The sequence below is a fragment of the Nicotiana sylvestris genome, chromosome 3 (assembly GCF_000393655.2).
Source record: "Nicotiana sylvestris chromosome 3, ASM39365v2, whole genome shotgun sequence".
NCBI lineage: Eukaryota > Viridiplantae > Streptophyta > Magnoliopsida > Solanales > Solanaceae > Nicotiana > Nicotiana sylvestris.
Genome location: NC_091059.1, coordinates 24,723,232 through 24,795,320, shown reverse-complemented (window position 1 = coordinate 24,795,320; position 72,089 = coordinate 24,723,232). Strand labels below are relative to the sequence as shown.

General features: G+C 39.0%; 2 protein-coding genes and 2 long non-coding RNA genes across 5 annotated transcripts; 2 read left to right on the top strand and 2 right to left on the bottom strand.

Moving 5' to 3' along the window:
- Positions 1-12,851: 12,851 nt before the first annotated feature.
- LOC104215072 (putative late blight resistance protein homolog R1C-3) lies at positions 12,852-15,596 on the top strand. Its single transcript, XM_009764818.2, has 2 exons — positions 12,852-14,114; positions 14,297-15,596. The coding sequence occupies exons 1-2, from the start codon at positions 13,048-13,050 to the stop codon at positions 15,426-15,428; spliced, it is 2,199 nt and encodes a 732-aa protein (XP_009763120.1). The 5' UTR covers positions 12,852-13,047; the 3' UTR covers positions 15,429-15,596.
- Positions 15,597-32,685: 17,089 nt separating this feature from the next.
- Positions 32,686-34,515, bottom strand: LOC138886851 (uncharacterized). The gene is made up of 2 exons (XR_011405777.1): positions 34,359-34,515; positions 32,686-34,222 (listed from the first exon to the last, which is right to left on the bottom strand). It is a non-coding gene; the product is annotated as an uncharacterized lncRNA (long non-coding RNA).
- A 1,353-nt stretch (positions 34,516-35,868) lies between these two features.
- LOC104215071 (uncharacterized) lies at positions 35,869-40,359 on the bottom strand. 2 transcript variants are annotated; one of them, XR_011405776.1, is made up of 5 exons: positions 40,208-40,359; positions 39,464-39,513; positions 38,346-38,436; positions 37,472-37,532; positions 35,869-36,399 (listed from the first exon to the last, which is right to left on the bottom strand). It is a non-coding gene; the product is annotated as an uncharacterized lncRNA (long non-coding RNA). The 2 variants fall into 2 exon arrangements; XR_708074.1 differs by lacking the exon at positions 35,869-36,399 and having other exon boundaries at positions 37,332-37,532.
- A 3,088-nt stretch (positions 40,360-43,447) lies between these two features.
- On the top strand, positions 43,448-44,920 carry LOC138887153 (uncharacterized). The gene has a single exon (XM_070168869.1). It carries the CDS (start codon positions 43,448-43,450, stop codon positions 44,918-44,920), a length of 1,473 nt encoding a protein of 490 aa, XP_070024970.1.
- The last annotated feature ends 27,169 nt before the right edge of the window (positions 44,921-72,089 follow it).

Here is a 72,089-nt window from a genome sequence, read left to right as displayed (position 1 = left end):
CCATGATTCAGAAACACTTTTGCCAGTTATCGAGGTAACTATGGCCACGATTTTAGCCGCTTATTCCTTTACTTATACGCATCAACCTTCTCCTTTTACACTTCATAATTTTCCAAACTATCTCAAACTCTCTTTACTCAACTCACATTTGTCTTCCACTTCCTCTAATCTTCTTCTTCAGATAAATAAAACCCTTATTCTCTTCTGATAACAATGGCCTCCTCTTCTATAAATTCTAGTGCTTTGAAGAACAAGGAAAGGCTGATGATGCTTCTCTTCCCACGGTGAGCACCATCATTCCCAGAAAGCTTATTACAACTAAGGAATTTGCAGAGAAGTACCCTTCTGCTAACCCCCAAACATGGGGTGTTGGCGTATATCCTTCTTCCATCCGCCATTCTAGCATCCCTACTATGAAGAAAGATTGTGGTTGTCAAGATTTAAACATCATTGCTCATGACCTGGCGGAGCGGGTAACCTTCTACAAGAAGGGTTTTACGTATGTTTATACGTATCCTTTTACTTTATGCCCGTTCTCATTGAGCGGGGGGCTTGACTCCGTTATCTTGGATATTTGCCTTTGTTACCAAGTCTTCTTGGCAATGGTGAGCCCTTCTGTGTGGCAGACTGTTGCTTGTCTTCGGTGTCTATGCCAGGAGACCAGAGAAGAGCTATCCCTGGCTCGATTGATGAATTTTTATTCCCCCAAGATTTTCTGCGGGGGAATGATAAATTTCAGCAAACGTGGCCACCATACTTTGCTAACCATAATGGATTATGACAACTATAGTGGATGGATAGAGCGCTTCGTTGCAGTTGCCACCAGGGACATTCTGGCTATGACTTCATCCTTTCTTGAATTATGGAACCGTACTCGTAAGTTCATCGTCTATGTTTTTGTTTAGTTAAAGATCGTCCCATGCTATTACTGATTCCTCTTCTTTCACTATTTCAGCAACTCGGTGGACACCACCTAGGGTTAAAGGCTTAGACCAGTGGGTCTAGAAGATACTGGATGTCACTACGCCTGAGACCCGCAAGTGGAAAGAACTGGCCCTTAAATATGGGTGGAAGGACAAAAATCATGGTAGGTTGAACTTATCTTGTTTTTAATTCATGTATAGGAAAATTGGTTAACCTTTCTTTCCTATTGAATTCAGGTTTTCTGCAGGGCTCTGTTACCATCCCTGAGGAGGACGTTTTGGCTGATCCGACGAGGTTTCTACATGAGGCTTTTACTAGAAAGAGTGTCATCGGGCCTTATTCCGGTCCAAGTACTTCTTCTTGGAGTCCTCGGCCGGAGAATAAGAAAAAAACAAAGGCGACGAGGGCAAAAATAAAAAAGGCAAAGAGCGTCGCGCCCGAGCCATCCATAGACGCTATGGTGATGAGCGTCGCGCCCGAGCTAAGCATAGACACCATGGTGATCGATGATGATGGAGGACCGAATGATAAGGGGGCTTCTCTACATAGAAGATGACAACCTTCATCAGCCCAACAGAATGCTCAATCTGTTGAGCTAGTTACACCAACCGAGGACATTGTCCTGGCGCTCTGGAGGGAATATGATATGGTGGAAGATGTCAACTCTCATATCCGAATCCTAGTCGTTGTTCCTAGTACCATAAGGTTGGGTACTGGGTCTTTCTCGTCTTCAGTTGATTAGCAACCAACAACTAGCACTGCTTTTGCCGTAGCTAGTTCACAACCTACAACGCCATCAGTTTCATCTCCTTCTTCGCCAACCTTGCCTTCGCCTCCAACAATTACTATATCATCTCGATTGACCGCAGTCGTCCAAGAGGAGGATTTCCTTCTTCCCCAGTCCCTAGTTCATGGGAATTTAGGGCACAATTATTATGTGCCCTCCGAGATCCTCAGAGGAAGAGGAGTGTTTCTCTCTCGAATTCTATCAGATGCCATCTGCTGTCCTGGCCGCTGGAACTTGCTAATTATCTAAAGCCTCTAGCTTTAGAAAATGATAAGAATAAAATACAATCTCTCTCGGTAGAGTGTTTGTTGAACAATGTCATGCACAACGCAACGACTATACCATCTTTGTTTCCTTAGTTGTTTTTTCTATCTTTGTTATGGAATGGTTTTTAGTTTGTACTTCTATTTTGCAGGGTAACATCCTTGCTTCCGACGGCCTTCAGTGGTTGATCTTTGATAAGGATAAAATCACCTCCGAGCGGGACCAACTGTTGGCCGAGCGGGATTTAATGGCTGCTCGCCTCCCGACACTGGAAACTCAAGCTGCTGAGGCCGTTGACTTGGAGGCTCGATTGCAGCAAAGCGAGCAAGAGGTAGTGACCCTCATCCAAGAGGCCACCCTATTAAGGGTACAAATTAACGAAGCCAAGGCAAAGTAGGTTGAGGTCCAAAATGTCGTTCTTGCTGTATCCAATTGCGAAGCTGCCTTTAGTGAAATATTAAATAATTTGGAGACGGCTTGAAATCCATAGCTGGAGAGATTGATGCTGCTGAGGAGAAATATGCACGGCTGGAAGAGAGGCATAAGAGAGTCTTGGAGCACAATAAAGTTTTTAACTCCAATATCCTTGACCTTGATGTCAGCCTCCAGGCTGCTAGATCTGAGCAGGATAACCTTTCGACCGAGTTGACTGTCTTAAAGAAGAACTTCAGTGCCGAGCGGCTTCCCTTATTGTTGAAAAAATATATTTTATGTATATCATGAGGAGAAAAACCTCAGAAGAGGCCAAAACGCGCATCAATGACTTAGATGCCGAAATCGCTAAGGCCCAAACGGGTCTCCTGTTCCAACATGATGCTACCATCTCTTCTAGTTTCATTTCCGAGTTATAGGGAACTGAAGAAGAACCTGAAGGGGATGATAATGAAGTCCAAGATATTGAGCCAGTGGCAGATCCGCCACTTCTCCTGGGGGTGCAAATGCTTCCCTTCCTCTGGATTCTAGGAATGCAGTAGCTTAGCTTTTTTGTTTCTTTTCACTTTGCTTTTCCTTTCCATATTTTTGTACTTGTGCTGCTTGGCACTTTTGCTGTATAAAAAAGTATTTTTTTCATTTAAGTATTGCGCAAGTTTTTCTCTTTGCATTAAATATGCAATTGCTTCGGGTGTATTTTTTGTTATACCCAATGTTTCGTACGTGGAAGTACGCCATAAGTAAATTGATAAAATCTCGGAAATGAGATGTTACATTCTGCATTTTTGTGCGTTAAAGTTTCGTCATAAGTTAATCGACGTAAGTTCGGGACTGAGATATTTTGGGGGATAATAAGTATTATGTTATTTCAAACAAGTGATAAGTTAATTCATGAAGGTGAGAGGGTAAGCGAATCAAAGAAAATGAGTTCTGTCGAAGTTTGGCAATTCGGGGATATAATACGGTCCAAATTATAATACTCCGTATTCATAGACTAGTGTCATACAATATACCACATGACCATGATAGCAAGATGTATAAAGTATGTTAAAAGTGAGTAGTATTTTAAGTAAATTGAGATAATTCTTAATTATATGGGTAATTGGTTAATTATTGGATTTGTGAATAAATATTTAAGTGAAATTTATTGGATAATTATAAGGGGGAATTTATACACGTAGGGGTATGTAAGTGTGGTAAAAAATTGCCAACTAATCAAGCCTAAAGGAGGTGGTGACACAAAATAAATCAAACGTGGATTTTGCTGACCAACTATTGTAAATAAATACATTTTCCAATAATGGAAATTGGATTCATGAATTTATGCATCAAAAAGGACTCCAGCAACGTTAAGGATTCTTCCAAATCAAAGTTAGAAGGAATCTTGCAATCAAAACCAGATCCACCAACGTCCAAAAATGCAAGTGAAGATGCACAGGATTTTGCAATTGTAAGAGAGTACGGTGCAATCTTTTTCAAGAATATCATACAGATTTTTCTCTACTTCAATCCGCCGTTACATATTTTCGCTATTGACATGTGTTGGGAGGATTTTCAAGAGAATCGGCTCAGGTATATTAAGACTATCCCTTCATTTCTTTTGGCATGATCCATACGATACAACAAAATGAGCAAATGCACAACTTTCATAGATGACTCTATTCATAGAAATGCTAGAGATGCTTATGTTCTTAATTTTCCATGTGTCCTATTATTCTATCATTTGTTCATGGGTCTCCGAAAATACGTAAGTTCATAAAGTTTATTTCATGATATTAATTAGAGGCATAATGGTCTTATGACAATTCCAAGAGATTTTATTGACGTACTTCTCATGCATTGCATTCATGTACACTTCTCATGTGTGTGTGTGTGTGTATGGGATATGAAAAAAGGTTACGGCATTATATACGCACCACCACCTGATCAGCTGGTATACGTTGGTGATTTGCTCACAGTGGCCGAGATGATATAATGGGATGCCCTCAGAGACTTGATGATGTTATGAACGCATATACCCATGTTTGGTATGACATTTATACGCATATGCGTGATATTATAAGTATTAAATAATTCACAGGGATATTCAAACTTAAGTCTTTTACTCCATGTTTCTCTCATGTCTATTATTTACTGATTTTCATTCCTTACATACTTGATACATTATTCGTACCGATGTTCCTTTTACTTGGGGATGTTGCGTTTCATGCCCGCAGGTCCCGATAGATAGGTTGAGAGTACTCCAACTAGACTATCAGCTCAGCGGAAGATGTTAGTGAGCTCCATTTGCTCCGGAGTTGCTTGTTTGGTCAATATGATTTAGACGCGTATTGTTTGGTATGGCGAGGCCCTGTCCTGACTTTAATAATAAGTATGTATTCTTAGAGGCTTGTAGACAGATGTCATATATACTGATACTTGTATGGCCTTGTCGGCCTATATTTAAGTATAAAATGGATCACATTGGCCTTATAGGCCCGTATGTCACAGGTATGAGTTTCTATATTAGGTTGGTCATTCTATGTCGGGTATTCCCTCACATTTACTTTGGTTATCTCATGATGCCCCTTCTGGTCCACTTACTTATGATGATGTAATAAAAAAAAGATATGTTACATTGGTACTCGGTTGAGTAAGGTACCGGGTGCCCGTCGCGGTCCATCAGTTTGGATCGTGACATTTTTCCCGGATAGCATTTGGATCTCGGACATAAGTATTTCGGAATCAAACCTTTACCGTGAGGGTTTCATATGAGAGGACCTTCTTATGTTTACGGTTCTCTTGAAGAGTACGTCTCATGTTCATTACGGCACTAGCATTTGAAGTACTTGTTTAACGTTTAAATGATAAAATTAATTCATCGATAGGATAAGAAACAAGATAAAAATAAAAGGATTTTACTTTATTTCTTACATTTTCAAAATTACATAAGCATTCGTTATGCTAAAACGAAATTTCCATTAGTTGTAGCTAACTTGTACAACTTGTTTCTATGGGGCTGGCCACATAGTCCCCAGTCTCGATGATACAACTTTGTTTCTGGATTTCATAGTCCCGGTCGATGTGGAAGTCATTGTTGCCATATTATCATATCATCCCCCCCCCAGTGTTCAAATTCAAGGAGTGCGAATTTGGACACTGGAAATCTTGCATCTTTGATGATTCCACTAGTGAATGGTTAGATAATCTTTAGTTCGATAGCAAGCTTCATTTCCCCTTAAGAACTTTGCTATTGAGCCAAAGATTATCTAACAATCTCCCAATGACTTGCACTCGTGGACCGTCGGGTAACTTTTGGCTCGATAGCAAGCTTTATTTCTCGGTAGGAACTTTGCTACCGAGTAAATGACGATTTAACTGCTCTGTAGTGGCTCGTTGCTTGCATGCCTTGTATTTAAAGGTCTTATTTCTACTGATGAAGCTTCCTTCGTAGTATACTTTCTGTTGTTGCCTTGCTAAAAACCTAGCCAGAATAACCTAATTGGGACAAAAATTGGGCGAAGGAAAAAAGAGTGTAGCACATACTTTCAGTTTAGGCAGGGCCGACTTTTGGGTAAAGCCTCTAAAGCCCAAGCTTCTCATTTTTTATCCTATAATTTTTTTAATTAAGTATTTTTACTCTTATTACATATTTTGGAAAAAAAATAAAGATATTTTTATTTCTTAACAATGGGCCCCTAACGTATAAATGCAAAATTTATGGAAGAATCAAGTGATTATTCTTTTTTCTTTAGTCTTTTTCTCATCAAATATTATGTGAACCTTTTGCACTTCCTTTCTTGGTTTGCATAATATTCAATTTTCTTTTTTAATCTTTCTCAGTTCTCACCAAACGTTACTACTATTATATTTTTTCTTTGTGCCTCCAAGAGATCATATTGTTCCGTATTTTTCGTCAATCAAGCTAAAGCCTACCATAAGTATATTGAAAGCAACAAATATTTATTTTCACATCAAATTAATAAATCAGGTTCTTCTATTCCAACGTTTTAGTACTAGTTTTAATCTACGTTTGTTTTTCTTGATAGTTTCAATACGTACGCATATATTATCCTTTTACTATTTATAAAAATTTAAATATGCCAAATATAGTATGAATTCGGTTATTCAAAACTTAAGGAAAAAAGTTGAATCTTTGATACAATCCCAAAAAGAAGAAATGATAGTACTCTATTTGATATACTAAATCCAATAAAAAGACTTGATTCTTTTTCAAATGCTTATATTGCATATAGAATAATGGTAACAATATTTGTATCAGTTGTCTCGAGTCGTCCTCGATCACAAACTAGAAATTTGAAAGAAGTTTTTTAAATTAAAATTGATAAAATCTTACTTAAGATCAACCATGGCGCAAGAGATTAAATGGATTAACTATATTATCAATTAAAAAAATACCTATTAGAAGAAATTGATTATAAAATAAATATTCACAATTTTGCATCTGAAAAGCTAAAAAATTATATTTCAAATAAATAATATATATGAATTTTTTTTATTACAAAAAAATAATTAAAGGCCTCTTATGGAAGTTTGGATTTAGGCCCCCAATAGTATTGAGCCGCCCCTGAGTATAGGCGAGGCTCATCAGCAATAGTATTTTTTGAGGTGTGTAACATTCCAGTTGCTTGGCCACTTTACTCCGTCTTGATTTTCCAATTCATATGACCCTTTTCCGGTGACAGCTGAAACCCGATAAGGGTCGTCCCATGTTAGACCTAGCTTTCCTGCGTTGAGCTCCTGGGTATTCTGAGTTACTTTTCTTAAAACCAAGTCTCCTACTTTGAAATAATAGAGATTGACTCTTCGATTGTAATATCTTTCCATTCTCTGTTTTTGAGTTGCCATCCTTATATGCGCCAAGTACCTGCGTTCGTCGACCAACTCCAATTTGATCAATATTACTTCATTATTTGCTTCTTCATCCGCCTGGAAATATCTCAAGGTAGGTTATCCTACTTCCATCGGAATCAAGGCATCTACTTTGTACACAAGAGAGAAAGGACTCTCCCATATGCTTAATTTGGTCATTGTTTAGTATGCCCATAGTACTTCTAGTAGCTCTTCGGGCCATTTTCCTTTGGTTGCTTCTAATCTCATTTTGATTCTTGATTCTGCTTGACAGTTTGCGCTCGTATGATAGGGTGATTATGTGATCTTTTTGATTTTTAAGTGTTCAAGGAATTTTGTGACCTTTATGCCTATAAATTGTAGCCTGTTTGTCACAGGCTATCTCTTTTGGTATCCTGAATCTGCAAATTATGTTCTCCCACAAGAAATATACCACTTCGCATTTGTCGATCTTCTAATAGGGACCTACTTCAATCCACTTAGAAAAATAATCAGTTAAAATCAAAAGAAATCTTACCTTACCGGGGGCTGTGGCAGCAGACTAACTATATTCATCCCCCACTTCATGAATGACCATGACTACAAAACTGAGTATAGTAGCTCTGCTTGTTGATATACCAATGGTGTGTATCATCGACATTTATCATATTTCTGAACATAAGCCTTAGCGTTTTTTTTCCATCCGGGGCCAATAGTATCCTGCCGTAATTAATTTTAACACTACGGAATTCGCGCCTGAGTGATTTCCGTAGATCCCTTAGTGGACTCTCTCGCATGACATAGTTAGCTTCGGAAGCTCCCAAACATTGGGCCGGCGGGCCTTGGAAAGATTTTCTATACAGTTGACCTCCCTTGAAGCTATATCGAGATGCTTTAGCGCACAACATCTGAGATACCTTGGGATCTTCAGGCAATTTCCCGTGCTCTAGATAGTCTATGATCTCATTTTCTTTAGTCCTAGACCAAATTGGTCGAGTTTACTTCGTAAGGCTGTCAACATATAATACGAAATACATAAGTTGCATGACCGTACTAGAGTCTGATCCCTTCATTTCTGTGGGCGATCCCGCATTAACTAACGCATTTGCCTCTGCGTTTTCTACTCTCAGGATATGGGTAATCAGCTATTCCCTGAACCGTGCGAGCAGAGCCTTGACTTTAATTACATATTGCTACATGCATTCATCTTTGGCTTCGAAGATCCCGTAGACCTAATTTACTACCAATTGGGAGTCATATTTAATTTCCATGACCTTGGAGTCCAGTCCCCGGGCTAGCTCGAGTCTTGCAATCAAAGCTTCATACTTTGCTTCTTTTTGAGGAGCGAAAAGAAATAATGGCATTTTTCTGAAGATCGGGAAATGAATCTGCTTAAACAGCCAGTCTTCATGTCAACTTTTGAACCTCTTTCACGCTTGATAGCTGGTGTAGGATGTCTTTGATGGATTTAGTTTTATCGGGGTTGACCTCAATCCCCCTTTGCGACACCAGGAATCCCAAGAACTTACCAAAGCTAACTCTAAATGCACACTCCTCGGGGTTAAGCTTCATATTGTGCATTCTTAGGATGTCAAAGGTTTCTTGCAAGTGTTTAAGATGATCACTTGCCTTCAAAGACTTAACCAATATATCATCTATGTAAACTTCCATGGTTTTTCCTATTTGTTTCTCGAAGATTTTTTTTTTACGAGAGCCTCTAATAAGTGGCTCCAGCGTTCTTTAGCCCGAAAGGCATCACATTATAACAATATGTGCCGAAGTTCATTATGAACGAAGTTTTCTCCTGCTCCTACGGGTTCATCTTGATTTGATTGTACCTGGAGTAAGCATTGAGGAAACTCATTAACTCATGCCCGACCGTCACATCGATTATTTGATCAATGTTTGGCAATGGGAATGAGTCTTTAGGACACACCTTATTTAGATCCTTATAGTCTATGCTCATGCAAAATTTATTATTTTTCTTTGGAACTACTACTACGTTAGCTAGCCAGTCAGGATACTTTACCTCTCAAATTGAACTGATATCAAGCAAATGAGTTACCTCTTCTTTGACAAATTTGTTTCTAACCTTGGCAATAGGAAATTGTTTCTATCTTACCAGAGGGATGTTGGGATCCAGGCTTAGTTTATGCATGACCACTTTTGGCGGGATACCTTTCATATCCGCATGCGACCACGCAAAATAGTCAACGTTAAATTTAAGGAATTCGATAAATCCTGACCTGAGATTGGGGTTTAGTCATGTCCCCAAATAGAACTTCCTCTCCAAGAACTTTTTGTATAATGCGATTTGCTCAAGTTTTTCTGATGTGGATTTTTTGCGTCCATTCCTTTTGGTACCTGGAAATATCTCGGTACTTGATAGGATTCCGATGACTCCTCCCCCTGGTTGACTTGTTCGGCTCGGGAGTAGGTTCTAGTTCCTATAATTGCTATGTTGTATATTCCTTCCCTTTGCTATTGGAAATTGGGATTGCGTTCATCTCCCTTGTTGTCGGTTGGTCTCCTCTTATTTATTTAATCCCCTCGGGAGTTGGGAACTTTAATAACTAATGATATGTTGACGGCACGACCTTCATCTCGTGTAACCATGATCTCCCCAGGATAATATTGTAGCACATATTGCCGTCTAGCTACAACCTCAAAAAAGGTCGTCTTTGTCACCCCCTCGACATTTGTGGGCAGCAGGATCTCTCCTCGGGTTGTCACGCTTGCCAAATTGAACCCGACAAGGCATTTTGTGGCTGGAATGATACTTCTGGTCGGCTTGGCTTGCTCTAGCACTCTCAACTAGATAATATTGGCTGAACTTCCTCGGTCTATCAAAACACGTTTAATATTAAAATTTAAGACAGTTAAAGAGATTACCGAGGCATCATTGTGCGGTAGCATTAGTCCATTTGTGTCTTCCTCCATGAAAGTAATGTCATCCTCTGCAACTTCCCGGAGTCTCTTACTGTGGGTTACTAATACCTCCACCTTTTTTGCCGCTAAAAATATCACACCATTAATCTCGTTACCCCCAAAAATCATGTTGATCGTCAAACATTGAGGGTTTTCTCTTGCTTTCGAAGGTTTCGTGTTATCACAATTGCGGCCGTAATTAGTTTTAGCCCAATCGCTTAAGAATTCTCTGAGATGGCCATTTCTCAGCAATGTCGCCACCTCCTTGAGCAAATCTCGGTAGTCCCATGTCCGATGGCTATTGGTCCTATGGTATTCATACCATAAATTAGGATCACTTTGACTGGATCAGATCTCACTGGCTTTGGGAACTATGCTTCCTTAATGTTCCTCATAACCGACACTAGCTCCACTACGCTGATGTTGAAGTTGTACTTGGATAGCTTCGGGTAGGAGGAGTCCTGGGAACCCGATATCTCCATGTCCTGAAATGATTTGTTATTCTGTCCGCAATGTGCTCTCCAATTGGTAGCGAATCTATTCGTTGACCAGAACCTCTGATGTGTCCTTCGGCCCGTTCATAGGGCAAAAATCGACCCCTTGAAGACCGTCGATCTGTGTCGAAATCATCATTTGGTTTATCATTATTCTTCTCCCGGTCCCGACCCTTGGTCGATGCCGGGAAACCGAGCTTATCATCCTCAATTCTTTTCTTTGACCCATACTGACTGTGAACATCCACCCATGTTGTTGCCTGGAACTCGAACAAACTTTCTTTCAATTTCTGGGAAGCATCAGAACTTCTCGGATTTAGCCCTTTAGTGAATGATGTGGCTGCCTATTCTCCTGGCACGACGGGGAGCAACATGCTTTCTTTCTGGAATCCGGTCACGAACTCCCGCATCAATTTGGACTCTCCTTGTGCAATCCTGAATATGTCGGCCTTTCAAACCTGTACCTTTCTAGACCCGTCAAGGGCTTTGATAAAAAAATACGCGAGTAGCTCGAAGGAATCTATTGAGTGCTCGGGAAAGAGCGAATACCATGTTAGGGCTCCCTTCGTGAGGGTCTCCCCGAATTTCTTTAGTAAGACTGAATCAATCTCGTGTGAAGCTAAATCGTTTTCCTTCACCGTCCTTGTATAGGTGGTGATGTGCTCATGAGGGTCCGAAGTCCTATCATACTTCGGCACGTCTAGCATTTTGAACCGCTTTGAGATTAACTCTTATGTCGTGCTTGGTTGAACGACAATTGGGTGTATTTCTTTGAGCCCGGTCCTTTCAACACTGGTAGTGCGCCCAGAATCTGATCCATTTGGGCATTTATTTCCCTCATAAACCGCATAAGTTCGGTTTTAAAGTGATCATTCTCATTGTTATTAGTGGATCCGCTACCATTCCCCCCGACCCCGTCGAAGCCGACTTCGCCCCTCGGAGTGTTGTTGTAGACCCTCCGCGTTGTTTGATTTGCGGGAGCACCGGGAGGAACTGGACATCGTCCATTTGTGTTGTTGAAAGCACCCGACAACACCTGTCTTAACTCCGTCATGACCTGATCCTATCGTGAGAGGTGGCCCATAATGGTATTTTGTTGCTCCCTCAGGATCTTTACTATTTTAGCGACGTGCTCGTCTTCAGCATCATCAGGAATTGCATCTCAAACATGTCGTGGATATTGCTTGCCATGAACCGGCCTGGCCTCATCCCCCTCGTTGTGAGTATCACTGTTCGAATCTTTGCGCCGAGGCTGATTTCCCTAGGCCTCAATGTTGTGTGCGATGTTGACATCGTTATCTGCCATTTTCTATGATTTTTGCTAAGAACAAAGAATCAAACAGGTTACTAATAGATGCAAGGATCAACTCAATTACACAACTGTCTCAGCCCCACGATGGGCGCCAAACTGTTTATCCGTAAAATAGTGCAGTTAAATTTATGGGTGATTTATAGACAAGTGAATTGATTTGATCCCAAAATGATAAATAAATTAAACAAGAATGTAAAACTTAGCGTTGAAATCGAGACAAGATAGCAGAAATTCTGGTTCCTGGAGCAGAGCTTCCGGAGGCACTAGTAACAATATTAATAAGCAAGAAGATAAAATATTATTGAGTTTTTGAGCAGAGTATAGTATGAGCTCGTTAGAAAATTCTCGTCCTTTACAATGGTAGTTGAGCTCGCTATTTATAATTGCACCTAGGGAACAAGTTCCTAGGATCAAGCACCTCGTTAATGAAAATTATGAAGTTCATTGAAGAATGTGTAATGGGAGGCAGTGAATGTCATATTCTCTATAACTATAGAATATTCTCCATTAAATGCTACCGGGTAACAGACATTTATTTCGCCTTTATGAACATCATTCCCTTCGGGAACAAACGAGATCGTTGCCTTCAGACCTGATTGCCTTCTGTTATCGGCTCCATATGTCGTTTTATCATGCGAGCATTTAATATGAACATATTTTACCATATACCATTAAACTTGCAAAGAAGAGAAAGACGGTATTAGGTATAAGCCTATGCACGATTCCTTATTTTATGCTACTCCTTTGTAATAGTTTAATGGCAATTTTCAGTGATGGCTAAAGAAACCATGTTACTACTTAATTACTGCCCCTTGGTTTTTGAGCTTCTATTTATTCCTTTCTTTGATTTACTCAAGTAAGAAGTACCAATCATCTTTTATATCAACCTTCACCTGAATCACATCCTAATATACCTTGAGTTGAGCTCCTTCTCTTTCTATCTTCATTTCATTGCTTGAAACCACCATTCACCATATATATATACATCAACATTCATTTCCTTACTACCGTTTGATTTGACCTCCTCCTGCTGCTTAATTTCTTCTTTCCTTTGCTTGAAACCATCAATCACAAAAATGGAAGTCGGGTATATCGCATCACCAGTAATTCTAGGACATGAGGACGAAGCGGAAACGCTCCTCAAGCGACTTGTTGGAAGACCAAAAGAATTAGACATTGTACCTATTGTAGGAATGCCTGGATTGGGCAAGACGACTTTAGCTACAAAATTGTATTCTCATGAAACTGTAATGGAGCATTTTGATGTCCGTTCATGGTGCTGTATTTCACAAGTGTATGACCGGAGAAAGGTACTATTAGAGATTTTGAGACGACTTGACAAGCAGAATACCACAAGAGAAGAAAGTGATCCCAGCGAATTAGCCGATGAGCTACGCAAATTATTGAAAGGAAAGAGATATCTCATTGTAGTAGATGATCTGTGGAGCATTGATTCATGGGATGACTTGCGAACAATTTTCCCGGATGATAACAAGGGAAGTAGGATTGTTTTGACTACTAGGCTCAACGATGTGGCTTCCTATGCCTCAAAAAATCCTCACCATCTTCGGCATCTGACACAAGAAGAAAGTTGGGAGCTATGGAAGAAGATAGTATTCGAGGAAGAAAGTTGTCCCGATGAACTTGAAGAGATCGGAAATGAAATTGCAAGCAGTTGTTTAGGTTTACCTCTTGCAATAGTTTTGACAGCAGGGCTTCTTGCCAGGGGAGAAAAGGAAGTGGGTTACTGGAAAGAAGTCACTCTAAATTTGAGCTCAAACCTTTTTCATGATGCGAAATGGTTAATGGAGGTAATCGAATTGAGCTACAAGTATTTGCTTCATCATTTGAGACCATGTTTCCTGTACTTTGGAACATTTCTTGAGGATGAAGAAATACCGATATGGAAGTTGATACAATTATGGATCTGCGAAGGATTTATACCGCACAATGAGTTCATTGAGTTGACAAGCTTGGAACATGTTGCGACAAGTTACTTACTGGAGCTTATAGGGAGTAACCTTGTTACGGTTGCCAAAAGAAGTTCCTTGGGCAGACTCAAAGTTGTTCGTGTTCACGATCTCATACATCAGTTTTGCTCGAAAAAAGCTCAAGAAGAAATACATTTACTACAGATTTATGGGTAAGAAATATACTCTTCCTGATCCTTGGCTCTATTCTTTCTTCTTTAGTTTTGCTTCTCATCTACCTTCCGGGTAGGGGCAAGGTTTGCGTACACTCTACCCTCCCCAAACCCCACTAGTGAGATTTTACTGGGTATGTTGTTGTATCTAATTACATTATTGTTATTGGTAAATCCCGCAGTTCTGGCTATAATAATCCTCAAGTTGCAACTGATATGACTTCTCGGCGCATTATTTGCTCTGATATACATGATTTTATGATGTGGAATCCTCCCCCGGAAGGTACTCATTCTTTGCGCTTTACTGTCTCTAGTAGCACCATCCGCTCAACAGAACAATTTGAGGAATCTTTAGAAGCTTTCAAATTATTAACAGTGCTGGATTTGGAGAATGTTAGAGTCACTGATTCATTTCCCGAAGGAATTCTACTCTTGATTCATTTAAGGTACCTGTCAATAAGTGGTGCTTTTCGTGAAATTCCATCAGCTATAAGCTTTCTTGCCAATTTAGAGACATTGATTTTGAACAGTGTTGATCGCTGGGTTAAGCTACCAAAGACCATATGGGATATGGTTAACTTGAGGCATTTGCAACTGTCTGGTATATCTCGTTTTTGGTGTTCACCTTTACCTGAAAATTCACAAAAACCTTCACAATTAGGAAAGCTGGAAACTTTATCCGCAGTTAGGTTTCATCTTCCTTATGACAATCCCATTATAAGTCATGTACTACGTAATATTGTAAAATTGGTATGCGTGATCCGTGATGATGATTTCGAATCCCGATCATGCAGCCAACCAGTTTTTCAGTCTCTAGATCGACTGCAATCACTTTCTCTCAATTATTATAGTCCTAAAATTGCTCTTTCTCGACTAGAGTTTGACTTCCCGTCAACTCTCAGAAAATTGACACTGCTCTATTTCGACTTTCGCGATCCATGGAGAAGAATTTCGACCATTGGAGAGCTACCTAATCTTGAAAACTTAAATCTAGATAGTTGCCACATTGAGGAGGACAAGTGGGATGTCAATGTCGGGGAGTTTCCTAACCTTAAAATCCTGAAACTACAGTCTCTGGGAATTGTCGAATGGAATGCCTCGGAGGATGCTTTCCCGAACCTCAAGCGGGTCGTGTTGCGTTGGTGTGCTAAACTAGAAAGCATTCCTTCTAGTTTTGAGAGCTTGTATTCACTACAGTTGATTGAAGTGGAGAATTGCAGCCAATCTACCACGAATTCTGCTATGGAAATTAAAGAAACACAAATTGAAGAGATGGGAAATGCCCAATTCAATGTCACTATATCAGATTCATGATGCGGCAACTAAGAGAAAGATTCTTGATCTGGTGATCTTATTACGTACGTAGTGGTGTCTACTACGGTATATTGACATTGGTGTAACCTTACAGTGGAAAGCCAATTCGCTTTCTTTGCTTTCATTTGTTGTTTTGGTAGTGAAGGAATTAGATTCCGTGGACGCAGATCCATGTAAAAATTTGATTTAATATATATTTGAATCTTAAAATTAATAAAGAGGAAGAGGCACAACGGTAGGACTCTTCCTAACGGTTGCATATATCGCTTAAGAGTATTAACTAAAAGAAGTTGGTGAGGAAACTCCCGCGCACAGGCTTGTATCCTTCTTCTCTTCTCAATTCCTTAGAGAGTTCTTGTGAAGATTCTCGTGAGGATTTCTTACTCGAAAAGAATTAGAATAGTCTTCTGTAACAAGGTACGATTTTAGATTCTGAGCTTTTTCGGTATATACATGTAATCTAATATTTAGATTCTAGAAAAAACAGTTCCTAAGATGTCTGCCCAAAAAGCTTGATTTGCAAACACCGGAGGAACTGTCGTGAATCTTATGCTATCAAAAAAGTTCTTGTTGGCACCTCTTTTGCCATCATGCCAGCTACTTTGTTCGTCTCCGTGTAGTTGTGCTTCACCACCACGTCTCTTCGTCTTAGGATGATTAACCTGCATTCAAAAATAATGGAGTCAAATTCATAATAACCCCAGTTTAGCATTCTTATTACCTCAGTCGAGTATGTGTTGATCTCAAGTGGTGTGATCCCTCTTTGGTCAGCAATCTGCAATCCTTTTAGAATAGCAAGGAGTTTCGCTTGTGTATTTGTGGAGTGTTGCATGCTTCCCATGAAACCTAGGACCCAGTTTCCGCTGGAGTTCATGAAAACTCCTCCCACTTCTCCCTTACCAGGATTCCTATTAGCAGCTCCATCAATGTTGCTTATAATGGCCTCTTGATGGGGGAGGGGGGTCCATTTGACTCAGATGATTTTCTCTTTTATAGGTAGTTTGTTTACTGAGATAGTGATATACTTAGTAGCCTTTGCCAAAATAATTATAGTAGGGACCGTATCCTTTTTCTTGTTGAAAAGGTTATTATTCCTAGTAATCCAGATCTGCCAGAAGCTAAAAGGGAATAAATCCTCCCAACTAAGATTGTTTTTGAATGGTTTTCATTTGAGAGAAGCCCATGTAGTAGCCTAGTCCCTGCTAGTGAATTTCGGGTTTTGGGTTTGTGCTGCATTGGTGCTCTTTGAGGTTAATTTTTCCCATAAGGATTTCGCATTAGGGAACTCTAAGAAGATGTGTGCAGAAGTCTCAAGAGCTTCATTGCAAAAACATTAAATTGGGTCACAGTGGACCCCAATACTTTGGAGATAAGCCCCTGTTGGAAGCCTTTCATGGTAAAGGAGCCATATGAAGGTTTTGATCTTTTTGGGGGCCTTCAGTTTCCAGATCCACAAGTGGATGTTGTTATTATCTGTCCCCTCCCGGGAGGCAAAGTTGGCAATAAGGGTATAAGCTGATTTTGTGCTAAAGAGGTCATTATCAGTATTTTCCCAAATTATCTTATACTCCTTAATAAGTTTGGGTAGAATAAAAGTAGTTAAAAGTATGTTTATGATGTTTGTAAGGATGTTCATGGAGATGGAGGAGATATCCCATACCCCATTGTTGCATATGGCAGCAACTGTAGTTGACAGGTCAGCTTGTGTTAGTGGACCTTCAATCATGGACATAATGGATGGGTGGTTTGGGATCCAGGGTCATTTATGAAGCTGACTCTATTCCCTTTGTGAACCACCCATCTCCTGGCTTGTGTACATGTTTCCCACCCATTAAGAATGCACTGTCAAGTGGAGGATTTTGCTTTTTTGGATGGGTGTCGCCAGTTGCAGTGCTTGGCAATCAGAGTTTTTGCCCAGATGGAGGATGTGTTATGAAAGAGCCTCCAGGCAAGTCCTGAATGGATGGCTTTCGTTCTTCAATTCTGCCCTTTGAATTCCGAGCCCTCCCTGGGTCTTAGGCTTGGCGACAGTGTCCCAGCCCACTTGGTGCATTTTTTCCTATTAGGTGTGATACCCCAGATGAAATTCCTTTCAGTTCTATCAATTTCTTAGTAGTTTTTTAGGGGAGTTTGATGAATTGCATGACATGGCTAGGGATACTATTTAGGGAGGCTTTTGCAAGGGTAGTTTTCCCCGTCATATTTAGGAGGCCAGTTTTTCAACCAACCATATTGGAGTGCATGTTATCAATAATGAATTGGAAATCATTATTGACTGGCCTTTTGTGAAAAATAGGAAAATCCAGGTATTTGCCAAAGGTGGCTGAGGCCTGAATGGACAGACTGTTGGAGTTGATTTCCATTTGGTGGAGTTGGCAATTGGCAGAGAAGAATACCCTTGATTTTGCAAGATTGATTTTTTCGCCTGAGACCTGGTTGATTTTTTTGCTAATTGAGCACCACTTCTTATCCTGGACAGCTTCATCAATTGATCTAAAGAGTCTCTCCATGCACAAAATAAACAGGTAAAGGGAGAGGGGATCACCTTGCCTGATACTTCTAGAAAGTTTGAAGGGGTTGGTTTGATCCCCATTCAATAGGATAGATACGGACGATGAGCTTGCACAGGACATGATGAGGTTAATGGTGCTAGTGGGGAAGTTAAAGGCATGGAGAGTGTCTCTAATAAAGACCATTCAATTCTGTTAAAAACCTTCACTACAACAAATGTAGTATTTAGCTACGAAATTATTAGCTACGACACAAAATTCGTCACTGATTATTCATTTTTCGTGACAAAAATTATATTTCGTCTTTAAAGACATGAGCTATGCACTTTTAGTGACGAAACATAAAATTTCGTGGTGAAAGTTGCGTCCACGAAAGTTTCCCACCAAAAAATGAGTTGGCGCCATTTATTGTGTAGTATTAGCTACAAAAGTAAAATTATTCGTGACAAATTAGTTTTGTCATTAATGTTGCACACAGTTTATGACGAAAATTTATTTATCTTAAAATTAGCTGAACTTTCGATACGAAAAGATTTCGTCACTAAAAATGTATTACCAAATAGTGATGACTCAAAATTTGTAATTAAATGATCTAATCTTTAGCCATAAACTTGTATACTTTTTTGTGACCTTACTTTTTGTCACTAAAATTATAAACAATTAGTGACAATCATTTTGTTGTCTCTAATCAACCTGCAATTTAGTGACAGCAAAGTTTTGTCACAAAACATACTTAAAATTTGTAGTTGAATTATATGACTACTATTAAGCAGATTTATAGCTAAATAATAAACAAAAAATTAATATAAGTTGGAGTTGTGATCCCAAAAGGATTAATTATAGAGAGCTAGCAAGCCTAGGCTTTGCAGCGGTGCTGGATGTTTTGTGGATTTTTGATGAACTATTTACTATCAAGGTGAAAATTGAAATAAATTACAATTGAAAGCATATTAATGAAAGAAATTGCCCAACTAGAATTTTAAATATAATATCAGAAGGTAGTAGGACAACTAATCTCTCCATGTTCCTTGTTAGTTATTTCCCAATTGACTGCCTAAACTATTTAAATAAATATTATAGTATCAAATTAAATTTTATACATTGATATGTCCAAATATCTAATGAGCCTATCGTTAATTACGCTTTTCTAAACTTAATGAGATGCATTAAGACCAATTGATAACCCACAAAGGAGACTATATATATTCCTATAACTGAAAAATGAAATAGAACAATTTATTCTATGTTATTCTTGTTAATTATATTATCACCCAATTGATTGCTTAAATTATTTAGTTAGATATGATGCTGTCAAATTCAATTGTATATATTGATATTTTCCAGTATCTAATGAACATATGTTAATTAAGCTTCTAAAATCATAAGATGCATTAAGACCAATTGACAAACCACACGTGAGAATTTAGGGATTCTTATAATTAAAGAAAGATAAATAGACATTTTCCGGGATATATATATGTCTTTCAGAACTCTTAATTGAAAATAACAAAAAAAACAACCTTTTTTAAAGGAAAAATTTCACATAAGAACAACTGAGATCCTTACTTTTCCATTTTATAGACCATATTTCAATTTACAACCAATTAGCCCAAAATAATAGGCTAAGATTCAACATCCAATTCCAATAGATTCTTAAAATTACTATTTAATTTTTAAAAACGATTGCTCAAGCTTTTAAGTTAATTTTCGAATCAGTAACTGTAACCCAAATATTAGTTCAACAAACAAAATCCATTTGGATGGTGAAAATTAGATTTTTAACAAGCTTAAATATGTGGGTTTAGATTTCGAATTTGATTTTGTGAGAAATTTTGAGTGGGTATTATCTAGAATTGTTAGAAACAGTATAAGGAGGTTGTATATAAAAATTGAAGTCATTTAATGGAGATTTGGACTGATTTTGAACAAGAATTGCAACTGAAAATCGTGGAAGAAGTTCGTCTACAGACGCTTGTATAAAGGTGTATAAAAGTGTATAAGATGTGTTTATACACTCATATACACTATTATACAAGATTATACATAATTATACAAAAAAACTGACTTCGTTTTCTTCATTGCATTTTTTCTGAAATTTAACTCAAATCTTGCTCAAATCTACTCCAAATCACTTCAAATTTAAATTTTGAACTCTTTTTGATATTTTCAATCAATTGGAACAACACCCAATCCAAACAACTAACAAACTAAAAAAAATTATTTTTGAAAGCCAAGCTTTGAATGGCCTTCAATGGTGGAATGTTGAATCTTCAATTTTCTAACATTGCAACTAGGTGACACATGAGAGAAGCAGTAATGGCGGACGGCTTCTTGAAGCATATGTAGAATATGTGAGAAGAAAAGAGAGTGAAAGCTATATTTGTGAGAATATAGATTTAACTCCATAGCTTTTGGAAGCAATGGTTGTAAGAAAACAAAATTTGAATTTTCTAGTGCTTTTAAAATATGTACAATATAGGCTAGGTCGGGTAAAACTAAAAAATATGTGTCATTCTTTGTTATGGTGTGAATCAAAGTATATTTTCTTGTAATTCTTTCTTTTTTAAGATACATCAATTACTTGTAATAATATTTTTTGCATTTGAAAAAATAAGGACAGTTCAATACAACTCTAATATTAATGGCCTTTAAATAAGAAAATCTATATAAGGTAAAAGTGTTATTAGATTTTAAATGACTATTTTGTATAGTATAATTTTTTTTTAACAGGTAAAATAAGCGAATAACATTTCGCTAAGTGCATTTATACTTTTAATATAGTATAGATAGATAGATAGATAGATATAGATTTTAATGCTCTAATGATGAGATGTACAGTTGCCCCAATATTTTGGGACGGTTCTAGTTAAATCTATCAAAATATTAACGTTCCATTTCAATAAACGGAGAGAGAAGAAACCAAAATTCAAAATAACAATTTGCTAAAGAATTTATTTTGCCTTTTTTTCGCTTTTGGTTATAAGTTATAAAACAAAACAAATAAATGAACAATGAAATCAAAATAATATAATTAAGAAGTACAAATTATTCTAATTTTATAATTGAAGAATTTAACAGGAGGACATATTTAACATCATTGAAAAGAAATTTTATGATGAGTTTTATTTTTCGATATATTATTTTAACGTGTAATCAAAGTTTCAAAGCCATACAATTTTAAAATAGTCAATATACTAATCTAATTGTGATTAATTTACATGAATTATTATTTCAAATTGAGACATAAATTTGTATGCATTTACATTAAAAACAGTATATTAAACTTTTAGAGGTAAAAGAAGTAAATGAACAGTAAAATAAAAACGTTTGTACTAAATGAACCTCACTAATAATTTGAACTCTTGAATTAAATATTTTAATTAATACTGTTCAGGTCATCTATAAAGTGCCCTTAAGTTACTGATCATGCCCAACTATGCCTTATAAAAAGGACTATGCGGACGTTGCAAATATAACCCGAGTATTACGCCCAGGGTCGAATCCACAGAGAGTTAACCTATCAATCACAATCTTTAGACCAGCTAAACTCCTGAGAACCAATTTCTCAAACTTTTGAATCACAGTTGAAGGTTTCTTTACTAACTAAGATTGCAAGTAAATAACAAGCTGTAAACTAAAATGCTAAGGTTGTAAACAATGATAAGAAAAAACTAAGGTAAAGATTTCCCCTATTAATGGAATCCCTTCTGTTTATGCTTCATACAAATTTCCCAACACACATCTATCAATCATAAACACTTTTCTTACCGTAAATCTCTCCCGAGTAATCACAGTAATATACTATTGCACTCTCCCGAGATACATTAGCTAGCTTTAATTAACACAGTTCACTTAAGATTGCACCCAAGGCTTCGTTATCCCTAATCCCGCCTTTAAACTCGCAGTTATAGATTCCTCTTATACTGTAGGAGTGGTGTTATTCAACAATAACCTACATATGCACTCTCTCCTGAGTTATGCACACTAAATAGGCACAGCTAATTGAGGATCCTGTCAATTAACTACAACAAGAGCATAGTTGAATAAATAAAGATTGAAACTAGCAATTTGTATTCACATAAACAAGAAGTTCATCCCCCAATAGGTTCCATCAAAACCTTAGACAAAAGATTTAGCTACTCATAACTATGGGTAAACAAACTAAGATAAGATCCATTATAAACTAGCAAACAAAATCAAAGAAAAGAAGAAAGATGTTTTGGGTGATCTCTCACAATTATTTTTCTTCCAAGATACTCTAAAAATCAATACATGCCTCTCATGGGCGAAGTCTAGTGTTTAAAATAGGATTTTTGGGCTAAAAATCCCGTGTTTTGCACTTTAGTCCCTGAAATTTCCGCCTCCTGCCGCGTTTCTGCCGCGATCGCGGTGGAACCGCGGCCAAACAGCTCCTCTGAATCTCCTTCTGTCCGCAAGCATCCGTCACCGCGGTCGCGGTGGAACCGCGACAGAGTCATTTTTCTGATTCTTCAGCCTGTTGGTTCACTTGGGACATTTCACGGTTGGCCTCTCTTTCTTCATTCTTTTTGACTCTAAAAGTGCTCCCTAGCCTTCCCTAGTCATTTATAACCTTCAAATCATGAAAAGCACTAATAAGAGCATTTTGTTATCACTTTTATTATTAAAACTATGCAAGAAAGCGGTTATTTAGGGCCTGATTATAGTTAAATTCACCTATTATCAACACCCCACACTTAAACCCTTTGCTCGTCCTCGAGCAAGCTAAACCACACTTAAAAGCCTAATCGTTTGATGCTTTACCCCAAATATGTCACACCCACCATTTTGACGGAACAACCTAATCAATGTGCCGGTCATACCCCAGATGCAGACTCTACTGCCATGACACACTTGCGCTCACTCTAGTTACTCTAACAGAGGTGAAGATTTACTTTTCCCTCCCGAATCACATTCCCTCACATCAAAAAGTCTTAGAGAAGTTCCACACGCATAAATTCAAACACAAGGAATTGAAGATAGAAAGAATTCACTCACTCTCAGCAAAGAACATTCACATGTCGCACAGACACACCATAAGCTTGCCCCTAGTGTAGTACTCTACTAATCGAGCTGTTTTAGTCAAAGATCAAGAGGTCTTTATTTGGTTGTAATGTAGGCTAAAGGACGGGTAGGATACATTTGGATGTAGTGACTAACCTCTCTAAGTACTTTTAATACACACTTCCTTTTATCTCAATTTCCCTGCTCGGCCCAATCATCCCTCCATATTTTATTTTATTTTTCAAAATTCCAGTGCACCATTCAAATAATTCATTCCTGATTCCCCATTTTTTTTTTGCTAACATCCCTACCACCCCACCTTTGACTTTTGTATGTTCTTTAGTGATTCAAGTGCTTTTCGGAGGTATAGGTTCAAATAATCAGCTATTCAAACACAGGGATATAGGTCATTATAGGGTTATCAGAGAACAGGCTTCAGACTCAAAGGGGTTAACTATGGCAATATAGACAGGTGGATTCACCATTATATGTAGGCTTACACAAAGAAATGCCTCAATCATCTCTAAAACCCAACAGCTTCTATTTCCCTTTGCAAACACACAGGGCAAGTTCTAGGTATCGCACGCATTGGGGACAGACTTGGTGCAGGATACTTTAGAAAAGGTGAAGGTGATTCAGGAGAGGCTTCATACCATGCAGTTGAGGCAAATGAGTTTTGTTGACAGGAAGGTTTGGGATGTGACCTACATGATTGGTGAGAAGGTTTTGTTGAAGGTTTCACCCATGAAGGGTGTTATGAGATTTGGGAAGAAGGGTAAATTGAGTCCTCGGTTCATTGGGCCTTTCGAGGTGCTTCGGAGGATTGGGGAGGTGGCTTATGAGCTTGTTTTGCCATCCATCTTGTCGAGTGTGCATTCGGTATTTCATGTTTCTATGCCCCAGAAGTATATTGGGGATCCGTCTCATGTTCTGGATTTCAGCACTGTTCAGTTAGATGATGATTTGACCTATGATGTGGAGCCAGTATCTATTTTGGGTCGTCAGGTTCGAAAGTTGAAGTCAAAGGATATAACTTTAGTGAAAGTGCAGTGGAGAGGTCAGCCCGTGGAGGAGGCTACCCGGGAGATCGAGCGGGAGATGCAGAGCAGATATCCTCACCTGTTTGAGGCTTCAGGTATGTTTCTTGACTTGTTCGAGGACGAACGTTTGTTTAAGTTGGGGAGGATGTGACGACCCGACCAGTCGTCTCATGAGTTACCGCTCCGTTTTCCCAATTTCTACTTTTTATTGCTTTTTCTATTGGTTCTATATGCGATCGGGTTGGTTGGTTCGAGTTCAGAAAGGATTTGGTAAGGTTTGAGATATTTAGTCTCTTTTGAGGAAGCTTAAGTTGGAAAAGTCAACCAGATGTTGACTTATGTGTTAGAGGGCTCGGATGTGAGCTCCGATGGTTCGGATAGCTTTGGGAGGTGATTTGGGACTTTACAGCGTGATCGGAATGTGTTTTGGAGGTCCAGAGTAGATTTAGGCTTGAATTGGCGAAGTTGGTATTTTGGCGATTTCTGGTTGATAGGTGAGATTTTGATATATAGGTCGGAATGGAATTGTGGGAGTCGAAGTAGTTCTTTTGTCTCATTTGGGATGTGTGTACACAATTTCAGGTCATTCGGATGTGGTTTGGTTGAGTTTTTGATCAAAACGTAATTCGGAAGATTTTGGAAACTTAGGCTTGAATCCGATGTTATTTGAGGTGTTTCGAAGATTGGTATAAGTTTGAATAAGGTTTTGGGATATGTTGGTGCTTTTGGTTGAGGTCCCGGGGGCCTCGGGGTGATTTCGGATGGTTGACAGAGAGTTTGGAATTTTTGGAGAAGCTGCAGATTTTTGCTTCTGGTGTTTCCGCATCTGCAGATTAGGGACCGCAGGTGCAATGCCGCAGATGCGTGAAGGGGGTCGCAGAAGCAGAAAATGACTGGGAAGGCAGGAACCGCACCTGCGAAGGCACAGATGCGGAGTGAGTATCACAGATGCGATTTTGGTTGCTTTAGTGAAAACCGCAGAAGCGGTTCATTGGCTGCAAATGCGGTACCGCAGAAGCGGGAATTGGGCCGCAGATGCGAAATCCCTGGGCCAGAACATATGAATTGTTTCCTTCACGATTTTTGAGCTATTCCACCATTTTTAAGTCGGCTTTGGAGCTTTTTGGACGATTTTGAAGAAGGATTTCAAGGGAACTTTATTGAGGTAAGGATTTTGGACCTAAAACTCGTTCCTATGGTATTATTTCACGGATTAGAGCTATAATTAGTGGAAATTAAGGGTTAAAATTGTGGGAAACTAGGGCTTGAAAACTTAGACCTTTGATTGAGGATTTGAAGGACCATTTGAGGTTGGATTTCAGAACTTTTGGTATGTATGAATTCGTGGGGAGATAAGGAATCTATTGATGTAAAATTTATCGAATTTCGAGATGTGGGCCCCAGCGTCGGGTTTTGGTAATTTCGGGATTTATATTGTAAATTGATTATTTTTGTTTGGTCTTTGTTCCCTTAGCATATTTTGACGCCGTGATTCTGATTTTAGATAGATTCTATGCGAGTGGAGGCCGATTCGAGGGGTAAAGGCATCGCGGACTAGAGTTTGGACCGGATTGAGGTGAGTAATGATTGTAAATGATGTCTTGAGGGTATGATTAAACTCCGAATTTGCACATCGTTATGCTATGTTGAGGTGACGCACTCGCTAGATGACGAGCGTGGGGTCGTGCACTGTTGGGGATTGTGACTTAGTCCGTCCTGAATGACTGTTTTACCACGTATTTGACTGAAAACTATTTGCTATCATCATGTTTTGGGCTGAATTCCATATTTGGGCTTCATGCCAACTATTTAAACCCTTAGGGGATTTTTATTGATATTTTCTCACTATTTTGACTTTATACATGAACTCAGTCATGCTATATTCTACTGTTTTTCATAACTCAGCCATGTTTACTCTGCTTTAACACTTAAATGACATTTCAAATTATATTTTGGGCTAAGCACTATGTTTTACTATTGCCCGAGTGGCTGTGAGATTTTGACTGAGTAAGGTCGAGGGCCTATGTTGTGAGGAAACACTGATTATGATTATGAGGTCGAGGGCCTGAGATATGTACGCCACGAGGTGGCTTGTTGATATGAGGCCGAGGGCCTAGTGATGGTGCCACGAGATGACTTGATATTGCGCTTGGGCCGTAAGGGTCCCTCCATGAGTCTGCACACCTCCAGTGAGCGCGGGTATCCATTGTGATGTGAGATATAGCCCGAGGGACTGGTACTGTTAACATTGTGCCTGAGGGGCAATCCTTTATGTGTTTATTTTTCTTATTGTCTGTCATTTACCTGTTTAATTGTTGAAAAGGTATTTCTTCAAGTTTAAACTGAATTGAAAATGATTTTTTACATGTCTTTACTGCTTTATTATAGCCTGTAATGTGCCTTACGTGATTTCCTGCTTTCAGTTTTTATTTATGATTATTACTCACTCAGTTGGAGTACTCACTTTACTCCATGCACCCTCTGTGCAGATTCAGGCGCATCTGGTCCCGCTACCGAGTGTTGATCTTTCCAGCTCCGGCGGATCCGAAGATTCTCTAGGTAGTTGCCGGCGTTCGCAGCCCAGAGCTTCTTCCCTTACCTTATTTCTCTTTTTTTTTTAGATTTGTATTGAACTCTGTAGACTTTCTTGTCTTATTCCGGATTTTTAGATGATCATGACTAGTGACACCCCGGTATCGGGCTGTGTTGGGTTTATCTTCTGCAACTGTACTGTTAACTGTTCACTTTTGGACATGTTTTAGGCTTAAATTCGTATTGTTTGAATGCTCAAAAACTGAAATGGGAAGTGTCGGCTGGCCTTGTCTTCACGAGAGACGCCATCACGACCGGGTTCGGGTTTAGGGTCGTGACACGGGTAGGCCCGTTTAGGCCCACTACCATATGGGCTCGCAGGCCAGGGCTGGGCCAGGTCCTAACCGGCCCACTTGCCACCCTTAGATGGAGCCATACAAGTGTTTTGTGACTATGGCAGCGCATAGAAAGAGAAAGAATTCGCTGCTTTTCTCTTATTAGGCGCAGCATATGGTATGTTATGCTGTATGCACTTCAATTGCTTAGTCTTAAGGAATTAGACGTCAATGTACCAAATTAGATTTCCTTCTCAAAGACCAATTCTCCATGTTTTAAAATTTATTACACACACACACACACATATATATATATATATATATATATATACTAGATAGGATTGGCCCGTGCAGTTTGCATAATAGCGTATTGTATTTCGATGTATATTGTTTATCACAAGAAGTTACCATGTTCTGATGTTTTAATTTATTATTACACACACACACACACACACACACACACACACATATATATATATATATATATATATATATATATATATACTAGATAGGATTGGCCCGTGCAGTTTGCATAATAGCGTATTGTATTTCGATGTATATTGTTTATCACAAGAAGTTACCATGTTCTGATATAGTAGATTCAATTGATTCTTCCAAATCCTTAGAATTTCTTGTGCAAGTTGTGCAACCATGTCACAACAAATACCAACATTTCACATATATAGTCATCACAACAAACATTAAAATTTACTGTAAAATTCAACAAACTTTCGAACAATACCATGCTTGCTTAGTATTTGAGTGATTGTCAATACCAAGCTGGTGGCAATTACCTGATAGGCTTATCAGTTGAGTAACAAAGTTCTATATTTTTCTTGATCAAGTGAGGGCAGGTAGCATTGGATGACTTCAGGAAAATGCTTGTAGTCTTTGCAGAACCCAAAGGCGAACCAATACAGACCTCTTTGTTTCGGTTCCTCTTTCTCATTTATGTTTAATTTAACTCTCTTATTTCATTCTCTAATGCATTTCTTTTCTATGAGTGACGTGGAGTTAGCATTACTCATCTTCTTGCTGTTTGGCCAAGTTAAAATTTTATAATACTACTAATTATTCATCAATAAGATGTTAGCAACCACAAGCTCCCCAACAAATACATCTATATTATATTAAAAGCACGAAGGCCCTTAGCGAAATGTCGTTCGCCTTTTTTACCCTTAAAAATTTAATTTTACACTAGACAAAATAGTAATTTAATTATTTTTTTAATATTTAAGAATAGTTTTAATTCATTCCCTAATATTTAGGACTCCAAAATCAATTAAAGATTGTGTACCAAATCCTTCCTTATTTGAGCTATATAATATAACATATATGTAAAAAAATATCAATTAAAGATTGTGTACCAAATCCTTCCTTATTTGAGCTATATAATATAACATATATAAAAAAATAATAATAGCTTTGGAAAAACACAATGTTTTGTACGCTTCGCCTGCATGTAAAAACCTTTGATGGAACACTTTCAATTCCTAAAGTTATATTAGGAAAAGTATGAGCACTTTGGAATCCTTTTAGCAATAGGAGTCTTTTCTTTAAACATTAACCAATTAAATTTTCTGTAAATATTTTAGGCAAAAGTTTCGCTAAGTATTCATATATATATATATATATATATATATATATATATATATAAAGTTATATAGTCAAACCTCTCTCTAACAGCATCCTTATATAATAGTCATTCACTATAAAAGCTGAGTTATTCTCGGAACCGAATATTATAGGCAAAATACATAAGTTGCCACCTGACTTATGGCCCAAGTCCCTGTTACACACTTTCTAGGAACGAATATTACTTTTACACACCCAACCTTTCCAAAATGTATCTAAGACACACCATTTTTTTCTTAACCAGTTTTTCAGAATATGTATAATATCACGCACCAATAAGGTCGTGACACATGTCAAGGAACAAAAAATAAAAATACTAAATTTACACCACAATTGATATATTTAAAAGAAAAAAAGAAAAAACGGGAAACACCCCCCCTCCTCCATCTCTCATCTTCTTTAAACTCCCCTACCAAGCCTCCTCTAAACTCCATGGAAATACCCACCAAGCCTCCTCTAAAATCTCACAGCCATGGAAATACCCACCAGAAAAAAAAAATCACATGAATCAAGTGTTGGCCATGGCAACCACCACTATCGTCATGGCCAATATTCACATAGATCTTTCACATGGTGTTTTAAGTGTTGGCCATGGCAGCCATCACTATTGCCATAATTTTTAGAGCAAAACCTACACTATAAACCCTTTCTTCACACCCATTCAAAAAAAATTAAATTTTTGAAGCCAAAGAAAAAATAAGCAGATCTAAAAACAAAATTATGAAAACAAATGGAGAAATCAGTCACTGATTTCATTAGCATATCTAAAAATATTTAAACTTGAAGGAGATGACTAATTAATTTGAAACTTGGACCTAGCTCTAAAACTATTTTTGTGGTTCAAGAGTTTAATTAATGGAGATGACAAAGTAGGTGTCCAGAGGAAGAAGAAAACGGGTGGGGGGTGTGTGGAAAAAAGACCAAATTATTTGGAGATTAAATAACTAAAAATAGAAAAGAAAAAAATAACAAAGGCTGGGGACATGTGGCATTTAGATAATGATTTAGACCCGAAAGTTTTATATTTACTCGCCTCTTTTTTGTGTAAAACACGCGCGCGCCAGCTGCCAAAAGTGGTGTGTATTAGATACACTTTGGAAAGGTTGGGTGTGTAAAGTAATATTCGTTCCTAGAAAGTGTATAACAGGGATTTGGACCATAGGTCAAGTGACAACTTATGTATTTTGCCAATATTATATTATGTTATTAGATATGTCCTCTATAACGACACTTCACTATAGCAGCCAAAAATTTTCGGAACAAATGAGGCTGTCATGGAGAGGTTTGACTGTAATCCATTACATTCAATCCTTTTACTTAGGAGTTTTTTTTAATATACGTTTGGCTAAAAGAAAGAGAGGACGAGGGTGTGAATCGGAAAAAGAAAAAAAACCATGTACCAAATTATTTCTCTTAGATAAAATATATATAAAATTTATTTCTGTTATATTGCACGGCCAGAAAATAGTAAATGTCGTTCATCTTTTACCCTTAAAAAATAACTTTTACAATGGACAAATTTGTAACTTTGGTTAGTTTCCTAATGTTTAGGATTTTGAAATCAACTAAAAATTTTGATATTAAATCTTTCCCTATTAAAATAGATAGGAAGTACTAATATTTAGGAATTTAAAATTAATAAATATTTTACCTTATGTAAATTGTACTAATAGACAATACATCATTTGTGCAATACGTATAAAATCAAGATGAGAACGATGGCGACTTCAATTAATTACTAATTAAAAATTAAAAAATGGAGACATAAAATCACATACATTAAATTAAAATTATTTAATACAGTAACTTCTAAATAAAATTATTTCAATGTAGAATAATTAAATATGTATTTTAAGTATTCTTATTTAATCATATAAAGTAATTAATTCATGTTCAATTAAGCACCCAAAATAATTATTCAATATCATATTTAAGAATAAAAAGATTATGCCAGCCTAAATTCATCTATATCTATACTATAAAGTCTCTATCGAAATATCATTCGCCTTTTTTTATCCTTTAAAAATTAATTTTACACCAGACAAAATAGTCATTTAATTATTTTTTGAATATTTAGGTCTTCAAAATCAACTAAAATTTTATTTAAGAAGATCCTAATATTAGGTCTTCAAATTCAATTAAAATTTACTTTATTATTATTTTTCCTTATTTGACGAGTTTTTATAAATATCCTTTTGGAGTTTAGTACGTGACCATTAAAGTTTTTTAATTCTTAGCCTCTAAGGTATATAATAGTATTTTTTCCCTCTAAATTGCCAATAATTGATTGCCTAAAATATGGAACATCCATCAGCAATGTATATTCGCTTTTTCCTGTTAAATTTTTAACAGTTTTGATTTAATTTTAACTTTAAATTTCTAGAAGTCTGAACTAATATGGTGTTAATTTAGAAATAAATTAAGTTACCACCATGCTATGTGAATGTACAATTATAGTTAATATTTTAAACCTAAGTTAAATTAATATATTTGGAACTCTTGAAATAACTATAAATTTGTCATCCCCCACCCCCTCACCCTCTGATAATTTTGAAAAATTGACCTCAACATTGTGAACTCTTGAAATTTCAAAATTGTTATTAGCAGAGTATATCCGGAGTGAGTTTAGGATGGTATTGACTATTGCATGAAGTAAATTTAGACTTAAATCAATAAGAATTCACGCAACTTTTTTTACACAAGAAGAGGTTCATTTGGCTATAATTTTGATTAACTTTGAATGAAGAACTATTTTTTTTGTATAACGACATTATGAGCGTAAAGTTTACAAAGAGATGTTGGATGAGATATAACAACATAGCATATTTGTATCTAATATAATAAAATATTTATTGCTATAAATACTATAGAATTCATTACACTAACTTCACTCGAAAAATGTTGAATTCAGCTATATATTATATCAATGTAGTAATATCTTTTTCATCATTTAAACATATATTGCGTTTAGTTTTAACTCCATTGCTATTTTTTAATAATTTATATACGTTTTATATTGATTAACATGATGCACACGTGCAACGCACGTACACTAAAACTAGTAATCATAAAAGCAAAGGAAATCTTGTGCGAGTAGCTGTAATAGCCTTATTTGGTATAGAAAATATCAGTTGTAAAGCTTCATTCTCATCGTTCTTAAGGAAAGTGCATATGCTGCTTTATCTCCAAGGCTCTAACAAAGCTAGTGATTAATGATAAATAGGTAATGACTACTGTAATACATATTGGCCTCTCTTTCAGAATTTGGGAGTTCTATTTTAAGCTAGAACCACAAAGACAAGTTTCCATAAGCTTTCTCAAACTCCAAGATCAGTTGAAAACTTGTTGTGACAGAATAATGGCACTATTAGTCAAAGATAGCTTAAATTTCTTCTACTTCAGTTACTTCTTCTTTAATACCATCTTATCCAACAGATACATTCAAATGTGTGCTCATGGGAGGTTCAGTTTTGACATTTTATATGATTAGGGAGAATCCTGATTCAGCTTGGTATATGACATGGGAAGATGAACTTTTAGAAGGCAATTTCACAAACACATAGTAGGCAAATTGAAAGAAAAGTTGCGAAAGGAGAAAAAAATTGAGATCTAGCAACAATTGGTGATTCTTAGACTTATTAAACCCAGAAGCAACGCATGAAAAAAACAGAGTGGGGGAAGATCAAGAAATTCCGCTCAAATCAATGCACCAGGTTTCCTACACAAAGACTTTCAATAATCGGTGATGTCGGAAGTAGCAGCAAAATCAGTAAACTTAACATAAAAAGAAATCTGTAGATGAAGTGGAGAAAGAAAGAAGATGAACAGAAGCAGACTGAAGGCAGATTAATTGCTGGTTTGTATGTACCGAGGAGTTCTTATATTGCACCACCGGTCAAGTTGCTCTAGCTTTCAGTAAACTTTTGGAGAAGGCCAAAGTAGCCCTTGTATAATATTCAGCTGAACATAAACATTAATTTGTATATCTTAACAAACTGTATAAAAAGGTTGCCTAACCATTATAATTTATTGCTTTTGCAATTAGCACAAGAAGCAAAGAGCAACACCAAACCACCAATACTGGCTTGAGCAATAACCAAATGATAATCAAAAGGCTTCGGAGGAGCTCCAATAGGCGGGAAAAATGGAACTTTTATGTGTAATAATGATAAAAGAGGAAGTAAAAAGCTGCACAAAGTACTCATCTAAGCTAGTGACTCATTTTACATGTCAAAGATAACAGAAAAAGTACGAAAAATTTGGTGAACTTTACAATTTTTCTGTCTCTAACATCATATGGTAAAAGAAAAAATCCACATGCTTTTGACATTCATACCTCTGAGTTCTCTAACAAAATTCTAGATAGCACTATAACAAGTTTAACTTATTTGAGAACTTTTAAATAATAAAGAGGTTGTTTACTATCCTTAGCACAACTAAGAAACTCTAGTAAGTCAAAAACAGTACATGCCAACATTAGGACAAAAGTGATTTTCCTGGGAAGCAGCAAGAATATGTCACACCTATATTTTATCAACAGAAAAACTTAGATTTCCAACATGCCATGAATAGTATTTTACTTAAAAATTTCTGGAGGTATAGGGCTAAGCAAGAATCGACTTGACAAAAAGAAGTATCAGTAAGCACCAAGTTTTCTAATCACATCAACATCAACAAGCAAATAACCTCATCCTCATGCATCTTAGGACCATTGTAGTCAAGCAAGATAAGCCTACTATTTGTCCGGTTATAAGCAAAGCCAATGTGTTACATTGAAAGCTTCCTGAAATTAGGACACAGGGCAAGAAGTATTTCTTGAAGCTATCTCTTTATAGAATTAATTCATTTCAAGATTCCCAAGTAAGTTCAAGTGGATTAACTTAATCCCTTAGTAGCATAATGCTAAATTTGTCACGAATTGGCAGGGAACAAAGCAAGTTGTTCTTCCTCTTAGAAGTCTCATCTTTTAGTAAATTTTCCCTTTCATGTGAAGCAAAGGTTTCAATTTCTCCCAGTAGTACCTTTATTGACTCCGGCTTCACTAATGACTAATTGGCCATGTATATAGCTAAATGTCTGTTACTTTACTGACAGAGCAGTCCATCCAAGGGAAGACAGGAAAAACTTAATCCATATAATGATGTAAACCATTTAGAAAAGATAGTTCAATAAGAAGATCAGAAGATAATTAAGGCACCTGTAGAATACCAGTAACAACAAGATGTAATTCTTTTAATGAAAACAAACTCTTCCCCTGGTCCTATTGGATTTGTTATTATGTTAACGTGTGTGAATGTGCAATAACCAACAAAAGTGTTCATCACAATAAGCCAATTTTCCCATTCAGTCTTGAAAATGATTGCAAGAGCTTCATTATTTAAAACTTTGATTTTGAGGTTTGTCGAATGCAATGCATTACCACTAACGTTGAAAAGATTATGCGAAAAATCAAAAATAGAAGCACACTGTTTTGATGCAAATACCAGAAAATCTTCAGAACACAGAGTCGTAAGAACGTAACTAAGCCCCTACCCGCCACAAAGAATAATAAAAATAATTTTTATATACCAACCGTCACAATAAAATTCCTGTAAAAATCCATTTTTCACAATAAATTCCCACGAAAATTCTAAAATTCAATTCAGACACCATTGTAAAATTTCCCCCTTTCTTCAGTTCCAACGAAGCAGCAAAAACTCATTCAGCCAGAGGTTCGGCAACTATATAAATTCAAAATAGGGCAAAGTCAGACATAATTTTTCTCTAAAATGCAAACGCCTACCAAATCTAGAGCGGAGATGAAGTTTCGTGGCATAGACAGTCAATTAAATTGATTCGAAGCGTCGAAGCGATTACCTTGATGCAACAAAGTTGGAGCGACGAAATAGCCCAAAACCTAATTTATCCTGTGAAAAAGTTGGTAGAGCTTCCACAACAGAAGTTGATTAATTTAAGCTATAAATGCAAAAGTAGTGCAAATTCCATGGAGGAACGGGAGAATAAGTTGAGAATACCGAAGAGAGAGAAAATTACATAAATATAAATTGTTGCTGGCAGGTTGTATAGGTGAAAATGACTATGTAACCCTCCCAAATTTAAGCCGCACGTCATCCATAAGGTCATAACAGAGAATTCAATACACAGCTGGACTGAATGACCAAATAGCCCTTGGTAGGCAAGCAGGGATGTCGACGGTCTCCTGCTTGCTTTAGGGCGCTTCTATATAGTAGAACACACACACTTAAAAAGATCATTAGAATTTCTTGAAATTTTTTCTTCTTTCTTTACATGTTTGGGGAAAAAAAAAGTTTCCCTTATACGGATTATACAAAAATCAAGTATATCTAGAGGTTAATAAATTCGAAGCAATAATATAAAAGTAAATGTTAATATTAAAATGAACTAAAATTTGAAATCTTTATTTTTTTTTAATGTTTCGATGTTATAAAAATTTCAAATTTTTATATGATAAAAAGGTAGAATTTTCCTTCATTATTTCATTCAACACATTTTAATAAGCCACAAAGTCTCTGTTACGAAAAATTGGATTAAAATAATCTTAGTAAGTATTCTTAGACGAGATAAGGTTACACCTTATATTATAGTGCATTAAGAGGGCATAAATCAGAATTTTTTGTGTATCGTTGTAACCTTTAACTTTTCTGGAACAATTAAGATAATTTTATATTTTTGTATCATTTGGTAGTAGGGATAAGGAGTCTCGGCTCTAAAGAAAAAGACGGTCTTTAAAACTAAAATTTGTAAGTTAATAACTATGTGAAAAATTTGAAATTAGTTGTTTTTTTCTTTTGTTTCTTCCGATTTCAAGAGTTAATCAAAATGAGAAAAGAGTTTTGATCATTGGTTCTTATATAAAACTTTTGACTTGCCTAAACCATTTTCTTAATTAGATAAAAATTAGATGTATAATATAGTTCAGTGAAAGCAAATCAAAATAGGACCGAACACTATTTTCCTCCTTGACAAGGGCAACACTCAATAAAAAAAAGTATTTTTTATTTCCGATCACTTTCTATGATGTCATATTATTGTAATTACTCTGGGTTTTTTTGGTACCATTTTAAATACATATAAGAAGTCTTGGACTAAAGCAAACACCGTCACTTCTTAGAATAATGAAATCTAATATTTGTTGCACCCATGTTGTTAATGTCAATCCCTTTAGATTCGAGTCCATATGGGTGCAGTCACCCAACTTTCCCTGCATTAATCACAGACTCCTTCCCAACTTATTCCACCTTAATCCTTTAATTCCTAAGATTTTCAAAAATAATGTCATCAATTGGAATAAGCATACTTTTGGTAACATATTCCACAAAAAGAAGAGATTGTTGGCCAGGACTGCTGACATCCAGAAATCTCCTAACTACTAATTTAGTCAGTTCCTCCGAAAACTTTCTAATCGAGGAATTAGACTCAATCCTTAAGAATGAAAGAGGATTTCTGGAAATTGAAAGCTAGGATAAGCTGGCTCTTTGATGGGGATGCCAACATTAGATTCTTCCATACCTCTACTCTAAATAGAAGAAGGAGAAATAGAATCTCCTCCCTCAAAGATGAGGCTGGGAACTGGCTGCATAAACCTCATGAAATCAAAGTCTCCATTGTCAGCTTTTTTTCAAGGATCTCTATACTTCTTCACATACTCAATCCCCGATCTCCAATACCACTTCTGCCCCCTGTATCCATCACTATCCACTGTGCAAAAAAGCTAATATGGCTCTCTCCCGCAGAGATAGTGAAATCAAAAGAGCCATTTTCTCATTCAAGCCCTTCAAAGCCCCGGGATCTGATGGACTACATCCATTCTTTTACCAGTAGTACTAGGACATTGTGGGAAAGTATGTCATCCAATTCTGCAAAGAATGCTTCTCATCTGAAATAAAGTACCCCAGTATGAATGAGACCCTCATGTGCTTTATTCTAAAATGCCCCCAAGCCTCCATGCTAAAAAAACTTTAGGCCCATAGGGCTATGCAACACTGCCTATAAAACTGTAACTAAAATCCTAGTCAACAGAATCAAACCATACCTAGCCCACATCATTGGTCCCGGCCAGGTAAGCTTTCTGTCCAACATGAGAGCCTTGACAATGATATCATTGTCCAGGAATACATCACACACTTTGAAAAAATAAGAGGCAAAATAACCCACATGACCTTAAAGATTGACTTGGAGAAGCACTACAACAAATTCGATTATCAGTGACAAATTATTTTGTCACCTAAAATTAATATTTCGTCACAAAAAACTTTTCTTGACGAAAAAAATTGTCAATCATTCGTCCTTAAATATGCGTCACTAAGGTATACAAAAACAACTTAGTGATTCATCACTAAATAAAGTTGTTTTAACTACGAAATTGATTTTCGTCCCCAAACATATAGTATTTGTGACGAACTTATTTGTCAAAAAAGTATAAAATTCTTGTAGTTGATAGTACATTTTCATCACTAAAGAGGCAATTAATAGCGACGAAACTACCTCGTCACTAACTATTTAGTTTAATTAGTGACAACATTAATTGTCTCTAAAGTTATATGTATTTCATAGTTGAACAAATGTAATTTTGTCACTAAAAATTACCTATCATACACAAAAAGATATTTCGTCCCTAAATATAAAAATTAGTGACAAATTTGCTTTAATAAAATTGGCTTAAAATTTTGTAGCTAAGATAATCATTTCATCACTAAAAACATCGCTTGTACTGACAAAATAAAATTGTCCCTATAAATTATCATGATTCACGTCAATTGCAATTATCATAAAATAAAAAATAATTCATAGTAAATAAGGCAATTATGAGAAATAGAAATATATATGAACTTTTCATTGCTAAAAAATCAAACAACATAAAGTATTCTAATATACATTATAATACATTTTCTTTGTATATATAAATGGCCCAAAAACTAATATAAAATGTTTCCAAACTATTCCTTTACCTTCAAACTCCTTCAAGTTTGTGGTTGACTTTGTTTCTGTTGTTGGAGAACTTTATCCTTCCTATATTAAAAAAATAGCAAAGGATCAAAAGAGAGAAAGAAATTAGAAAATTCTAATAGTAATCCAAGTATAATTTATCAAGACAATCGAATGCAGAAGAAAAAGGTAGCACATACAATGAAAACCAGAAGTTGGTAAGAAACTCAATAAGATCTTAAGATTTGACTAACATAATTTTCTGTAACCATCAAAGATTAGCATTAGTCTGAGATAAGCTAACAAGGCTACTTAAAGAGTTTACTTAATGCTTATATATTGGTGTTTCTAATATAAGCTTACTGACAACAAGAATATCTAATTATTTTAAAGATAAGATGTCGCTCTTACATAAAAGAACCTCCATTTAGTTGAAATTGAGATATGCCAAAATTTCACAATGGCGATAATGCTTAAACAACAACAGAAAGAGGATTGAAATATCTATAATCCAAAAATATCCCCTTTACCAATAACATAATACATAGACACAAATTCTCAATTGGGTAACAAGCAAACATCATTATATTGTAACCATATAAAATTTACTCCGTTTTAAACTTATCATATTTTTCAAAATAACTCGTTACATTTTCAATAGTATCAGAATTTGTGACATGAAATACCAGATATGAAATTTTCAGAAACTAATCAAACCATAAATTTTTTAACCATGGCGTATAGCTTGTATTATCTTTTACACAGAAGAATTGAAAAATACCCTGGAGCAATGCTTGAATTCCCTAGAGGAACTAAATTCAAGAAAAAATATTCTCTATCTGAATACATGTTGCATTTGTTATGAAACAGAGTAAGCATTATGAAGTGGGAACATACCTTGATTGAAGTTAGAGAAAATAGCTCCTTATTAGCATAATGTTGCGTCCAATTGAATTCTAGATGCTGCTTTGTTCAGCAATTTAAGGAACTAAGGGAAAGTAGGACAATGTTAATAGTACGGAAATATAAAATACAAAGGAAATGAGTTGACAATCTAATAGTCTCACAAGGATGCAACAATAGATTTGCTGAAAAAGATGCAAGTTAGAGTAAGGAAAAAATAAAGTTCAAGTGTAGCACTAATACAGAATGTTGATACCTTTGCATATCCTTCTGTGGAGTATGAAGAGTTCACCATTAACAAATTCAAAGGTAAAAAGATTTTGTAATCATTTTACATGTTCTCATCTCTTACTAAAGTAAATATACAATCTCCGTTTGTTACAACAACAACAACAACCCAGTATAATCCCATTTAGTGGAGTCTGGGGAGGGTAGTGTGTACGCAGACCTTACCTCTACCATGGGGTAGAGAGACTATTTCCAAATAGACCCCCGACATCCTTCCCTCCAAGAACTTCACACCTTGCTCTTGGGGAGACTCGAACTCACAAACTCTTGGTTGGAAGTGGAGGTTTCTTATTATCAGAGCAACCCCTCTTGTTTCCAAATCTCCATTTGTTAATGACAAAAATTAATATCGATATAAGAATACATGTACTAGTGATGCATATGGAAAGAGCCACCATATATACACAGGTTACTCTGAAACTTAAAAAACATAATACTATCATGTGTAGGCACCATTCTTAAGATAAAAGGATAATGAATATCATTTAAGAGTTCAAAATGAAAACAAACCGAATATTACTTATAAAAGAAAAAATTAAGTGGACAACTAACTATTCTTCACCCAACTTTGCCAACCCCACTCCCCTAAAAAAGAATAAAATTGTATATGGCATAGCTGATATTAAGTTGTTAATCCAAAAGAGAAGCAAAAGATGCCTAGGCCAGAGTTTTCGTGTTATATAAAATTATTACTGTCTTAACCATATCCCTAGTAATACAAGATTACTAAAAAGGATATTTATCTGCAACGAGCTTATAGGACAAATGCACAAAATTTTTGAAGATATAAGGTTATTCAATTAAAGTGACGTTAAGAGTCTAACCTCAATATTAGCCCCTCGCCCCTGCACATAAGATTTAACAAATTGCTAATCTGTTCAATGAAAAAGAAAAAGTTTAACAAATAAGTAAAATAAGGCTTCAACAATGCAAAGTAAATCACATAAACAAGGAATGAAAGGCTTTTCATTATAGTGCTATAACAACAAAGTTCTATTAAGTTGAAATTTGGTAAAACATACAACACCTATACATTAGATGCATATCTGTCCCTAGATAAATAAATACAATGAAAAGCAAACATAATATAGTCTAATAGACTAATTCCAAATCAAAAAGCATCCCAACTTCAGAAATTTAATCATGGAAGTGCTTGAAAAGGTTTATGACGAAACATGTCAAGAGGTATGTAGTTGGGAAAGCTCAACCAAGATAAACCTAATAAGTTAGAAAACTAAACAATGAGATAATGCATATGGGAAGTGCAGATAAATTTCTCAAAATCTTCCACATCAATGGAGTCGCAACCTACAATTATTTCAGTGCCTTTTAAACTGATACATAGATAGAAAATAATATATTCTGGTAATTGTATTTTCTATTTTAACCGAAAAATTTTCGGATTTGACAGTAAGTCATGAAGTTATTCCGCCAGTGATAAAGCATTCGAGTTACGGAAATATAAGGATCCATTTGTACCCAAAGTTTAGCAAATCTGACAAATTTTCTATAAATTTACATGAAATCAAATAAAAACCTAACCTTGAAAAAGAGGGGAAGAAGCTTACCATTTCAAGCCCTAATTTTGGGTTGAGGGAAGGCCGAAGGATCATCCAGATCTCATTCTTTGGAGCTCTAGCTGAAGCGTTTGGGGGAATTGGGGAAGGGTTTGGGACAAAAGAGGGGAAGGGTTTGCCCAAAAACAAAAAGAAAGAGGGGGAAGTCCTCCCGCCTTTAACATAAAATTTGAGAATTTTAATTGGCAAATCATTTTTGGCCACAAAGGCACTTTATGGCTGAAATAAAAATAATATTGTTGCCAATAATATAATTTAATAATGTAACTGATAATAGGTGAATTTAACTATAATCAGGCCCTAAATAACCACTTTCTTGCATAGTTTTAATAATAAAAGTGATAACAAAATGCTCTTATTAGTGCTTTTCATGATTTGCATGTTATAAATGACTAAGGAAGGCTAGGGAGCACTTTTGGAGTCAAAAATAATGAAGAAAGAGAGGCCAACCGTGAAATGTCCCAAGTGAACCAACAGGCTGAAGAATCAGAAAAATGACTCTGCCGCGGTTCCACCGCGACCGCGGCAGAACCGCGGTGACGGATGCTCGCGGACAGAAGGAGATTCAGAGGAGCTGTTTGGCCGCGGTTCCACCGCGATCGCGACAGAACCGCGGCAGGAGGCGGAAATTTCAGGGACTAAAGTGCAAAACACGGGATTTTTAGCCCAAAACCCCGATTTTAAACACTAGACTTCGCCCAGGAGAGGCATGTATTGATTTTTAGAGTATCTTGGAAGAAAAACAATTGTGAGAGATCACCCAAAACATCTTTCTTCTTTTCTTTGATTTTGTTTGCTCGTTTATAATGGATCTTATCTTAGTTTGTTTACCCATAGTTATGAGTAGCTAAATCTTTTGTCTAAGGTTTTGATGGAACCTATTGGGGGATGAACTTCTTGTTTATGTGAATACAAATTGCTAGTTTCAATCTTTATTTATTCAACTATGCTCTTGTTGTAGTTAATTGACAGGATCCTCAATTAGTTGTGCCTATTTAGTGTGCATAACTCGGGAGAGAGTGCATATGTAGGTTATTGTTGAATAACACCACTCCTACAGTATAAGAGGAATCTATAACTACGGGTTTAAAGGCGGGATTAGGGATAACGAAGCCTTGGGTGCAATCTTAAGTGAACTGTGTTAATTAAAGCTAACTAATGTATCTCGGGAGAGTGAAATAGTATATTACTATGATTACTCGGGAGAGATTTACGGTAAGAAAAGTGTTCATGATTGATAGAGGTGTGTTGGGAAATTTGTATGAAGCATAAACAGAAGGGATTCCATCAATAGGGGAAATCTTTACCTTAGCTTTTTCTCATCATTGTTTACAACCTTAGCATTTTAGTTTACAACTTGTTATTTACTTGCAATCTTAGTGAGTAAAGAAACCTTCAACTGTGATTCAAAAGTTTGGGAAATTGGTTCTTAAGAGTTTAGCGGGTCTAAAGATTGTGATTGATAGGTTAACTCTCTGTGGATTCGACCCTGGGCGTAATACTCGGGTTATATTTGCAACGTCCGCAGAGTCCTTTTTATAAGGCATAGTTGGGCGTGATCAAATTTTGGCGCCGTTGCCGGGGAGTTAACGGAATTATCAATTACCATTGATAGAAATACAAAAATTCTTAGTGTAAGCAGTTTCTCTACACCCAATTTTTTATTGAAACTTTTGACGGTTGTTGACTTGGTTGCACAGGTGTATGCCTAGAAACTCTACCAGGACTGGAGAACTACTTGAAGGACTCTCAGACCCTGAGAAAATATTCAGGGCATTGAACCGTGTCAACAGAAGACTTCAACCACCTCAACACATAGACAAATTCGAAGCTGACATGGGAGACACAATCGACCCCAACGGAAACGGCAGACATGAGCAAGTCAACTTGAATGTCAAAGAAGCGGCACCTCTGGTGCCCGAGGGTGCACTGTATGACTGGGCACAACCCACAGCTGACAATCTGGCCACTGACATTGTTGTGCCCGCGATACAAGCTGAATCGTTCCAGATCACAAACAACATGTTGCACTTACTGCAAAACAAGGGACTCTTCTCTGGGACACAACTTGAAGATCCTCAGCAACACCTGAAGAACTTCTTGTCAATTTGCAAGACCCAGAGGCAGCCCAATGTCACTCCAGAGGCAATCAGGCTATTATTGTTCCCATTCTCGGTGACAGGAGCTGCACAAGTTTGGCTAAACTCACTCCCCATAAATTCTATAGCAACGTGGGATGAGTTAGTCAAGCAGTTTCATAACAAGTTTCATCCACCCAACAAAACTGCCCAACAAATTGATGAGATCGTGAGCTTCAAGTAGAAACCGATGGAGACACTACATGAAACATGGGGCAGGTTCAAAGGAATGTTGGTTATGTGTCCACATCATGGTATTCCAGAACAGATGTTGGGACAACGATTTTATATGGGACTGTCAGATGGGTTGAAGAATATTGTGGATGCCTCAGCTGGTGGGGCATTCCTGAGCAAGACATGGAGTGAAGGTCAAAGTTTACTAGATAAAATGGCACAGAATTCGGGATGGACATCCAGGAATGCACCCATCACTCCAGTGGTGCACTCAGTGCTTCTTGATCCTTCAAACACTATGGCTGAAAATATGGCGACTCTCCTGACACAAATGAGCATCCTCACCAAAAAGGTGGAGGAATTAGGGCAGAAGCAGCAGGTACACATAGTAGATACCACCAATGGGGGCCTGTGCACATCTTGCATTAGTCAGCCAATTGGTAATCCTTGGAATACAGAGCTTGATCATCATCATCAGCACCCTGAAGATATGAATTATGTTGCTAACTATGGGGGTCAGAGACAGGGAAATCAGAACTGGGGTCAGCAAACTCAGCAGCAGTACAGATCACCTCAGCCACAATATAACGCCGGAAACATGGGAGGTATGAGACCTCCCAACAATATGGCACCGTATCCTAGACCACAGGGGTACAACAATCAACAGCAGGGGTACCACCCTCCTCAGCAGCAGCATGGTGGAAGACAGGATGATGGGTTTGCTAGACTGGAAGCAATGATGCAGCAGATTATTGGGTCCATTGCGAAGATAAACGAGAGAGTAGATGCACATGACGCAGCTATCAAAAATATTGAAGTTCAAGTGGGCCAAATTTCAATGTCTCTGAACAATCGTCCTTAAGGGACGCTACCTGCAGATACCCAAATCAATCCTAAAGATCAGGTCCCGAAACAGCTGATGGCGGTGAGTCTCCGTAACGGCAGGGATCTCGACGAAGAGCAAGAGAGAGCTCGTGACAATATACAGGCTGAGATACTCATTCAGGTACCCATTGAGCTGGATGAATCCACAAGGCTGACAGATGTGACAATCCAGACTGCTCAGGAAGAAAAGAATACTCAGCACGAGACCGAGAAAGTTGCTGAAGCAGTTGAAGAGCCGGTAGTAGAGATAGTAGCTGAGAAAGAAAAGTCCCAAGAGATTGGGAAGAAAAGACCTCCTGCTCCATTTCCACAGAGGTTAGCTAAGTATCAAAAGGAGGAGCAGTACAAAAAGTTCTTTGAGATGCTCATGCAAATTCAGGTTAATATTCCATTGATTGAAGCTTTAAAGGAGATGCCTGGATACGCAAAAATGATGAAAGATTTAATGTCCCGAAAATTTGACTTCCAAGACTTGGCCACAGTGACACTTACTCAGACGTGCAGTGCAGTTGTAACTAGACCTGTTGCTGAAAAGCTCTCTGATCCAGGGAGTTTTACTATTCCATGCACTATTGGAAACTTCGCTTTTGCGAAAGCACTTTGCGATTTAGGGGCCAACATTAATCTTATGCCCCTGGTCATTTACAAGAAGTTGGGCATAGGGAGAGCTGCACCCACCTCTATGTTGCTACAGCTGGCTGACAAGACTGTGAAGCGTCCGTTTGGGATCCTAGATGATGTACTTATTCAGGTAGGGAAATTCGTGTTCCCTGCAGATTTTGTAATATTGGATTGCAAGGTGGATGAAGAAATTCCTATCATCTTAGGAAGATCTTTATTGGCCAAGGGGAGAGCTCTTATTGATTGTGAGACCGGGGAGCTTAAGATGAGGCTCAATGACGAAGAGATTATATTCAATGTGCAGAAATCTATGAGGCGCCCAAGTGAGTTCACAAATTGCTCTCTTATTGATGCCGTGGATGTAATCATACAGTCTGATGATGAAGTGTTGACGATTGAGGATCCCCTCGCTGCATGTTTGACGAATTTGGAGGAAGTGAACGGTGAGCACTTGGCAGAATGGGTGTTGGCATTGGAAGGTAGAGGGTTCTGGGAAAGAAATCTAGGGTTTGAGCCCCTACACTTAGAAAAGAGGGAGACTCCTCCAGCTAAGCCATCCATTGAAGAACCACCGAAGCTGGAACTAAAGCCATTGCCAGGCCACCTCAGGTATGAATTTCTGGGACCTGACTCCACTCTACCTGTTATTATCTCATTTGGTTTGTTAGATGTGCAGGTCCAACAGCTTCTACAGGTATTGAAGGAGTGCAAAACTACTATTTGGTGGACCATGGCAGACATCAAGGGGATCAGCCCCGCTTGCTGCATGCATAAGATTCTGCTGGAAGAGGGGCACAAACCTTCCAGGGAACATCAGAGGAGGCTGAACCCAAATATGAAGGAAGTGATAAAGTGGTTAGATGCGGGAATTATTTTCCCAATCTAGGACAACATCTGGGTTAGTCCAGTTCAATGTGTGCCTAAGAAGGGGGGCATGACGGTTGTGAAGAATGACAACAATGAACTAATCTCAACGAGAACCGTCACAGGCTGGAGAATTTGCATGGATTATCGAAAGTTGAATCTAGCCACCAGGAAAGACCACTTCCCACTTTCCTTCATCGATGAGATGCTGGATAGATTGGCAGGGAGGTCACACTTTTGTTTTCTGGATGGGTACTCAGGGTAATTTCCATTGCACCTGAGGACCGAGAGAAGACCTCTTTCACATGCCCTTATGGCATTTATGCCTTTAGGAGGATGCCCTTTGGCCTATGCAATGCACCCGCCACATTCCAATGGTGCATGATGGCCATATTCACTGACATGGTTGAAGATGTAATGGAGGTGTTCATGGATGACTTCTCAGTGGTGGGAAGTTCATTTGATGAGTGCCTAGTGAATCTGACGCGTGTGCTGAAACGGTGCATCGAGACTAATCTGGTGCTGAACTGGGAGAAGTGCCATTTCATGGTATAAGAAGGCATATTCTTGGGGCACCGGGTGTCAAACAAGGGAATAGAAGTAGATCGAGCAAAGGTTGATGTAATAGCAAAGCTGCCTCCACCAACTTCGGTCAAAGCAATCAGAAGTTTTCTTGGACATGCCGGTTTCTACCGGCGGTTCATAAAAGACTTCTCCAAAATCACCAAACCTCTCTGTAAGTTATTAGAGAAAGATCACCCATTTGTATTTTCTGATGATTGCAGGATAGCGTTTGAGGAGTTGACGCAGAGGCTGGTCACAACACCCATCATTGTTGCCCCCAACTGGGAGCAACCATTCGAACTAATATGTGACGCTAGTGACTACACAGTGGGGGTAGTGCTGGGCGAGCGGAAGGACAAATTGATGCACCCTATCTACTATGCCAGTAAAACGCTGAGTAGAGCCCAGTTGAACTATACGGTGACTGAAAAGGATATGCTAGCTGTGGTGTTCGCATTCGACAAGTTCCGATCCTACCTGATAGAATCAAAGGTAATCGTCTACACTGACCATGCCGCTTTCAGATACTTAATAGAAAAGAAAGACTCTAAGCCACGCCTGATTCGTTGGGTGTTGCTGCTGCAAGAGTTCGATCTTGAAATACGTGACCACAAGGGCACTGAGAATCAAGTCGCTGATCATTTATCACGACTTGAGGGAGCTGAAAATGCAATTGAAGTTGAGGAAATTCTGGAAACTTTTCCAAACGAGAAACTGCTCGCCATAACTCATCAGGAAGCGCCATGGTATGTGGACTTGGCCAATTACCTAGCCAGTGGTATAGTTCCTCACGACCTTTCATCGGTCCAGAGGAAGCGATTTTTTCGCGAAAGCCGCTTGTACTATTGGGACGAGCCCTATCTCTTTAGAATATGCCTGGATAACATGATCCGGAGATGCATCTCCGAGATAGAACAATCGTCTATTTTGCAGGCTTGTCATGCATCGGCTTATGGTGGACACTTTGGAGGGATCAGGACAGCAGCAAAGGTGCTAGAAGCCGGATTTTTTTGGCCGACTGTGTTTAAAGATGCTCACTCATGGGTGAAGGGTTGTAATGAATGTCAATGCACCAGGAACATTTCTCGGCGCCATGAGATGCCCATGAACCCAATTCAGGAGATAGAAGTGTTCGACGTCTGGGGGATTGATTTCATGGGTCCCTTCGTCAGCTCCTATGGCAATAAGTACATCCTTGTTGTTGTAGACTATGTGTCCAAGTGGGCGGAAGCTGTAGCGTTGCCCACCAATGATGCGAAAGTGGTGGTGGGGTTTCTAAAGAAGAACATATTCACCCACTTTGGGACACCACGTGCGATTATCAGCGACGGAGGCACTCACTTCTGCAATAGAGCCTTCAAGAAGTTGCTTATAAAATACGATGTGTGCCACAAGGTGGCTACCCCATACCACCCGCAAACTAGTGGGCAGGTTGAGGTATCCAACAGGGAAATCAAGAGTGTGTTAACAAAAACTGTGAATGCCACAAGAACTGATTGGGCAAGGAAGCTAGATGATGCACTCTGGGCCTACAGAACAGCTTTCAAGACACCAATTGGTATGTCACCATACAAGTTAGTGTTTGGGAAGGCCTGTCACTTACTTGTAGAACTCGAGCATAAAGCGTGGTGGGTACTCAAACAACTAAACTTAGACATGGAAGTTGCAGGCACGTCAAGAGTCACAGAATTGCATGAGCTCGAGGAGTTCAGGTATCTTGCTTTTGAGAGCACAAGGCTATATAAAGAGAGAATGAAGAGGCTACACGATCAGAACATTGTTGAGCAAAATTTCAAACCTGGGGACATGGTACTACTATACAACTCAAGACTGAGGTTGTTCCCGGGCAAGCTGAAGTCACTATGGTCTGGACTATTTCGGGTAGTTGAAGTTTTCCAGTCAGGAGCGGTTGACGTCGCCACTGAGGATGACTCTCATATATTTAGAGTCAGTGGTCAGAGATTAAAGTTGTATGTGGGTATGAGCGAGCCCAAGGAAGGGTCTCAACTGCATTTGACTGAACCGCGAAGGTCGAGCAAGCTTTAACTGCACTCATCTGGGTCGTGATACGACGTTAAATCAGGCGCTGCATGGGAGGCAACCCATGAAATTGTTGTAAGTGTAACTCTCCCTAAAATTTAAAAAAAAAAAAAAAATCAGAGACGCGGTCAGACCGCGGTTCCACCGCGACCGCGGTCAAACCGCGGTACTGACCCTTCTCTGAACCCAGGCCGTCACGGTTACACCGCGATCGCGATACAACCGCGGTCAGAGAGACCCTCTGAACTTGGTCTACCACGGTCCTACCGCGACCGCGGTAGAACTGCGGCAGACGCAGACGGGGTCCAGGTAAGTTTTTCATTTTAAATTTTTCTCTTTTCACCTTTTACCCAAAATACCCCCACCTACTACTAACCCCCCCCCCCCCAATTCGCCCAGCTTTAGAAAAACACCCCCACAATCCCTTCTCTCTCTAATTTCTCTCCCACTTCTCTCTATCTTCTCTCTTCTCTTCTCCTCTTCACATCACTCCATTACCATCCCCCCTACTATCCACCTTCTTCATCCACTTTCCCTCAACCAAACAAGTAAGTTGCTCTTTCTCTATCTCTATTTCATCTTCTAACTTAGTATACTTTAGCATGATTGTAGTTAGTTTAACCCTAGGTAAGGTTAGTATAACTTTTGTCAATTTTTGCTTTCTTTCATGTTTTTTTTTGTGATTTGGTACTGTTGTGAAATTGTTTGGTGTCATAGTGTGTGGGCCTTCATGGTGTTTATGATGTTTTAGCCTAGAAATCATTTTTTTGGGGTGTAGTTGTATTATGCACCATGTGGGTCGAAATATTGGAATTTTTGTGATGTTATACTTGGTGATTGGGGGTGTTGTCACTGTTTGATAATATGTGCAGGAGTAGTGTGGGGTGGTGTAGGCTGAATGTTGTATGTAGTTCTGTTGTGAGGCCTCTGTGGAGATTGTCACCTTTCCTACCTTGCTTGTGTGGCTAGTCTGCCAAGATAAACTCAATGGGGATGGTGTTTTGGTGCTATCGGGTGGCAAAGTCTGAGTACCCATCTGACAGACACTAATTAGGATGAATTTAATGGTTATGAATTTTCCTGACTCATTGCAGGTATTATGGCCCGTAAAAAGCAAAAGATAGGGGCAGACACCTCCCAACAGCCGATATATGACGAGTCCCGGTTTGAATCGGAACGAGCAGAGGATGATTTTAATGCCAAGGCTGGTAAGAACTTCATTCAGGAGTTGCAAATTGACCGGGAAGACCTCCGCGTGGAACAGGAGGAAATGTATGAAGAAATTCGACGTCGATAAATGGAATTCCTCTTTGATGATCCCGGCCCAGCGAACCGGATGATGGTTAGGGAGTTCTACGCGAACTGCCCAGCACATATGCTGCGGGAGGTGACTGTGCGGGGCACAGGGGTAGATGCTTCAATTGAAACTATCCGCCATGTATTGAGGCTACCCCGGTTCACGGGCGATATTGACTACTACCACGACAGACCAGGGGTCACGTGGGAAGTTATGACTGATGTACTTTGTGCTGGTGGGCGACCAACCTGGATCAAGGACCACATTACCCTGAACTCCAACTCTTTCACGCACTTGGCTAAGTGTTGGTTGACTGTCATCTGCAGCTGGTTCATGCCCTCCAGCAACACCACCGACGTGAACTTCAACAGAGCCCTATTGACTTGGTGCTTCGTGATGAAGAAGGATTTTGATGCAGCACAGGTAATTGGTGACGAAATGGTCCTGAGGGGACCGCTACTGTCAAAGGGATTTTACTTCCCTTCCTTGGTGACTGCACTGTGCTTACGGAGGAGGGTCCCCACTGATCCTGCTGATGGAGCAGTGGCACCTGAAGCACCATTCTGAGCTTCACGCATCAGAGTGGGCAGGGGCGCACGTACAACAATTGTGCTAGATGATGAGGCTGATGACCCGGTTCCTTTTACACCGTCCAGGAGATCTCTTGACAGTGCCGGACCCTCTCGGCACCCCCATACTGGGGCAGGCTTTGCCAGATCTCAGTCTACCAGGCCTATGCTGCGTTCCATGGAGGAAGAGGTCGCGGATCTCCGCACCTCAGTGGATGGCCTACACACACGGATGGATGCCATGTCTTAGAGGCAGGCCCGGTTTGAGAACAGGTTCATGGCCTGGTTCCGTGCTTTGGGGAGAGCTTGCCATGTAGACCCTAGCACAGTCTCCGACTCTGATTGAGTCTTAGGGAAGTCTTCTTACCCTTCTGCTCTTTACTTTCTTGATATGACATGGGGACATGCCATGACTTTAAGTGTGGGGTGGGAGACTAGCTCTAGTTATATTTGTACTGTACATAGACATTGTGTGTTGTAGCATGAAATTGATGTTGCTATTTCTTTTAAGGTAGAGGACTCTTCCTGAGGACGGACCACTGGGACAGTACTCTTGAGGTAAGTAGTCCATGAAGATTTTTTTTATTTTATTTATTTTTCTTTTTAGGTAGTGTAGTAAGTCCCCCTTGGTTTTTCTTTTAGCCAAGGTTCTTTTCCAAGGGTTTTTCTTGAACCGAGTTAGGTAGAGTTTTCTTTTGTAGTTAAGACTAAGATGGGTAAAGGCTAGAATGCTACCTCTGATGTACACACCTGCAACCAACTAAAATGAACCTGAGAGTGTGACGTGTAGGCTCAGTTGTGGACTTGTAAATCTATGCCTTAATTTTGCACATCTTGCTTTGCTTGAACGCTCGTATGAGTGTGTTGATAGACTGATCCCGAACGAGTTACATGCTAAGTGAGTGTGAGATTTTACTTGCATTAGCTTCACCCGGCTCGAACCAACCAACTGGATATCTACACTGCCTCCCATACAAAGCTTCATATGGAGCCATCTCAATACTCGACGGGTAGCTGTTGTTATAAGCAAACTCTGCAAGCGGTAGAAACTGATCCCATGACCCTCCGAAATCAATAACATAAGCACGCAATATGTCCTCCAATATCTGAATAGTGCGCTCGGACTGCCCGTCCATCTGAGGGTGAAAAGTTGTGCTCAACTCAACCTGAATACCCAACTCTCGCTGCACAGACCTCCAAAACTGCGAAGTAAACTGAGTGCCCCTATCTGAGATGATGGAAACTGGGACACCATGCAAATGAACTATCTCCCGAATATAGATCCCAGCCAACCGCTCTAAAGAATAGGTAGTACACACAGGAATGAAGTGCGCAAACTTGGTTAGCCGATCCACAATCACCCAAATAGCATTGAACTTCTTCAAAGTCCCCAAGAGTCCAACTACAAAGTCCATAGTGATCCTCTACCACTTCCACTCTGGAATATCCATCTGCTGAAGCAAGCCACCCGGTCTCTGATTCTCATATTTCACCTGCTGACAATTGAGACACCGAGCTACAAATCCTACAATGTCTTTCTTCATTCTCCTCCACCAATAATGCTGCCTCAAATCCTGATACATCTTCGTGGCACCCAGATGAATGGAATACCGCGAGCTATAGGCCTTCTCCAAAATCAACTCCCGAAGCCCATCCACATTGGGCACACAAATCCGGCCCTGCATCCTCAACACCCCATCATCACCAATGGTCACATCTCTAGCATCATCATGCTGAACTCTATCCTTAAGGACAAGCAAATGCGGATCATCATACTGGCACTCTCTGATGTGATCATATAAGGAAGACCGAGAAACCACACAAGCCAATACCTGACTGGGCTTTGAAATATCTAACCTCATGAACCGATTGGCCAAGGCCTGAACATCAACTGCAAGAGGTCTCTCCCCAACTAGAATATATGCCACACTCCCCATACTCATCGCCTATCAACTCAAAGCATCGGCCACCACATTGGCCCTTCTCGGATGGTACAATATAGTGATATCATAATCCTTAAGCAACTCTAACCACCTTCGCTACCTCAAATTGAGATCCTTCTGTTTGAACAAGTGTTAGAGGTTGCGATGATCAGTAAACACCTCACAAGACACACCATACAAGTAATGCCTCCAAATCTTCAACGCGTGAACTATGGCAGCCAACGCCAAATCATGAACGGGATAGTTCTTCTCATGGGGTTTCAACTGACGAGAAGCATAAGCAATAACTCTACCCTCCTACATCAATACACACCCAATACCAACTCTCAAAGCATCACAATACACGACATATGAACTTGAAGCTTATGGCAAGACTAACATTGGAGTTGTGGTCAAGGCTGTCTTTATGCGACAGCCTAAATACAGACGTCTCCGTATCGATCTGCGAGACTTTATTAAACCTGCTCATGACTCATGAGACCTATGTAACTCAGGCTCTGATACCAACTTGTCACGACCCTAAACCAGAACCCGGTCGTGATGGCGTCTCTCCTGAAGACGCCAGCCGACACTTCCATTTCAGTTTTTGAGCATTCAAACAATACAAATTTAAGTCTAAAACATGATAATTAATCCAAAAGTGAACAGTTATTAGTACAGTTGCGGAAGATAAACCCAACACAGCCCGATACCGGGGTGTCACTAGTCATGAGCATCCAAAAATCCAGAATAAGACAAGAAAGTCTACAGAGTTCAATACAAATCTAAAATAAAGAGAAATTAGATAAGGGAAGAAGTGATGGGCTACGAACGCCGGCAGCTACCTAGAGAATCTTCGGATCTGCCGGAGCTGGATAGATCAACACACGGTAGCGGGATCAAACGCGCCCGAATCTGCATATAGGGTGCAGGGAGTAAAGTGAGTACTCCAACTCAGTGGGTAATAATCATAAATAAATAATGAAAGAAGGAAATCACGTAAGGCACATTACAGGCTATAATGAAGCAGTAAAGACATGTAAAAAAATCATTTTCAATTCAGTTTAAACTTGAGGAAATACCTTTTCAACAATTAAAGAGGTAAATGACAGGCAATAAGGAAAATAAACACATAAAGGATTGCCCCTCAGGCACAATGTTAACAATACCAGCCCCTCGGGCTATATCTCATATCACAATGGGTACTCGTGCTCACTAGGGCTGTGCAGACTCCTGGAGGGGCCCCTTACAACCCAAGCACAATATCAAGTCATCTCGTGGAATCATCACTAGGCCCTCGGCCTCATATCAACAAGCCACCTCGTGGCATACATATCTCAGGACCTCGGCCTCATAATCATAATCAGTGTTTCCTCACAACATAAGCCATCGACCTTACTTAGTCAGAATCTCACAGCCACTCGGGCAACAGTAAAACATAGTGCTCAGCCTAGAATATCATTTAAAATGTCATTTAAGTGTTAAAGCAGAGTAAACATGGCTGAGTTATGAAAAGCAGTAGAATATAGCATGATTGAGTTCAAGTATAAAGTCAAAACAATGAGAAAATATCAATAAAAATCCCCTAAGGGTTCAAATAGTTGGCACGAAGCCCAAATATGGCATTCAGCCCAAAACATGATGATAGCAAATAGTTTTCAGTCAAATACGCAGTAAAACAGTCATTCGGGATGGACTAAGTCACAATTCCCAACAGTGCATGACCCCACGCTCGTCATCTAACGTGTGTGTCACCTCAACATAGCACAATGATGTGCAAATCCGGGGGTTCATACCCTCAGGACATCATTTACAATCATTACTCACCTCAATCAGGTCCAAACTCTAGCCCGCGATGCCTTTGCCCCTCGAATGGGCCTTCACTCACGTCGAATCTATCCAAAATTAGAATCACGGCGTCAAAATATGCTAAGGGAACGAAGCCCAAGAAAAAATAATCAATTTACAACATAAATCCTGAAATTACCAAAACCCGACCCCTGGGCCCACGTCTTGGAATTCGATAATTTTTACATCAATAGATTCCTTATCTCCATACTAGTTCATACATACCAAAAGTTCTGAAATTCGACCTCAAATGGTCCTTCAAATCCTCAATCAAAGGTTTAAGTTTCCAAGCCCTAGTTTCCCCCAATTTTAACCCTTAATTTCCATTAATTATAGCTCTAATCCGTGAAATAATATCATAGGAACAAGTTTTAAGTCCAAAATCCTTACCTCAATGAAGTTCCCTTGAAATCCTTCTTCAAAATCGTCCAACAAGCTCCAAAGTCGACTTAAAAATGGTGGAATAGCTCAAAATCGCGAAGGAAACAATTTATATGTTCTGGCCCAGGGATTTCGCATATGCAGCCCAATTCCCGCATTTGTGGTACCGCATTTGCGGCCAAAAAACCGCTTCTGTGGTTTTCACTAAAGCGACCAAAATCGCATCTGCGATGCTCACTGCGCATCTGCGCCTTTGTAGGTGCGGTCCCACAACCGCATCTGCGGTTCCTGCCTTCCCAGCCATTTTCCGCTTATGCAGCCCCCTTCATGCATCTGCCGCATCGCACTTGCGGTCCCCAATCCGCAGGTGCGGAAACACCTGAAGTAGAAAATTTGCAGCTTCTCCAAAAATTCCAAACTCTCCGTCAACCATCCGAAATCACCCCGAGGCCCCCGGGACCTCAACCAAAAGCATCAACATATCCTAAAACCTTATTCAAACTTATACCAATCTTCAAAACACCTCAAACAACATCAGATCAACCAAAACTCGTCGGATTCAAGCCTAAGTTTCCAAAATCTTCTGAATTACGCTTTTGATCAAAAACCCAACCAAACCACATCCGAATGGCTTGAAATTTTGCAAACACATCCCAAATGACACAACGGAACTACTGCGACTCCTGGAATTCCATTCTGACCCCTATATCAAAATCTCACCTATCAACCGAAAATCGTCAAAATACCAACTTCGCCAATTTAAGCCTAAATCTACTCCGGATCTCCAAAACACATTTTGATCATGCTCCTAAGTCCCAAATCACTTGCCGAAGCTATCCGAACCATCGAAACTCACATTCGAGCCCTCTAACACATAAGTCAACATCTGGTTGACTTTTTCAATTTAAGCTTCCTCAAAAGAGACTTAGTGCCTCAACCTTACCAAATTCTTTCCGAACTCGAGCCAACCAACCCGATCACATATAGAACCGATAAACAAAGCAATGAGAAGCAGAAATGGGGAAAATAGAGCGATAACTCATGAGACGACTGGTCAGGTCGTCACAACTCGTTTAAGCCCGAGACCAGGGAGTTTGAGGCCTATGTGGTCCGATTCAAAGAAAGTGCCCGTTAGGACCGGGACCATTTGGGCCCGGGACCGACTCCTAAGTGGGCCGGTTCAACCGGTCCTAAACAGGACCAACGGCTAAATTTTAAAAAAAAATCATCTTTTAAAAATATGACCGTTGGCTATTGAAAATTAACTTTTATGGCCGCCAAAATAGTCATTGGATATTTATAAAATAGCCATTTACCACCCTCTCCAACTTTGTTTTAACCCCAAACTTTTTATAATTACACTTTTTCCCTATTTTCAACTATAAATACCCCCTCATTCTTTCATTTTTCTTCACCAAATCATCAGTCTCTCTCTAATTTTCTTCTAAAATTGGTTACTTTGTTGTTGCAACTTGTGTGAAAAATTGTGAAGTTGGTGATCAATTGAACTATTCAAGTAGTCAAGTCTTCAACGATAATTAATTTCAACAAGTTGTTCGTCAATTCGGTAAACTCATTCCACCTCTTTAGTTTTAATATTATATTTTTTTTTGTTTTATTTAATTATTTTGTATAATTATAATTAAGATGGCATATTCCTTAAAAAATGTTTAGTAAAAATAAGGAAAAATCCAAGAGTGGTGAATCTAGTGGCCAATATATTCCTCCTCTAATTCCCCGGCCTCCCCTACCCAAACCCCATACCCGCCCTCCACCTGCTCCTATTCTTGATAGTGATAATACTTTATTACAATTTACGGAGAGTCAATATGTGCATAATGTTGGTTGTGGTGAACGCTTAGATGATGAATATATGAACAACCTTTATGGTAATCCAACTATAGATGAAGAAGATGAGCAGGAAAGAGATTTAGATGAAACACAACCGGATGATGATGATACACCCACTAGTCATGTTACTCAAGTTAACCCAACTAATCCAAATGATGACTCGGTTGACCCCCCTGTTACTACCCCTACTTTTTATAGACAACCTTCTAAACGGGATGAAACATCTCTTGTTTGTCCATTTTTTTATTCAAATAAGAGAAAAAAATAAAGCTAAGTGTAAAACTTGTGGCAAAGAGTTAGCCTTTAACTATGTTGAGGGGGGAGTTTGAGAAGACACATAGTGATACACCTTCAAGATAAAGTTAATTATAATTAAATGAAAGTTGCAGCCGGGGGGACAAGTCTACCAAATCAGCCTGACCCTAGTCCGGGTTAAATCAATTTCAACCGGGAATTAACACTGTTATCGGTGATATTTCATACTATTTCGAACTGTTTAATTTATCTTGCAGATCTTGCAAATTTGTTTTCTCATTTTTCAGAGGGTGGGGAAATTTATGAAGTAGCTATTGATTCTATGAGAAAGAAATTTAAAAAATATTTTTTCCCTATTCCCCCTTTTTATGGTATTGCTGCCTTGTTAAATCCTACTATGAAATTAGGTGATCCTCAATATTGGTATCGATCTATTTATAATGGTTTAGCACTTGCACCTGAGGAGTTCTCTACACTTTCGGATGCACAAGCCTCATTTAAAATAAATGCTCTAACTATTTATAGTGCTTATCAAATTGCACTAGATAATGCTAGACCAGATATTTCAACTACTTCTTCTTCTAGTTCTCAATCATCTAAAAGAACTGCAGGAGTAAGAGCACTTAGTTCTTGGACCGAGTTCAGGGGCTCTCAAGGTTGTACCACTAGTGATTGTTCACAACTAAATGAGCTTGAAGTTTATTTGTCATAGGGACTTGAGCAGGAGAATCCCAACGGCTCATTTAATCATTTGGAATGGTGGAAGGGTAAAGAAAAACACTTTCCGATCCTTTCAAGGATTACCCGAGACATTTTAACCATTCAAGCTTCAACAGTGGCATCACAAAGCGCTTTCAGTCAAGCAAGGCTACAACTCGGTGATTATAGAGAGTCTATGAGGGAGAGCTTGGAAAAATCAGTATTTTTCAGAGATTGGATCCGTTCAGAACGAAGAAATTATGGACTTGCTGAATCACAACCAGAGGTAGACGAAGCTTACGAAGAAATGCTAGCTGAACTTGCGGAGGAAGCAGTGTATGGGCCTCCTCCAGAATCAACTTCCGAAGCCTATCTACATTGGGTACACATATCCGGCCCTGCATCCTCAACACCCCATCATCACCAATGGTCACATCTCTGGCATCATCGTGCTGAACTCTGTCCTTAAGGACAAGCAAATGAGGATCATCATACTGGCGCTCTCTGATGCGATCAAATAAGGAAGACCGAGAAATTACACAAGCCAATACCCGAATGGGCTCTGAAATATCTAACCTCACAAACCGATTGGCCAAAGCCTGAACGTCAACTGCAAGAGGTCTCACCCCAACTGGAATATATGTCAAACTACCCATACTCACCGTCTTCCGGCCCAAAGAATCGGCCACCACATTGGCCTTCCCCGGATGGTACAAAATAGTAATATCATAATCCTTTAGCAACTCCAACCATCTCCGCTGCCTCCAATTGAGATCCTTCTATATGAACAAGTACTGGAGCTATGATGATCAGTAAACACCTCACAAGACATACCATACAAATAATGTCTCCAAATCTTCAACGCGTGAACAATGGCAGCCAACTCCAAATCATGAACAGGGTAGTTCTTCTCATAGGGCTTCAACTGGCAAGTAGCATAGGCAATAACTCTACCCTCTTGCATCAACACACACCCAATACCAACTCTCGATGCATCACAATACATGGTATATAAACCTAAAGCTGATCGCAACACTAACACTGAAGATGTGGTCAAGGCAGTCTTGAGCTTCTGAAAGCTCTCCTCGCACTCATCCGACCACCAGAATAAATCACCCTCCTGATTCAACTTGGTCAAGGGCGATGCGATAGATGAAAATCCCTGAACAAATCGGCAGTAATAGCCCGCCAAACCAAGAAAGCTACGAATCTTTATGGCTGAAGACGGTCTGGGCCAACTTTAAACTGCCTCTATCTTCTTTGGATCAACTTGAATACCCTCGCTGGACACCACGTGCCCTATAAAAGCCACTGAACTGAGCCAAAACTCACACTTGGAGAACTTTGCATAAAGCTTTTTCTCCCTCAATCTATGTAACACAACTCTCAAATGCTCCGCATGTTCCTCCTGACTACGCGAATACACCAGAATATCATCAATGAAAACTATGACAAACGAATCGAGATAGGGCCGAAATACGTTGTTCATCAAATGCATGAACGCTGCTGGGGCATTGTTCAGCCCAAAAGACATCACCAAGAACTCATAATGTCACGACCCTAGTTCACCAACCGTGAACATGTCATGACGACACCTAGTCTCCGTGACCAGGTAAGCCTAACACTTACGGAAACATAATAATTGCGGAAAAATAGAATACCATATTTAATTATCTAAAAAGGAAATTGTACTGAATGCCGCTCGGCATATACGACTCAATATCTCAAGACTAAAACAATCCCAAAACCCGGAAACTCACGGGAAAACACAGGCTACAGAAATGTATAGTGAGGCTCCAAACTCCAGAATATCTAACAAACGGAAGGAAAGAGAACTAAGTACTAAAGATAGAATAAAGAGGGAGACTCGTCGGTCTGCGGACGCAGCAGATCTACCTCGAAGTCTCCATAGTCCTCCTGCCTCACTGATAGTGCGCCTGAGTAGAGGTACCTGGATCTGCACATGAAAAACATACGCAGAAGAGGTGTGAGTACACCACAGCAGTACTCAGTAAGTGTCAAGCCTAACCTCGGTTGGGTAGTGACGAGGAAGGTCAGGGCCCTACTGAGGTTATATAAAATATAAAGATGGCAGGATAAGATAAGCAGTGCAATTGAGAACCTACAGTAAAAATCTATGCAGGATAATAAGAGTACAATAACGGAAACAATGATGAAAGCAAACCATAAGGAAAGTAACCAGGGATCTCTAAGTATCTCGAGGATCTCTTAGTATCCTCAACATGTACTAGGGATCTCTTGGTATCCCGAGGATCTCTCGGTATCCTCAATATAAGCCAGGGATCTCTTGGTATCCTCAATATGTACTAGGGATCTCTTGGTATCCCGAGGATCTCTCAGTATCCTCAATATATGTGCGGGGGATCTCCCGGGAATCTAACCTGTAATCCCAAAGTAAATGTGCAGGGGGAATCTCCCGGGAATCTAACCCGTAGTCCCAAAGTAAATGTGTAGGGGGAGTCTCCCGGGAATCTAACCCGTAGTCCCAATTTAAAACACAGAGCAGCAACACAAGAATATTAAATTAAACGCTAATTTCGTACCAAGTAAACATTTACTTCTAGCCTAACATGCTTCACGTAATGCAATTCAGGCAATTTAAGCAAATAGGCAATTAAGTCAACTAAACATGCCTTTCTAGACTAGCAACATGCTAAATTCACAAGTAGAATAAAACAAGAAAAGAACTCAATTGAAATACTTAAGGAAAAACCGGATTTTCAACAATTAGCTCAAGTACGCGCTCGTCACCTCACGTACAGGGCATTTCAATTATCAAATATAGCACATCCTAAGGGGAAAGGTCCCCCACACAAGGTTAGACAAGCCACTTACCTCGAACCGACTCAAAATCAACTAGAAACCACGCTTTTGCCACGAGTATCCGACTCCAAATGACCCAAATCTAATCAATTCAATTGCATATCGTAAATATCATCTCAAACAAATGATCCTATGTTTTAATTCAAAGCTAATACGCGAAATTATGGAAAATGACCAAAACGCCCCAAGGGCCCACATCTCAGAATTGGTAAAAATTTATATTCCCAGAAACCTCGCACTCTCACGAGTCTAACCATACAAAAATTATACAATTCCGACACTATTTGGTCCTTTAAATCATCATTTTATATTTTTGAAAGGTTTCACAATTTTCTTCCCAAATTCCCTCTCAAATCACGAATTAAATGAAGAATTCAATGTTAGATTCATGTATTCTAGCCAAATCTGAGTTAAAATCACTTACCCCGATGAATTTCTTGAAAAACAATCGAAAAATCGCCAAAATCCGAGCTTTCTAGGTCAAAATATTAAATAAAACCCAAAACCTCGTATTTATAGGTACCCCTCAGGTTTCTAGCTACTGTGGGCCGCACCAAAACTCACGCGGTCCGCGCAAGCCAGTGCGGTCCGGGCAAAGGCAACGTGCGGCCGCACAGGCCTTCCTCTGCAGTGACAGGCTTTAGTATTTTGGCCATAACTTTTGCTACATTTGTCCAAATTGTGATATCCTTACCTTTATGGAAACTAGACACCAAGGGATACAACTTTCATTTTTGAATCACCTCAAACTTCCTTGTAGATCAAAAGATATGATATTCCGAAGTAGGACCAGCGGGAGGGCCCTTCACCGCGGCCGCGCCCCACTTTGTGCGGTCCGCGCGACACCTACCGCGGCCGCGACCGCTTTTGTGCGGTCCGCACAGCACTCAACGCGGGCGCACTAATTTTTGTGCGGACCGCGTGAGTGTGTTCTGGGGCCTGCAACCCCTGTAGACCTGCTACAGCTATGATTTTTTGCACTAAAACATTCCGGAACCTACCCGAAACTCCCGGAACTTCAAACCAATTATACCAACACATCCCATGACATCGTTCAAACTTGATCAATACTTCGGAATGCTTATAACAACATCAAATCACCAATTTCACATAGGATTCAAGCGTAAGAACTCCAAGAACTCTTAAATTATGTTTTCGATCAAAAACTGTATCAAATCTCGTCCGAATGACCTGAAATTTTGCACACACATCCCAAATGACATGACGGAGCTACTGAAACTTCCGGAATTCCATTCCGACCCTCGGATCAAAATCTCACTATCGGACCGGAAACTTCAAAAATTCAAACTTCGGCATTTCGGGCCTAAATTAGCTATTGACCTCCAAAACACATTCCGAACACGCTCCCAGCCCCAAATTCACCTAACGGAGCTAACGAAACTGTCAGATTTCCATTCCGAGGCTGTCTCCCCACTGTTCTAACTTCGGACAACTTTCTAACACTTAAGCTCTCATTTAGGGACTAAGTGTCCCAAAACTCCTCAAAACTAAACACCGAGCATCCCGGCAAATCACATTAGCAGAAATAAACTTGGGGAAAGCAGTTAATAGGGGATCGGGGCATTAATTCTTAAGATGACCGGACAGGTCGTCACATCCTCCTACACTTAAACATTCGTTCGTCCTCGAGCGAGCATAGATACATACCTGAAGTAGTGAAAAGATGAGGGTAATGGTTGCACATATCCTGCTCGGTCTCCTAGGTCGCCTCCTCGACCGGCTGGCCCCGCCACTGAACCTTTACCGAAGAAATGTTCTTTGACCTCAACTTTCTAACTTGCATGTTCAATATTGCCACTGGCTCCTCAACATCGGATAGATCCTTGTCCAGCCGGACTGAACTGAAATCCAGCATGTGCGACGGGTCACCGTGATACCTCTGGAGCATCGAAACATGAAATACTGGATGCACTCCTGCCAAGCTGAGAGGTAAGGCAAGCTCATAAGCAACCTCCCCAACTCGCCTCAATATCTCAAAAGGGCCAATAAACCTTGGACTCAACTTCCCTTTCTTCCCAAATCTCATGACGCCCTTTATAGGCGAAACCCGAAGCAGAACCCGCTCACCAACCATATAGGAAACATCACGAACTTTCCGGTCCGCGTAACTCTTCTGTCTGGATTGGGCTGTACGGAGTCTGTCTTGAATCACCTTAACCTTTTCCAAGGCACCCTGAACTAAGTCTGTGCCCAATAATCTAGCCTCGCCCGGATCAAACCAACCCACCGGAGATCTACATTGTCTCCCATATAAAGCCTCATACGGTGCCATCTGAATGCTAGACTGATAGCTGTTGTTGTAAGCAAACTCCGCCAATGGCAAGAACTGATCCCAAGACCCTCCAAACTCAATCACACACACGCGGAGCATATCCTCAAGAATCTGAATAGTGCGCTCGGACTGTCTGTCCGTTTGAGGGTGAAATGCTGTACTCAACTCTACCCGAGTACCTAACTCATGCTGAACGGCCCTCCAGAACCGTGATGTGAACTGAGTACCTCTAACTGAAATGATGGAAACCGGGATACCATGCAGACGAACAATCTCCCGGATATAGATCTCCGCCAACCACTCTGAGGAATAAGTAGTACACACAGGAATAAAGTGAGCGGACTTGGTCAGCCGATCCACAATCACCCAAATAGCATTGAAATTTCTCAAAGTCCGTGGGAGCCCAACTACAAAGTTCATGGTGATCCGCTCCCACTTCCACTCTGGAATCTCTATCTGTTGAAGTAAACCACCTGGTCTCTGGTGCTCACACTTCACCTATTGACAATTGAGGCACCGAGCTACAAATCCAACTATATCCTTCTTCATCCGCTTCCACCAATAGTGCTACCTCAAATCCTGATACATCTTCGTGGCACCTGGATGAATAGAATACCGCGAACTATGAGCCTCCTCCAATATCAACTCCCGAATACCATCAACATTGGGTACATAGACCCGACCCTGCATCCTCAATACCCCATCATCACCAATAGTCACATCTCTGGCATCACCGTGCTGAACCTTGTCCTTGAGGACAAGCAAATGAGGGTCATCATACTGCCTCTCCCTGATACGGTCAAACAAGGGAGAGCGAGAAACCACACAAGCTAGGACTCGACTGGGCTTCGAAAGGTCCAATCTCACAAACTGGCTGTCTAAGGCCTGAACATCCATTGCCATAGGCCTCTCTGATGCTGGTAGATATGCCAAACTCCCCAGGCTCTTAGCCCGGCGACTCAAAGCATCGGCCACCATATTAGCCGTTCCCGGGTGATACAAGATAGTGATGTCATAGTCCTTCAGCAACTCTAACCACCTCCTCAGGCGCAAATTTAGATCCTTTTGCTTGAACAAGTGTTGCAAGCTCCGATGGTCAGTATAAATCTCACAAGGCACACCATATAAGTAATGGCGCCAAATCTTCAGGGCGTGAACAATGGCATCTAACTCAAGGTCGTGAACAGGGTAGTTCTTCTCATGTATCTTCAACTGTCTTGATGTGTAGGCAATCACCCTACCATCCTGCATCAATACCGCTCCGAGGCCAACCCTCGAGGCATCACAATAGACTGTATAAGACCCTGAACCTGTAGGCAGTATCAAAATTGGGGTTGTGGTCAAGGTTGTCTTGAACTTCTGAAAGCTTGCCTCACACTAATGGAGCACCCTTCTGGGTCAACCTGGTCATAGGGGCTGCAATCGATGAAAACCCCTTCCACAAAACGACGGTAGTAGCCAGCCAAACCAAGGAAACTACGGATCTCGGTAGCTGAGGATGGTGTGGCCAACTCTGCACGGCCTCTATATTCTTCGGATCCACTTGAATACCTTCACTCGATATCACGTGGCCTAAGAATGCCATTGAATCCAACCAAAACTCACATTTCGAGAACTTAGCATATAACTTCTTCTCTCTCAGAGTCTGAAGCACAGTTCCCAGGTGCTGCTCATGATCTTCCCGACTACGGGAACACACCAGAATATCATCAATAAAGACAATGACGAACGAGTCAAGATATGGCCGGAACACACTGTGCATCAAATGCATAAAGGCTGTTGGGGCGTTGGTCAGCCTAAATGACATAACAAGGAACTCGTAATGGCCATACCGAGTCCTGAAAGCAGTCTTCGGGATATATGGTTCCCGAATCTTCAATTGATGGTAACCTGAGCGCAAATCAATCTTAGAAAACACCCGTGCGCCCTGAAGCTGGTCAAGCAGATCATCAATACGAGGCAAAGGATAACGGTTCTTAACTGTAACTTTGTTCAATTGGCGATAATCAATACACATACGCATAGAACCATCCTTTTTCTTCACAGACAAGATAGGAGCTGTGAGCACGTGATTTTTGTTTGCGCGACAATCACTGTCGCACCTCCTTTTTCCCGCGCCCGCGGGGCGCGTGGGGAGTTTTCTCCAATTAAAGGACAGTCGAAACGGGATTTGTTTATTTGTTTCAGAGTCGCCACCTGGGAATTTTGAGGCGTCCCAAGTCACCAATTATAATCCCTGAATCGAGGAGAATATGACTCTGTTTATTTTTCTGCGAACCAAAAATCCTGAGTAAGGAATTCTGTTAATCCGGAAGAAGGTGTTAGGCATTTCCGAATTCCGTGGTTCTAGCACGGTCGCTTAACTGTTTTTATTATTGGCTTAATCATCTTGATTTTATTAAATATATTGATGTTATCTGATTTTACTACCGCTTATACTTATCGTGATTAAGGACCCTTCTTCGAATCGAATTACGCGTACGTATATTCGTGTTACAAATTTAAAAATGCGGAATTGTGTCACGCGTACGTGTACACAATAATTTTTTGATAATATTTTAAGCAATCATTTTTCCGAGATTGTGTTGAATCAAGAATATTTATTTTTCTTGAATAGTGAACCGTACATCTCGGGTTTTTATGAAATTGATTTAACGTCTTTGGATAAATCCTTTTACTAAATATTTGTTCGAAATTGCGCGTACGCATAATCCGAATTTTTGCTTCTAAAATATAATCAAGGTACGCGAACGTATCCCTAATTGCGCAAAAATATTTGCAATGATATTAAGGATTTTTCCACAAATTATTCATACATTTTTATATGAAACTCATGACAAATTCCCATTTAAGGTTTCAAAGAACTTACAATATTAAATGTTGACCGTTGATTATATTTTCCGAATATAAATAATTTATTCCAACTGTTCAAATTCAAAGGACATAATAAAAATATGATTAATACTATCTTTTTTTAAAAAAATATATGACATATATATATATATATATATATATATATATATATATATATATATATACATGCCGAAGAATAAATGGCATATGGAACTAAAAATAAATAATTCATAAAGGGAAGGAAATATTTTCGAGAATTTTCATTGTTTACTTAATACAAATTCTATTTCTAATTATCAATGATGTAAAATGTGGCAATCTATGCTTGTACATCTCTTTTCATTCTCATACACTCACTTTTAATCTAATAGGCCTAATTACTTGTTCACTTTGTTTTATGAAAGTAGATAAGCATCGAATTTGTAGAAAGGGAATTATTATGCAAGTTAATTTAACAAAGTTACATTACATGCAACCCGACTATTTGGCGTAAGCATTCATAACGTTCTGTCATCATGACGAGCTATACCAACTTACTTTACTCATATGATTATACCTGTCATCATACCATATAATAACTTATACCAATCTAAACAAAATCATACTCATTACAAAATATTCTACTAATGTAACTTCTTTATCTTTGCATTTAGCTAATAGTATTAAGGGATGCAATCAATGGTCCATTTTTATGCCTTATTCCCTGTCTTGACAATTTATTAAACTAATGAGATAATGAACTAATATTATTACAAACCTTTATACAAACTTTTAAAATAAGACAAATAGCTCATAGCTATCAAATTGAATGTACTACTAATTAACTAACATGAAACAAAAAATGAAATTTAAATTGATGAACTTGGACAAATAAAAATAGACTTTCAGTTCAAGCTTTATCGACAAGTCATGTTGAATCTCTTTTCAACTTAAAATTTAAAAGACATATACCTGAAAATGGAGGTAGAAGAAGTAAGTTTCAGCAGTTACAGCAGTAACAAATTCAGTAGAATATACTGATAACACAGTAAATCTTATCAAGAATAGGATTCGAAGAGCCCAGATGCACAGTAAGATACTTTGAAAGACTTCAGATTTTAACTGAACAGTGGAATCACACAAAATTGAACATATTCAACACAAGAACAATATTTCAGATTTCAGCCTTTCTTCAGTTACAAATTCAGTTTGTTTCTGATTTTCTGTTTCTGCTGTTGTATCTGTGTGTGAGTGTATATGTGAGTGTGCTATTTTCTGTTTTCTTTCTTTAAAATCTCAGCCCTCAAAATCTCTTAAAGATTCTCTCTTAAAAATTCTCTCTGCCTTTCTTTTTCTTTATTAAAATCTTCCCTCTGAAAATTTCTGCCCTTAGAAATTCTCTTCTGAAAATTCTGTTTTTCTTCAGAATTCTGTTTTTTCTCTCTTAAAATTCTCTCTTTCTCACTCAAAAATTCTCTTTTTTTCTCTGTCTGAACTGTCTGTCCAGCTCCTGTATTTATACAGGGCTGGTCCTAGGCAATTTAAGTGTTTCTTGGACCCCCTTCTTCTTTAAAAAAAACAGAAAATCCCATTATGTAAAACCTTTTCCCTGATTTTCAGCAGCCCATTATCCCTTGTTCCCCATTAGTATCATTAACTAATAGCCACTAACATTACATTATAATATACTAGTACTAACACCCTGTTTTTTACTGCTCATTCCCAGAAATGCCCCTGAAATCTTGATGCTATTACTGAAAAATCAGAACCTATAACAAAACAGATTCTAAAATCTGTACAAACTTAGTTATCTCCTGATTTACAGCTATAACCAATCCTATTAACTTCCTAACACAATTGCATTTGACCAACTTTTGCAAACTTGAATTCAAACTGGACATTACAGCAATATTATACTGAATTCAGAACTAACAACATATTACTGCAATTATCAAAACAATTCAGACTGGACTTAATACTGAACTAGAATCAAACACACACAGGATCATTGTCAATACTGACAATGTCCTGAAACTTTAATGTTCAGACAATAACATATACAACATACATTTGAATTCACTGATTCACAGACAATCATGATTTAATTGACGAGCATTAATCAATTGACTATTTACAACATTTGTCAATAATTAGTCTAAAATAATAGAAGCAGACTGTTTTAGTCAACATTTTCAGAAATGAAAAAATTCGTAATATAACTAATCGACGAACTTAATCGAGTCGATTACACACATTGTAAATAACCACAACCAACAGAAACAATTCACATTCGGATTAAATAGACAGAAATGACAGAATTGATCAAAACAAATATGAAAAATTAACAAGCTATTAATACGGACAACAATACACGTAGAATACACAAAAATAAATAGAAAAATACCTCTGAATTTTAATTATATTCTGACTCGAACTCAACTTGGATTTCGGATTTTTTTTTTGTTTGAAATCAAACTGACCTTAGTCGAAGTATTTTCCACTGAAAATACTTCGACTAAGGTCGATTAAACCTCAATCTTCATCATAATCTGAACCGAATCCGGAAGTTTGGTATTTTTTAGGGTTCTTAAAAACTCGATTTGGGATTTAACCATTTCTGGTCAGATTCGAGAAGAACCAAAGATATTCTAGGCACGAGGGAGGCCAGGAGGGTAACTGGTGTGAGTTTGAAACAGATCTGGGTAAATTTTTGTTTGGTCCGAATCTTCAAAAGAAGATTCGAGAAGTTCCGAACGGATTCGAACCTAACAACCAACAGATCCATACTTAGGATGACTAGGGGAAGCCATGGTGTTAATTTGGGGCTGATTGGTTTAGATCAAGTTTTCAGGCCAACCTTCGATTTAAGATTCGAAGAGTTGTGGCCTGATTCGAAGGAAACTAAGGTTGGATTCGTGTAGGGGAGGTTCAGGAGGTCCTAGGGTGTTAAGTTGGTGACCGGCGGCGTTGATGCCGCCGGGTTTCAGGCGAAGGGGAATAGGGGCGGCTAGGGTTAGGGGTCTGTTTGGAACGATGATGAACAGGAGCGGAGAGGGGGGGTGTTCAGTTAGGGGCTGGGTAAGGTTTGGGATTTATATAGGGGTAGGGTGGATTAGTATCGTCCGTTGGATCAATTAGAATGGAGGGCTAGGATCTATTCACTTAACCAAACGATGTCGTTTGGTTTAAGTTGGGGGACGGGTTGAACCGGGTCAATGGATCGGGTAAGGGTCTTGGGTTCGGGTGATGAGATCTTGGCCGTTGGTTGTATTTAATCCAACGGCCCTTGATTAGAGATGACCAAACGACGTCGTTTGGTATCAGCTTGGGGCTGGGTCAGACTTGGCTGTTTGGATTGGGCTGTGGGGGGGGGGTTTAACGTTTTGGGCTTGGATTTTAATCCAGGTCCAATTTTGTATAACTTGTGCTATTTTTTTTTCATTATTTTCTAATTTCATTATTAATTAAAAAAAATCTTAATTAAAAATTATAAAAACAAAATTACCATTACAAAGATATTAATTACCTTTTTAACAACTATTAACACATAGACAACATTAATCACACAGTGGAACATTAAAAATAGAACAAAATGCATATTTTTATGATTTTATTTAAATTATCTCTTAAATGCATAATTAAATCCTATATGCATGCAATATGTATTTTATTTTATTTTTATTTTATTATGACAAATATAAACATTTACGGACATAATACAAATATTTAACACCACGCAAATTCACAAATTACACAGTAAAAGAAATTTATTTTGATTTATTTTGGAGCAATTTTTCGTAATGCAAAAATCACGTGCTCACAGCTGCCCCTCTTTGTGCGGAAACTCGAAGAGTTTTCGTGCAAAGATAAAGTGAGCGGATACGAGCGATTTTTGCCCGTTCGAATACTCCGTGGGAAGCATTTTTAGAAAGATTTGACCGAACCTCTGCTTCAAAGGTTTCCTACATATCCTTGGCTATAAAGGAATCAGGTCAATGTAGTTCGGGAATTTTTGGTAGCTGGGACTACCGTGGGACTGTGATGTTACTGCTGTTTCGTGCTGTTTTTACTGCTTACTGACCTCCTTATTACACCTTACTTTAAAGGAAATACAAAATTAAGCTAGATTATGGTACAGGAATTATAAAAATCTTATCTAGATCATGCCCTTGTTTCTTGTTGTCTTGATATCTTGGTGAATCTTGGGCATTTGGCTTATTCCGTATTCCTCTTGGAACTCTTTGTTGTTTCTTGCTGGGGATTCTGTTGGACTCCTCTGCTTTATTGATTCTAAGTGTGCTCCTTTCTCACATGAGTGGGCTTTTGGTTTCAACACTTCAATTGCATTCCATCGTTCTTCAGGTGGGTGCCTTGACTGCTTCTTTTCTTTCTTCATCCTCATTTTCCAGGTGGACGCCTGACTTCTTCTTTTCTCATCCTCATTCTCCAGGTGGACGCCTGATTTCTTCAATTCTTTGTCCTCATTCTCTAGGTGGACGCCTGACTTCTTCTTTTTCTTTGTCCTCGTTCTCCAGGTGGACGCCTGATTTCTTCAATTCTTTGTCCTCATTCTCCAGGTGGACGCCTGATTTCTTCAATTCTTTGTCCTTATTCTCCAGGTGGACGCCTGACTTCTTCTTTTCTCATCCTCATTCTCCAGGTGGACGCCTGACTTCTTCAATTCTTTGTCCTCATTTTCCAGGTGGACGCCTGATTTCTTCAATTCTTTGTCCTCATTCTCCAGGTGGACGCCTGACTTCTTCAATTCTTTGTCCTCATTCTCCAGGTGGACGCCTGATTTCTTCAATTCTTTGTCCTCATTCTCCAGGTGGACGCCTGACTTCTTCTTTTCTCATCCTCATTCTCCAGGTGGACGCCTGATTTCTTTAATTCTTTGTCCTCATTCTCCAGGTGGACGCCTGACTTCTTCTTTTCTCATCCTCATTCTCCAGGTGGACGCCTGACTTCTTCAATTCTTCATCCTCGTTCTCCAGGTGGACGCCTGATTTCTTCAATTCTTTGTCCTCATTCTCCAGGTGGACGCCTGATTTCCTCAATTCTTTGTCCTTATTCTCCAGGTGGACGCCTGACTTCTTCTTTTCTCATCCTCATTCTCCAGGTGGACGCCTGACTTCTTCAATTCTTTGTCCTCATTTTCCAGGTGGATGCCTGACTTCTTCTTTTCTCATCCTCATTTTCCAGGTGGACGCCTGATTTCTTCTTTTCTTTGTCCTCATTCTCCAGGTGGACGCCTGACTTCTTCTTCTTTACCAGGTATTTCCAGACACAAATATTGTATTTGCCCCTGTTTTAAATCAAAGAAAACTTCGTTAGTTTAAAGCAGGGTGGCTGGTTGTGGTATTCTTGCCGATGGTGATGTTTCTCTTCGTCTTTCTTTATTGCCTTGGAATGATTGAAAAGACTGTTTTGTCTTTGTAATTGATCCTTGACTATAGGATTTCCCTCTGTGTGTTTTCCTTCAAAATCTTTCAACTGTAATCATGTGCTTCTTTTGACTTTGCTGATCCTCTTTTGATTTCATCTTTCTTACACCCGTACTTTTATCTCCCACCTTTCGTGGCTGTATTTTGTAACCTTGAATCTTGGTAGTATACCTTGACATTCTTTCTTATTTGTTTAGAATAAAATTTATCTCAAAGCTTGGAGAAAGTAAGATTATTAGTAGCGAAATACGCTGATTTCGACAATTATAGAATGAAAAGAAAAATCCAATTTTTGGATGACTGTTGGAAAAGGAATAAAAGACTTATCTGATTGGAATTACTGGCACCAATGATCAGGGTATGCATTTCGGATTAATCAACCCAGTCTTTTAATCAATCTCCTTTCAATTGTCTCAAGGAGTTTTCATTGATCAATTTTCCTCATTTTTCACTTCTCTACTTCCCTTTCGCCTTATGGTGCCTGCGAAGGTTTTCACCAATAAGACTCTCTCATTTTACTTTTCTCTCAACTTCCGTCGCCTTATGGTGCCCGTGTGGGTTTTCACCTATAAGACTCTCTCATTTTTACTTTCTTTCCTTGTTTGTACCACTTCATTTACTTGCATCAGCATTTTTCTAAGATTGATCGAAAGGTCTTTTTGGTATAAGGTTAGGAATGGAAAAGGTATTAAAAGCTAAATAGCTGTGGTATGGGTTTAAAATTACAACTCTTGGAATCTTTTCTTATTTCCAATACAATTCCTGCCCCAGTTTCTTGATTGGGGTCTCTTGATATTTCTTTTCCGTGCACATTGTGCATGTTGTGCACCCTATGACCGAGCCGTGAGGCGCCTACGTATCCTTCTTTGAGGAATCAGGTCAAACGTAGTTCACTACATAATAGTGAAGATTTTGATCTTTTTTTTTTTTTTTTTTTTATTGATTCCAAGAGAGGTTAGGAAAGAAACAAGTATGGCTCAAAGGGGAAGCAAATGGTATAGTGTTTGGACAGCAGAATAAATTGCCTTTGTCATTTCAATCTTTGAAATAGTGCTAAATACAAACATTCAAAAGTTATGCATAATATCTCTTTACCGCGTCAGAATTGATCGCCATATCTATGCATTTGCCTTCAATATCTGTTAAACATAGTGCACCATTCGATAATACTCTGGTCACAATGAATGGTCCTTGCCAATTCGGAGCAAATTTGCCTTTTGCTTCAACCTGATGTGGAAGAATGCGTTTCAGCACATGCTGACCTACTTCGAACTTCCGGGGACGCACCTTTTTGTTGTATGCTCTTTCTATTCTTCTTTGATATAATTGACCATGGCATACTGCGGTCAATCGTTTTTCATCAATCAAATTTAACTGTTCTAGACGGGTTTTGACCCATTCATCATCATCAATCTTTGCTTCGGCAATGATCCGAAGGGAAGGAATCTCAATTTCTGCAGGAATTACTGCTTCGGTGCCGTATACCAACAAATAAGGGAGTTGCTCCTACTGAAGTGCGAACAGTAGTGCGGTATCCCAATAATGCAAATGGTAATTTTTCATGCCATTGTTTTGAACCTTCTACCATTTTCCGCAGTATCTTCTTTATGTTTTTGTTGGCTGCTTCTACTGCTCCATTCGCCTTGGGCCGATATGGGGTAGAGTTACGATGTGTAATCTTAAACTGTTGACATACTTCTTTCATTAAGTTGCTGTTAAGATTAGCACCGTTATCTGTGATGATCACCTTCGGGATTCCGAATCGACATATGATATTTGAGTGGACAAAATCGACCACAGCTTTCTTGGTCACTGATTTGAATGTCTTGGCCTCAACCCATTTGGTAAAATAATCAATAGCTACCAGAATGAATCTGTGTCCATTGGATGCTGCCGGTTCAATTGGTCCAATCACATCCATGCCCCAAGCAACGAAAGGCCATGGTGCCGACATTGTGTGCAACTCGGATGGTGGAGAATGAATCAAATCTCCGTGTATTTGGCATTGATGACATTTGCGTACAAAACTGATACAATCTCTCTCCATGGTAAGCCAATAGTAACCAGCCCGTAGGATCTTCTTTGCCAACACATATCCACTCATGTGGGGTCCGCAAACTCCTGAATGTATTTCAGACATGACAGTTGTAGCTTGTCTGGCATCTATGCATCTTAATAATCCAAGATCTGGTGTTCTTTTATACAGAACTCCTCCGCTTAAGAAGAATCCATTTGCTAATCGCCTGATGGTCCTCTTTTGATCTCCTGTGGCTTGTGCGGGATATATGCCCATCCTGATATATTCCTTGATGTCGTGGAACCATGGTTCTCCATCAAATTCTTCTTCAACCA

Excerpts from the sequence above, each read along its gene's own strand:
- LOC104215072 (XM_009764818.2), top strand. The coding sequence starts at position 13,048 with ATGGAAGTCGGGTATATCGCATCACCAGTAATTCTAGGACATGAGGAC. Across the intron at positions 14,115-14,296 it reads CATTTACTACAGATTTATGG|TTCTGGCTATAATAATCCTC; the intron begins GTAAGAAATATA and ends TAAATCCCGCAG.
- LOC138887153 (XM_070168869.1), top strand. The coding sequence starts at position 43,448 with ATGGCGGTGAGTCTCCGTAACGGCAGGGATCTCGACGAAGAGCAAGAG.